General features: G+C 48.4%; 2 protein-coding genes and 2 long non-coding RNA genes across 6 annotated transcripts in view; 1 reads left to right on the top strand and 3 right to left on the bottom strand.

The window, feature by feature from the left end:
• Positions 1 to 27,083: 27,083 nt before the first annotated feature.
• LOC128109360 (uncharacterized) lies at positions 27,084 to 33,186 on the bottom strand. Its single transcript, XR_008217802.1, has 3 exons — positions 31,549 to 33,186; positions 27,556 to 28,147; positions 27,084 to 27,219 (listed from the first exon to the last, which is right to left on the bottom strand). It is a non-coding gene; the product is annotated as an uncharacterized LOC128109360 (long non-coding RNA).
• A 14,889-nt stretch (positions 33,187 to 48,075) lies between these two features.
• Positions 48,076 to 57,199, bottom strand: Tmem177 (transmembrane protein 177). 3 transcript variants are annotated; one of them, XR_008217840.1, is made up of 4 exons: positions 57,124 to 57,199; positions 53,944 to 55,262; positions 50,806 to 50,997; positions 48,076 to 49,239 (listed from the first exon to the last, which is right to left on the bottom strand). XR_008217840.1 is itself a non-coding variant. In XM_052736741.1 (2 exons), the coding sequence occupies exon 2, from the start codon at positions 55,045 to 55,047 to the stop codon at positions 54,112 to 54,114; it is 936 nt and encodes a 311-aa protein (XP_052592701.1). In that variant the 5' UTR covers positions 55,048 to 55,262; positions 57,124 to 57,199; the 3' UTR covers positions 51,963 to 54,111. The 3 variants fall into 3 exon arrangements, 1 of the variants encoding a protein (XP_052592701.1); XR_008217839.1 differs by lacking the exon at positions 50,806 to 50,997; XM_052736741.1 differs by lacking the exons at positions 48,076 to 49,239; positions 50,806 to 50,997 and having other exon boundaries at positions 51,963 to 55,262.
• A 6,719-nt stretch (positions 57,200 to 63,918) lies between these two features.
• LOC128109595 (uncharacterized) overlaps positions 63,919 to 71,141 on the top strand; it is a 16,796-nt gene continuing 9,573 nt past the window's right edge. Inside the window, exon 1 of the long non-coding RNA XR_008217841.1 lies at positions 63,919 to 66,933. This is a non-coding gene — a long non-coding RNA (uncharacterized LOC128109595). The remainder of the gene's footprint in view (positions 66,934 to 71,141) is intronic.
• Positions 68,516 to 71,141, bottom strand: part of Cfap221 (cilia and flagella associated protein 221) — an 81,075-nt gene continuing 78,449 nt past the window's right edge. The window contains 2 exon segments of the mRNA XM_052736742.1: positions 68,516 to 68,807; positions 70,494 to 70,589. Of these exon segments, the coding sequence (XP_052592702.1) occupies positions 68,699 to 68,807; positions 70,494 to 70,589 (205 nt within the window). The 3' untranslated portion in view covers positions 68,516 to 68,698.

Below are 71,141 nucleotides of genomic sequence, written 5' to 3' on the forward strand. Positions count from 1 at the left end.
GAAACTGAATAAGTTGGGCCACCAAGCTTCTGGGGATCCACCTCTCTCTACCTCGGTCTCTGCATCTCTGGGGTTACAAGCGTGCACCACTGCCCCTGGCCTTTTCCTTGGGCCATGGGGGTTGAACTCAACTCCTCATGCTTCTGTAGCAAGTACTTTACGGACTGGGCCGTCTCGGCCCCCAAGTCTTGTGGAAGAAAAGCTAAGGGGGACATCTACTGAAACCACCCTAGAATCTGAAACTAGACAAAACAAGAAAGAAAAGTTTGTTTTGCCCCCAGTTTCAGAAGGTGGGCTCATGGTTGCTTGGCCCTGTTTCTTTGGGCCTGTAGCAACAGTAAATCGTGGTAGGACAGTATGGTAAAGGGGGACTGTTTGCCTCATGGTGGCCAGGAAGGAGGGGAGAGAGGAAGAGTGATTAGGGTCCCAATATGTCTATCAAGGACATGCCTTCAATAACCTCCCTTCCTCCCACTAGGTTCAGCCTCTCAATACTACCATACATTTGGTGGCCAAACTTTTGACATATGGGCTTTGGGGGACATTCAAAGCTCAAACTATAGTACAAGATTTATTTTGGTTCTTCCTTGGCTCAGTAAACACACGGACAATTCCAAACAGCCTTACTGGCTTGCCCCTCCCCCTGCCATCTTCCGGACCTTGGCCTTGGGATATGCTTAGAACTTCAGTCTTGTCTCTGCAGGGGAGAATAGTGTTCACCCTTGGGAACTGAGTCCAAACACCTGCTCCTTGACCCAACAGAAGCCTCCACCCAGGAGTCCCGACCTCAGGCCCCCAGCTGCCAATCTTCCCTGCAGTCCGTGTCCCCTGCAAAGCTGGTTTGAGCTGTTCTGGGTTGATTAATGCTGACCCTCTCTTTCCATTCTGCAATGTGCCTTTTCAAGCTGTGCTCAGAGAAAGGGCTTAGCCATCTGCAGGGGACCTGTGCGGAAGCGTGGGGAAATGACCGTGCGTTTATTTATGTCGTCCATTGTTAGCTAAGAATATCCAGGTGGTCTAAGAATGGAGGTACCAAGAAAGGAAAAGGGACTGAGTGGTGGGAAGAAGGATGCTGGGTTCCAGGGTCAGCAGAAGCCCCACAACTGAGCCAGAGAAACTTCCGCAAGTTTCGTTTAGTTCTTTGGCCTCAGTTTCTTCCTCTGGGGAAAATAAAAAGGCAACTATCACTGACACTTGCGGACTATAAAGGGATGTAACGGGAACCTGTGGAGAGGGTGTGTATGGTCTCTCATTCTCCCCAGCCAAAGAGCCAGAGAGCCCAATGAAGAGACGTAGTGAGACGTCATTATTTTAGGCTTCCCACCTGCTAGCACAGAGCCTATAAGCATCGCCCTTCCCCCACATCTCTGAGCATCGATCTGGTGATCAGGAGAACCCACATGCCATCCTTTCGTAAGGCGCTGTCTGTCCGATAGAGCCGTCCCCATCGCGACTACGTCTACCCCGAGGGGGACGACTCTCAGGTAACAAAGCTGCCAGACTGAAGAGGTGTCTGTCATGGTGTTGCTCACCTGTGACATGCACTCACGAGACAGAGGCGGGCAAATCTGTGAGTTCCAGTCCAGTCAGGCCTACATAGTGAGATCTTGGCTAAAAGAAGAAGAGAGGGAGGAAGGAGAGGAGAGTGCAGAGGAGATCAAAACAAGTTGTCTTGGGGCTGTGGAGACAGCTTGGTAGGTAATGTGTTTGCAATGCATTCATGAGGACCTGAGTCAGATCCCCATTACACTCCTAAAAGGCCAGGTACTGTAATCCCATCAAGATAGATGGAGACAAACCCCGAGGTGGTGGCACGTGCCTTTAATCCCAGCTCTGGGGAGGCAGAAATGAAAAATAACAACACCTCTGGCATAATGTTAAGTGAAACAAAAGCAAGAGACAAAATGACACAGACATTTTGACTTCAGATGACAATAAATCTCTACATTCTGGAAAGTCTTAGAATATAGACTACTTTAAAAGGAACAGTCTAAGGCTGGAGATGTGGCTAATAGTGTTTGCCCAGCATGCTCAAGGCCTTAGAGACAATTCCCAGCACCATGATACCGAAAAAGTTTTTGTCTGTGGGCCAGCAAGATGGCCCAGTGGGGAAAGGCACTTGCCGTTCAGTCTGATGCCTGGTAACTTGAGTTTGATCCCCAGGATCCACATTTGGAAAAAGAAACTGATGCTGACCTACACATATGCCATGGTAGACACCCCCCACCCCGTATAACCAAATAAATATAATCGAAATTAATTTTCTACACAATATGCACACTATATATCATGACTACTCTTCATGTCAATGATATAGAGCTATTGTAGGATTCTCTGTGTCTTTCTATGTCTCTGTCTGTCTGAACAGTGTTACTGAACCTGGAGCTAGGCTGCCAGTGCAGAAGCCCCATCACCCTTCTGTCTTTGTCTCAGACAGCACTGTGGTCATAGACATGAATGTACCCTTGCCCAACTTTTTACATGAATGCTGGGGATTTCAACTCAGGTCCTCATGCTTGTACAGCAAGCATTTCTACTCACTGAGCTGACTTCTAAGTCCTAACATCGTTGTTAATCATTATTATTAATCGTTGTTAATTATTTTTACGGTACCTCATGGTTTGTGTGAAACAAAATGTAACTGGTCTCCGATGGTCTACAGAGCAAGTTCCAGGACAGCTAGAGTGTTCCACAGAGAAACCCTGTCTCGAAAAACTAAAACAAAACAACAAAAAAGATATTCGGATGGCTTCTGGTGGTTTACCGTTCCCAGTACACTTCAAAGAATCGTTTTCTCATTAATAGTGAATCCGTTCTTCACTTATTCCCTCAGGATAAATTCCTAGAAGTGAAACTGGTTGCTCAAAAGCATTTGAGAGCTTTTGAAATGTATTGCTAAACCATCTTCCCAGGAGACTATCAATTTGCCCTCTCACCAGCAGCGTGTGAGCGCATGCTCTTTCTCCGGCGATTTTGAAAGCATAACTCACCCATTTGCTTTAAAATGAAGAAAACAACTCATGAACGTAGGCCTGCCGCAGGTGTGAAACTTTAAAATGTTTCGTTATGTAATCCTCGCTTGCTATGATATTGATAGGAGGAAACGTTTACGATGTAGTCACCATGTCCCAGGTAATATGCGACAGGAGTCAGGTCCTCTAACCTGCCAGGGAATCCTATAAGGTAGGTGTTGTTATCTACACCTATCACATTTGAGGAAAGGGAGGCACAGAGATGTTAAAAGAAGGTCTGAGTGTGTCTTCCAAAGCACTGTGGACCAGGAGCCTGCTCTTAAATGAGAGCCTATGTGAGGCCGTGGGCCTTGGGGCATAACCTTATAATGCAGTTCTCGCAAGAACCTGTTTTCTCTCTGGCTTCCTGCCTCTCCATGTGATCTTTGCTTCTCATATGTACTTTCACCGCTGTGATCATATCTACCAAGAGGCCATCTCCAAAGTCAAGCCAATGAAGAATGCCAGGCCTTGAATCTTCAGAACCATGAGACAGAAAAACCTTATTTCTTTATAAAATATCCGGACTTAGGTATTTCACTGTGGTAACAAAGTGACTAAACTAGCGAAGGTAACATTCTAAGGTAATGGGGGATGCACTAAGATTTTATTCAACCCTGCCTACAGCCTACTCCAAACTATACAGTTGCTTTTGGGTGGGTCCTTGCTAAGGTTGTTAAGTACCCAGGGAGACCTTGCAGATCAGGATTCGTGATGGCCCCCTGTTGGAATTCCTGGCCGCTCCCCCAGCTACAGGACCGCACATGCATTGTCCAGTAGCTAGGCAAGATGTTTAGTCATTCCAGCGCCTTATGTCCTATGTAATTTGCACGCAGCATGATTGCGTAATCTATGTGCGTGTGTGGTGTAGCTATGTAAGCCTATGTGCGCATGTGCAGGGGAATCCGTAAAAAGCAGGTCACAGACTCCTCCCCCTCTCCTTCTTCCTCTCTCTCCCTGCACCATTTCTCACAGGCCTAAGCTCTGCCCCCTGCTCTCTTTCCCCTAATAAACTCTGATAGTGGGTTTTGTTGTGCCTCGTGGCTTTTCTCGCGTGGTAAACAGCTCCACTTAATGAATAACTCAGCACCGCATAGTAATAACTAACACCCTCTATGTTAGTTAGTACTCTAGACAGAAGAACAGAACAAACTGACGATCTGTATATACTGAGCTGAGAAGATGGCTTAGCAGATGAAGTGCTCATCTCACAGGCAATGAGACCTGTGTAAAAATGCCAGGCACGGTGGCGTGCCCTTGTAATCCCAGCACTTAGGAAGGGAAGACAGTGGGCTACTTGGGGCCCACTAGTCAAAATGGCGAGCTCCGGCCACCACATACCCTAGTTACTCTGCTTTCGTCTGGGAGTAAGTCTCAGTTTAGGTGGTTAATGCAGGTGGGCCCAGCCCACAGTGGTGGGGGACAGGGCCTGGAGAGATGGTTTGGGTGTATGTAAGAAAGCAGGCTGAACAAGCCATGAGGAGCAGGACACTACCAATGAGCAGTGTTTCTCCATGGTCTCTGCCTTAGTTCCTACATCCGGGTTCCTGCCTTGAGTTCCTCGGTGATGAAATGTGAGCTGAGAGTTACAAGCTGAAATAAACCCTAAGTTGCTTTGGTCATGGTGCTTTGTTTTGTTTTGTTTTTTTATTATATGGTTTTTCGAGACAGGGTTTTGCTGTGTAGCTTTGAAGCTTGTTCTGGAACTTGCTCTGTAGCCCAGGCTGGCCTTAAACTCAAAGAGATCCACTTGCCTCCGACTCCCAAGTGCTGGGATTAAAGTCGTGCACCACCACGGCCCAGCAGGTCTTGATGTTTTATCTATTTAGCAATAGAAACCCGAACCGTTTTAAATATCATGTATAAAAAAAAAAAAAAAGGCCGGGCGGTGGTGGTGCACGCCTTTAATCCCAGCACTCGGGAGGCAGAGCCAGGCGGATCTCTGTGAGTTCGAGGCCAGCCTGGGCTACCAAGTGAGTCCCAGGAAAGGCGCAAAGCTACACAGAGAAACCCTGTCTCGAAAAACCAAAAAAAAAAAAAAAAAAAAAAAAAGACAGGTGTGATGGTGTGCCCTTGTAATCCCAGCATCGAGATCGAGGGGGTAGAGACTGGCAGATCTATAGGGCTCCCTGGCCAGCCAGCTTAAGCTCCAGGCCTGTGAGAGACCCCATCTCAAACAAACAAACAAACAAACAACACTCCCCCCAACAAAAATACAACAGCAGTAACAACAACAACAACAAAGTGGACAGCTCTTGAGAAGCAACAGACGGATGAGATTGTCCACTCCCCCACCACCTGCACCCGCCCACACACAACACATACATACATGTACACATATACAAGAATCCTTCCCTGTAGGGACTACATCACTGATGGAGGGTGTTGTAGAATATTATTTTAAGGTGTGCTCCTTTTATTTATGTTGCATTTGTTTAACTCTGTGAAGCTGTGTTCCTGTGCCTGTCCAAAACACCTGATGGTTTAATAAAGACCTGAACGGCCAATAGTGAGGCAGGAGAGAGAAATAGGCAGGGCTGGCAGGCAGAGAGAATAAACAGAAGGAGAGATCTGGGAGGAGATAGCCAGAGAAGGAGAATCCAGGGGCCAGCTACCCAGCTACACAGCAAGCCATGGAGTAAGAGTAAGATTTACAGGAGTAAGAGAACAGGAAAAGCCCGGAGGCAAAAGGTAGATGGGATAAGTTAAGGAAAGCTGGCAAGAAACTAGGCCAAGCTAAGGCCGGGCATTCATAATTAAGAATAAGCCTCCGTGTGTGATTTATTTGGGAGCTGGGTGGAGGGCCCCCCAAAACAAACAACAACAGGAGGGCCTGCTTGGGGGATAGAGTTGGCCTTTCAGCTCCAACCTGCGCCACCCCTGGAGCTGGGAGATGACCTAGTGAGTGAGAGTCCCCACTGTGCCAATGTGAGGACCTAAATTAGCACCCTCAGAACTCACACATTAAAGTCGGACGCAGGAGCATGAAGCCTGAATCTTAATGTTCCTACAGCAAAACAGGAGCTACCTGGAAGCTTGCAGGCCATGATGGTGTGTGCAGCAGCCAAATGACAAAAAGACCCTGCCTCACACAAGGTGGGAGGTGAGGACAGACACCTGATGTCAGTTTCACATATGTTCACACACACACACACACACACACACACACACACACACACACAGGCATGCACACATGCATGCATGCACTTGCACACACACACAGGGCAAAGGAAAAGGTTCTCTACCATACCCTTTAGGTCAGGCCACCAACTTTCCTGGTTTCTGGGGACTGTCATAGCTTCAGGACCAGCAGCCCATGTTGGGAGAAGGTTCTGCTGTTTTCTGCTCTCTCCAAGACTCTGTGTGTGTGTGTGTGTGTGTGTGTGTGTGTGTGTGTGTGTGTGTGTGTGTGTGTGTTTTCTCTGTCTGTCTGTCTGGGGGAGGGTTCCAAGGGTCCATTTTTAAGCCATAGGCCCCAGAAAACATTAAATACTAGGTCCCAAACACCCCAGGGACCCCATGCCAGCCACGCTGCTGTGCCCTCCTTCCCCATTGCTTTCTCCCTCCGGGCTGGACTTCAAATGATGCAAAACCTAGCTAGTGAGGATGAGGGCTAGGGTGGGGCGTGGACAGAGAAGCTAGTCAGTCAGACCCAGTCCCTCTCAGGGGCGTCAGGGCATGACGTGGACTTAGCTTGTGGGAGACTGAGGCTTGGTGTGTTGCGTGTTCTAATGGTTACAGTTTGCTGTATACCAGCTTGGACATTTTAAGTCACTACAAAGACACTTAAAAGGACAGAAGCACTATGGGAGCTGCCAGAGAGTTCCCTAGGGACAAAAAGGAACGCTGGCATAGGGCAGTGTGAGGATAGACTGCTGGGGACTGTCCACCCCTGGAGTGGCCATTTCTGTGGCAGTTACGTGGAACAGCCCTGTGCGCCCCACCCAGGCCTCCTTCCCTTCTCTCAACCAAGGCAAGAGCACAACTCCAGCCCCCTTAGTTGGCTAAGGAGAAGGGTTAGGAGCTCAGAAACCCCAAGATCCTCTTGCTGCCTCCTGCCTCAGATTCCTCCCCCGCTAAGGGAACCGTCCATATCCCTTAACCGGCACAACACATTCCCCTTCATGAAGTAGTCATATAAACCCATAACTTGCCTGCCTCTGCAATACGCTGTGATAGGCCCTTGAGATACATTATCTTCATCTGTCTTTGTATGTCACCTGTGAGGTGTCACCCTCAATCTTCAGAGGCTCAGAGAGGAGAAAGAATTTGTCTAGCTTTGAAGCAATAAACGTGACTTGCAGCCAGCTTTCTCTGTAGCTGGTACTGTCACCCTGTAGATGTAACCAACGGTCTTATAAAATAAGAAACACAGAGCCAATTCAGAGAAGAAAACCAAGAGGTCAGAGCTAAGAGCCTCACCCTTCCTGATTCAGGGATCCTCTCCAGCCAAGAGAGCTCTCCGAAAAGGACCTACTTCCTGTGTGTCTGTCTTTAAAGTCTTCCTGTTCTGCCTTGTCATTGGTTGTAAACCCAAACATGTGACTGCCTCGTCACTGCCTGAATGTACCGCCCTCCAGGTCCTTAATGGCGTGCGCCACCGCCGCCATACACTTGCTATGACTCTAATAGCTCTGACCCCCAGACAACTTTATTTATTAACATACAATTAAAATCACATTTCAGTACAAGTAAAATACCACCACATCACCCCACAGGGCTTTGTGTATATTAAACACATCTTCTCACTGAGCTATACCCAAGCCCCAGCTTCCACGACAATTCCCTACATGTGCATAATATATTTCCATCATATCCCTCCACATTAATTTCTCTTACCTCCCTCACGTCCCCTCTTCTTCCCAACAAGTCCCCTACTACTTTTATGTCCTTCTGACATATGCATGACCCACTGAGTTTAATTGGGGTTGCTCACGTGAGCACGGGTCAGGGGAGTTGATAGGAGCATGGACAACTTGCCAGTGGCTACACCACTCAAGAAAACAGCCCTCCTCCCCAGCTACCATCAACTGCCCTGAGTTCCTCAGAGAGGGGTGGAGACTCAGGAGCCCCTCACCCAGCTTCCAGCTCCCCTGGGCATCTTCACACTGGAGTCTTGGTGGGGTAGCTGTTTCCACTCTTCCCAGGCCATCACCACAATGTATAATGTGTGTGTGTGTGTGTGTGTGTGTGTGTGTGTGTGTGTGTGTGTGTGTGTGTATAGAGGCATGGGGTTGGAGGGGGCATGTGTGTGTTTTCTCACAGAAATAATAGGATAAAGAATTGCTTGGGGTTCAGTGTGGTTATTTCTTACTTAAATTGACCTTCATGACCTTGCCTGGGGTTCTACCCACACTTAATCATGTGATTTCCTGGGAAGAAAAACACATCCTGTATTCTAAATAGCAAAATTCCAAACACACTGTTAGGATGCAGGCTTATTTGTGAGTTGGGGAATGTCTGCTGTAAACTGTTTTATTCTGCATGACAAGAAAAAACAAACTGGTCTCTTTGGTTGTGCTATTTGGGGTGTCTGTTTAAAATAAGACAGAAGTGAGGCCGTGCTGCCGTTTGTCTGTCTGAACAGGCATCAACTTTGGAATCATTCACTCGTAGGAGCCTCAGGATGCAGTAGGTAGAATGCATGCCTTGCATGTGTGAGGACCTGGGTTCTGGGCCAGCACTGCCTAAAATGGGTTTTGTAGTGCTTATCTATTAAGTGTTCTCAAAGTGGAGGCAGGAGGATCAGCACCTTATCCTTCAGCTACATAGTAAGCTTCGGGCCACTGATTGATAAGTTTCTGCACCCTGATAAGCCTCTCAACCTTCACAGCAATCCAAATCAGACCAGATCAAACAGAATTAGAAAAAGCCCAGGTTTAATGGGTAAAGCCCTCCTGGATGATTTTCTGCCCCCCCAGAAAGGAGATGGGGACAAGGAGAGCCTGAAAAACCACGTGTCTGTTTTCTGGGGGGCAGTTTAAATGCCCTATGGGAGTGGTCTTGAGCATCTCTGGGGGAGGAGCCATGTTTGTCGGGCTTTCTGAGATGAGGCAGGGTTTGGGGAGAGAGGTGGGGGAGGGGATTAAGGTGGACCTGCCACCAGAACATTGATGGCATTTTCTTAGTTGAAGTTTCTCTTGGAAACAGCTCCAGCTTGTGTCAGATTGGCCAAAAACTAGCCAGCATATATACACTACTGAGAAAAATACATGGTCTGGAGCTGGGGAAATGGCTGAGTTGGTGAAGGACGGGCTTGCAAAAGCATGAAGACCTGAGTTCAGATCCCCAACATCCTTGTAACAGTGGACACAGCACACATCAGTCACTCCAGCATTCGGCGTAGAGACAAGTGGATCTCTGGATCTCACTGGTTAGCCAGTTTAATCAACTGATGAGTTCCAACCATGTTCAGTGAGAGACCCTGCCTCACAAAATAAGATGGAGAGCACCTGAGAAAGACACAGGAAGTGGACCTCTGGCTCCACATGCTCTCTCTCTCTCTCTCTCTCTCTCTCTCTCTCTCTCTCTCTCTCTCTCTCTCACACACACACACACACACACACACACACACACACACCACACCCCCCAAACCCACACATATACATACATACAAGCCAGGTCTAGCCTTCGTCTTCCCCTAAGTCAGGTTTATGACCTTGGGTTAATGTGTCTCTTTAATACTCTGGGCATCTGCCTCTCAATCTGAAAAACAGAGGAGTGATTCTAGAAAACCCTTGTATTCTCCTTCAGCTCTCATACTCTAGGAACCACAGGGATCCTCAGGTGAAGAATTACAAATGAGAGGTCTACTTGGAAACCCCACTCCTTTCTTCGACTTCCTTTGTAAGCTTTAGAAGAAATCCCTCCTCAGCAGTGCTCTTGAGCTAGGGCAGAAGGCAAAAAGGGAAAGTCAGATTCTTTTGGGTGAAATGGAGCATTTAATGATGGATAAGCAGAGAGATGTGCCATGGGCCTTTTTCTTGTTGGGTGTTTGGCTAATCTATCAGAAAATACTGGCATGCTGGTGACAACCCGCATTGAAAAGGGCGGAGCTTGGCTCCCCTGCCCTCCCAGCTGTAAGAGCTCGGAGGAGGAGACGCTGTGGGGAAAGTGTCTTTCATTTCCCTCTGGAAACTGGGGGAGTGCCGGCCTTAGCATTTGCCAACTCTGCAATGTGGGCCGCCTTCTAAAAGAGGCCTTTTTTCATGGCCGTCTTTTAGGCCGCAGTACCCTGTTGGCATTCATGGCCCCTTGGAACAAAGCCCGTTGGAAAGTCTGGTACTAACGGCACCAACATGGGAAGAAACTCATTTGCTAATGGGGGAAAGGCTTCAGCATGTCCCCAGGGGCTTTAGTTAAGCTAAGATCTGATTTCTCTCCTGTCTGTTTTCCCTCCATCTCTCTCTACAAGTGCAGCTTATACCATGGCCACTTACCACCAGGACACTAGGCAAACAAAACCAAAAAGAGATAAAGAGAGCCAGGCCCAAGGAAAATAGGAACAGAAAATCAGGATCAGATAAAAGAGAACCACAGCTGTGTGGACAATGAAGAGCAAACAGTTGTGGTAGTTGAAATTCAAATTTAGCTATCTAAAATATTCCTAGTGTCAAAGCAAGAATGGGCTGTGTTTTTCTTCAAATACTTCTTAGTGTTAAGGAGAAGAGGGTCTGATTACTCAGAGGAGTATGCATTTGGCTGTACATTCAGTAAGTATCTATTAAATGCTCACCACATGACAAAGCCTATCAGAGTCAAAGAGGCTGCGTGCAACCTGGCGATGCTCAGTATCTCGGGGAGACTGAGGGAAGGAAGTGTACATGCATACCTACTGTGTGTCAAACACTGTGCATTTAAATATGTGCCTATTGTGTGCACATACTACACACACTTAATTGTGCATTTGTCATGTCAGACACTGCTTCTGTATGCATGTGTTTGTGTATGTTTACATGCACATGTATGTTTGTGCATGTTTGTATGAATGCAGATCTGCCTGCACAGGGACACCAGAGGACAACCTCAGCTGTTGTTCCTCAGGTGCCAACTCGCTTTGTATTTTTTTTTTTTTTTTTGGTTTTTTTCGAGACAGGGTTTCTCTGTGTAGCTTTGCGCCTTTCCTGGAACTCGCTTTGGAGACCAGGCTGGCCTTGAACTCACAGAGATCCGCCTGGCTCTGCCTCCCGAGTGCTGGGATTAAAGGTGTGCGCCACCACCGCCCGGCTCGCTTTGTATTTTTAAACTTAAAAAAAAAAAAAAAAAGTTGAGGGTCTGGAGAGATGGCTTAGCAGTCAAGAGCTTCCTGCTCTTCCAGAGGACCCAGGCTGTGTTCCCAGCACCCACATGAGGCAGCTTGTAACTCCAGTTGCAGGGGGTCTATCGCCCTCTTGGTTACCTGCAAGCATGTGGCACACGGAAACTCAAGCAGCAAACACACATACACATACAGACACATCAGTCAATCTTTTTAAAAGGTTTCATTCCAATTTTATCACATATGTTTGTTTGTTTGCCTGTTTATTTACTTATTGTGCCATGGTGTATGTGTGTGTGTGTGTGTGTGTGTGTGTGTGTGTGTGTGTGTGTGTGTGTGTGTGCGTCACAGAAAGAATTGTCGGAGTTGGTTCTCACCTTTCCTGTTGGTCAGGAGGCAAGTGCCTTTAGCTGCTGGGTCATCTCATCAGACCTACTTTGCCTGGAACACAGGAAGAAGGCTAGGCTAGCTGGCCAGTGAGTCCCAAGGACACACACATCTCTCCCTCTCTAGGTCTGGAATCACAAGTCTGAGCCACCACAACCAGTCTTTTTATGTGGGTTCTGGGTTTTGAACTCAGGTCTTTCGGCTTGTAAGGCAAGCTCTTCACTAACTGAGCCATTTCCTCGGCCTGATACTGTGCTTTTAATTTTGCACCTACTGTATTCAGAGACTATAATTTTAAGTATGCACCTACTGTATTCAGAGACTATACACTTAATTACATATCTGCAATATGTCAGACACCATGCTTTTAATTATGTGCCTACTGTGTGTCAGACACTAGGCATTTAATTATGCACCCGCTATATGACAGGCGTGATGCCTTTTTCTTTAACTTTCAGGAACATTTCTGTCAAATGGACATTATTATCTCCCATGGAAAAAAGCAGACTTCAGCTGAAGTTGGGGTCCAAGTCAAAGGCAGTAGGTTTTATTTAGTGCCATACCATTGATAGTTCCTCTGGTTTCCAGGATCTATTCCCTCTTGCCTTGCTAACGGAATCTCAGCACGTTTTTGTTTTGAAGATTTGTTTTTATGTATGTGTCTGTCTATGCCACCTGTGTTCAGGTGCCCATGAGGCCATCAGATCCCCTGGAGCTGGAGTTTCAGGGTTGTGAGCTACCCCATGTGGGTGCTGGGAACCAGACTCAGGTCCATGGGAAGAGCAGCAAGTGCTTCTAACCACTGAGCCATCTCAGTCCTCGGCTTTGTTCAATTCCCTGTTTCTTAAAGTAGCAGAGTCAAGGGCCAGTGACCCATTTCCAGCTCTTGAGATCAAAACTAAAGAGCATTTGACAATCTCCTTAGGTACCAGCTAGGCTAGGGGTATGATGCGGCTCCTTTGCAAAGTGTTTGCCTGGTATACCTGGGGCACCAGTCCAATCCCCAGTATCACAAAAACCAAACAGGAAGAATGTCTATTGCATGTTTGGGAAGGTTTTTCTCTCTTTTTTTGCTGGATGAAAACTAGTAGGTATAGCTCTCACTGCTGGCATCATTTCTGTGACTTCTGCGGTCGGTTCCTTCGGGTTGAAACATTCCCTTCTGGAACGAGATTTAGGAAGTTTCTGAAATCTGTGAGTCAGGACCCCTCCCCAAAGTCACATACCAGGAACAGTCTCTGAGGGGAGAAGGGGTGGGGTTGCCTGTAGGTCATGCAGGAGGCACTCTGGGGATGCAGCTTTGGTGAGCTGTTTTGTATGCTGGAATCCAGCCTGAGATACATGTGATCTCCGTCTCTAAACAAAAACAAATGGTTTATGAAAAAGGATTTAGTAACTCTACCCTTTGAGCAGGTTAGCAACAATTGCAGCCTTAGGAAAAGAACTTTTTTAGAAGAAGACTAAACAGATCTCCAAATGACATCTAGTTGCATTTCCCTCTTGAGTTTATTCATTCGGGACTTAGGCTGGGACCAGACCAAATGCCCTTGAACTTTGTTGTCCTCACATTCCTTTCCTGAGGGCCCTTCCCGTGCCCTGGAGAAGGAGTTCAGAGGTTAAGTGCCAGTGTGTCCCTGTGCATCGCTTATACCCATTCCTCCGTGGCTGGGAGGCGAGCATTACAAGCTAGCACCCTCGGCCAGACTGCTAAGAGAAAAATCCTGGCATGGAAAGAGCCGCCAGCTGGTCGCATACCCACATCTTTTCAGTAAATTTCCCTCAAGCATATGTACACATACAAATACGCCTTCTGTTGAATGCAGTGAAATAATCTTCCACAGAGCCTGGAGGGAACATGGGAGACCATGAAGTCAAACTGTGCTTTGGGACCAAGCACAATTTTTATGTAGAGAGACCTCTATGTCACCCTGGCTTTCAGGTGTGGGATTTGAATATTCAACAGATTTTAATGGCCTCAAGACACTTAGCTGTCAGTGTGCAGTGTCCTGGGAAAAGCTTGTCCGTCCTGGCTAAGATGCTACTGTCAAGCCTCAGCTCAAGTCAGGTTGAAATAGTCCCTCCTGGAGACTTAAGGGGTAAAAGAAGCCAGGCATACACCTTTAATCCCAGCACTAGGAGGGCAGAGGCGGGCAGATCTCTGTGAGTTCAGGTCAGCCTGGTCTATAGTGAGTTCCAGGACAGTCAGGGTGTGCTGACTAATTTTATGTCAACTTGACACAAGCTAGAGTCATCTGAAAGGATTGACTCAATTGAGAAAATGCCTCCATAAGATCCAGCTGTAGGCAAGCCTGTTGGGCATTTTCTTAATTAGTGATTGATGGGGGGAGGGCCCAGTCCATTGTGGATGATGCCACCCCTGGGCAGGTGGTCCTGGATTCTATAAGAAAGCAGGCTGAGCAAGCCATGAGGAGCAAGCCAGTAAGCAGCACCCCTCCATGGCCTCTGCATCAGCTCCTGCCTCCAGGTTCCTGCCCTGCTTGAGTTCCTGCCCTGATGAACAGTGATGTGGAAGTGTAAGCCAAATAAACCCTTTCTGCCCCAAGTTGTTTTGGTCATGGTGTTTCATCACAGCAATAGTAACTCTGACTAAGACACAGGGCTACACAGAGACCCTGTCTCAAAAATAAACAAAAGCAAAGGAGACATACAAGGTACAGAAAGTAAAGGAAACTCAGAAGATTCAGGAAACTCTAGAGTTTCAAGATTCACAGGGCCCCTCTTTTTCTTACAGCACAGACCCTTCTCCAATATTATGTTATTTATACTGTGTACTCCAGCCCCTCAGAAGCCCCCTCCCTCTGTGTGCTTATAGTTTGTGCTCCCCAGCACTTGGCTTGCCCAGGTCTCCTGCAAGGCACCCTCTCATTGGCTTGTGTCTTAGGTCAACTTCCCAAGAGGGCAGGAGAAGCAGAAAAACCAAGAGGTCAGGTCAAGAATTAGGACGATGTTGTGATTTGAATGTGGAATGTCCTCCAGAGGGCCCATATGTGTGAACACTTGGTCCCCATTGGGAGGTGCTATTTGGGAAAGTCATGGAATCTTTGGGAGGAAAGCCTTGCTGGAGAAAGTGGGTCACTGGGGGTGGGCCTTCAAGTATTCCCACTTCCTATTCACTCTCTGCTTCCTGGCTGTAGATACAGTGTGACCAACCAGCCTTCTGCTCCTGCCATTATGCATCCCCGGGAACATATCCCATTGAACTGTAAGCCAGGATAGACCCTTCCTTCCTTAAATTGCTCTTGTCTGGTATTTTTGTCACAGCAAGGAGACCATTACATGTGGCCTAACCTGCAGGTGTGGTGACCAGCAGATCCAAGAAGATACACTCCAAATGCACTCAGTGTGTGGCAGAAAGGACCAGGTGCTGGGGAGCCATCAGAGGACAGAAAATAACATCGTGGAGTTTGCATTCCTGTGAGAGATGGACCACATATACACAAATCCAGAAGGTAATCCCAGCTGGGGATGTAGGTCAGTGAGAGAGAATTTGCCTGGCGTATGTGAGACTGTGGGTTCAATCCCCAGCAAGTGACTGTGTGCCCATGCATACACACACACACACACACACACACACACACACACACACACACACACACACACACACGCACACTCCTGTGTTGGCTGAGGGGCTGGGAGGGGGCTGTGATTCCACTGGAAGACAAGCATCAAGTTACCTACAATGCAGCGTGGTGGATGGTCTTGATGAAGCCAGTTCTGAGCTGCTGGGGACACAGAAGAGCTAACTGCTCTCTCCTTCTGGGGACAGTCATGGAAGCTTCCAGAGGAGAGGAACGCAGACTAAACCTGAGGACTGAGTAGGAGCAGGGGTAAGGGCACCAAAGCAAGATGGGTTTGGTCAGATCTCGGCATTGCTGCCATACGGGATGGTCGCTACAGCGATTTGGTTTCTCCCTCTGTGAAAGACCGACTCGGAGTGCTAGGCTTTAGTCGTGTAGGGCTCACAGCAATGGGAACATGGACAGTTCTTAGCTCTTTCCAACTATGGGGGTGGCATATACTTCCTATTCCTCTGGTGCCTTCCATCCCTTCCCTGTCACCTTGTCTGAGGACAAGCCTCCTCCTGCTGGCAAACTACAGAAGATTAAGCCATAGGCTGGGAACGGAGCTCAGTTGGTATGACACTCCCAGCATGCACAAAGCCCTGGATTCCCCCACAGCACTCCATAAGACTGACTGTGGTGTGGACCTGGTGCATGGCGAACACAAGGACCTCAGTTTCATCCAGCTCTGCATGAACCAGGCACGATGGCACCCACTGATGGTCCCAGCCCTTGGAAGGTGGAGGCAGGAGGATCAGAAATGAAAAGTTGGGTTGAGGATTGAGTGACACATTTGCCCCACAAGCGTGAGGACCTGGGTTTGTGTCCCCTGAGCCCATTCAGAAGGGGGACTCTTTAAATACGCCAAGTCCCTTTCTGGACCCTTCTTCAGAGTGACCCCCTGATCAGCAGCCCAGTCAGTCTTTAGTTTTCTGGCCTCTGTCACCTGATCTTAGGTCCTGGGGCTAGTGGTGACCTGGTACAATTCCTGGCACTGGCTGCTCTGTGGCTGCTCCACCCATGGTCATTACGCATCCAAGACCCTAACCAGGCAGGTGTGCGGAACATGATGCCATTTGAAGAAGTGAACCTTTGGGAGCCACCAGTAACAGCTTCTCTGGTGGGAGTCTGCTCCTGTGGGGAGGTCACCCAAGCTCTGCCTCTCCTCCCCACACTGTCCTTTCCCCCTGTACTTCTCGGGAAGGAGGAGCCATGAGCTCATGTCTCAGAAATGCTTTGAAGATGAGAATCACTGAACATTTCCCCAACAGCCCTCAATTTACTTTTTCAGCATTCTCTCTGGGTTGTCAAGCCTTTGTAGTTATTTTTATAAATAGCAATCGCTGGCTGCTTCCATTTTTACCCGGGACAGTTCCACCTCCGGCTGGATCGGATGTCATTTTGCAACTGACAGCCCTCCGGGCTGGACTTGCCCCTGTTTCTCCTGATGACATCTTCTCTGTGTCTCCCCTCTGCCACCGCAGAGCCCACCCTCCTTGTCACGCGTACGTTTGCAGTGCCACCCGGTCTGTTTGGAGCCAAGCGTTGGTTCTGTCCTGGCTGCTCCTCTCTTCCCACAAGGCCCGAGTTCTCCAACATGGCCCCCCAAGCTGCCATCATTCAGCCATGGCTCACCTGCTCGGCCGCATTCCTGGCCTTGCCCCTTCCCACACTTGGGCTCAAACGTCTTCAACTCTGATATTGCTTAACCCAGAAGGCTTAGTCATGGGCTGGAGATGTAGCTCCATTAGTAGAGCCCTTGCCTAGTGTGGAAGACGTTCCATCCCCAGCGTATGAACTGGGCATGGTGGTACACTCCTATAATCTCTGAACGTGGGCGACGGAGGCAGGAGGACCAGAAGTTCAAGGTTGAACTGGGAAGGAGGCTCAGTGGGTAAAGCACACATATGAGGACCGGAGTTTAGATTCCCACAACCCATGTAAAGGCTGGAGGCAGCAGGACATGTCTGCAATCCCCTCTGGTGTGAGATGGGTGGCAGACAGGAAATCCTTTGCAAGTGCACAGGGCAGCTAGCCTGGTGTACAGATTGGCAATGAGACCCTGTCTCAAACACAGTGGAAGGTGAAGCCCTACTCCCGAGGCTGCACTTGGACCCACACGCACCTGCTTCAGCTCACATGTACCTATGTTCACACGCACAAAGAAGTTGATAATTTTCAATGACCAGAGAGTAAGAGTCAAGGCTGGATACACACTTTCTAGAAGAGGAGAAGGAAGGAAGGAAGGCAGGCTGCCTGCCTTAAGTCATGTCTCTAGGTTAGGGGAGGGTCAAGTTCATAGAAAACAATGAACTTGGGCCTGTGGGACGGCTCAGTGAGTAAAGGCAGGCGTGCACAAGCCTGCCGACTTGAGTTTGAGCCCTAGAATAAATGTAATGGTTGAAACAAAGGACCTATTCCACAGAGATGTCCTCGGATATCTGCACATGTGTTGTAGCACATATATGTACACACAGACAAACACACTCTATAAAAATTATCAAAAAAGAAGGAAAAAGGCAAGTCTAGTAGTGGACCTGCCTGTGTGGGCGGGAACCCAGACTCCTTTACTCCTGTGCACTCCAAAACAAAATACTTAAATCATGCAAAAACGAACAGGGTCTAATACAGTAATATAGCATAGGAAGCCACTGGCTTAGGAAGGGAAATGTCATATTTGCATCTATGGGTCTCTCTCCTGCAACCCTCTCCATTAAAGAAAAGGACTGGGTTTTTGCCTCAAATTGGGCGTATGATGGCGAGGGAAGTCCTTGGGGCTTCACTTAACATGCCCCACCTAAATAATACATATTCTTGTGTGAGTTTAAAGCTTTCTACATTTGTTATTGACTTGCATGGATGTATGTGTGTAGGCCACATGCCACAGCACATGAGTAGAGGTCAAAGGACAACTCACAGGAGTCCGCTCTCTCTTCTCACCATGCGGGTCCCAGATACTGGACTCAGACTATTAGGCTTGACAACAAGCACCTCTGTCCACTGAGCCTTCTCACTATTGTTGGTTATCTTTGGCTCTCTTTTGGGGGGTCCACCCTCCAGCTCCCAGATAAATCACACATGGAGGCTTATTCTTAATCATAAATGTCTGACCTTAGCTTGGTTTGTTTTTTAGCCAGCTTTTCTTAATTTAAATTAACCCCATCTACCTTTTGCCTCTGGACTTTTCCCTTTCTCTTACTTCTGTAAATCTTACTCTTACTCAGTGGCTTGCTGTGTAGCTGTGTAGCTGGCCCCTGGAGTCCTCCTCCTTTTCTGGCTCCTTCTCCTCCCAGATTTCTCCCTCTATATATTCTCTCTGCCTGCCAGCCCTGCCTATCTCTCTCTCCTGCCTCGCCATTGGCCATTCAGCTCTTTATTAGACCATCAAGTGTTTTAAACAGGCACAGTAACACAGCTTCACAGAATTAAACAAATGCAACATAAACCAAAGTAACACACCTTAAAATAATAATCTGTAACATCTCACCAGGTCTTTTTGTGAGTTTTTAAGCTCTATGAATGCTAACTTACTGTACATATTCTTCTGAGATTTATCTGCCAGTGGGTTAACACATTTAACAAATTAACCCTTGCTTTCCTGCTGATGGTGGTAATATTCTTACTCTTGTGCTGGGATTATAGGCATGTACCTCAATGCCAGGTTTATGTGGTGCTGGGAATTGAACCCAGGACATTGTGCCATGAGGCAAGTGTTCTACCAATGGAGCCACATCCCTGGCCTCTACTCTATATTTTCTTAATGGCCTAACTGTTGGTGGTTTTCAAATATTATTCCCCTGAACATTTCCAGTACTCAACAGGAAGGCAAGACTAGTTGTATTTTGTAGATGAGAAATTAAGCAATTTTATTTAACAGCTTTCTCCATGAAGCGCAAGCATAAAATGATTCTGTCTTTTTCTCCCTATCTTTTTTAGGATTGATATCACATCTCCTGTTCACAATCTTTAGCAACGTCTTTGGTGGATGTCACCACTTTCTGGTCATTTTCAGATTCTAAAATCCCATCCAGTGTGACCCAGGGCTGGTAGCTTGGACAGCACCTAACACCATGGTCCACTCAGCACCAGCCTGCCTTATCCAAGAGCTTGGAAGGGGGAGCCTGGAGCTGCTTGTCAGTCTTTCTCTCTCTCTCTCTCTCTTTCTCTCTCTCTCTCTCTCTCTCTCTCTCTCTCTCTCTCTCTGTGTGTGTGTGTGTGTGTGTGTGTGTGTGTGTGTAGCCATCTACCTCAAATGTTCCTCAGGTGCTGTCCAGCTTGTTTTACTTTTTTTTCTTAAACTACATTTATTGTTTATTATGTGGGATGTTTTAATTTTTTCCTAAGTTATCTTTATTTGTTATTGTGTGGGAAAGGTGGAGTGTCACAGCTCACAGGTGGAGGTCAGAGGACAACTTGAAGGAGTTGCTTCTCTTCTCCACTTGGTGAGTTCCAGGCATCAAATTCATCTCGTCATGCTCTGGCAAGAGCCTTCACCCACCGAATATCCCGCCAGCCTCACCTTGTGCCTTTGAGACAGGGTCTCTCACTTGGGATGCAGTTTGCTGCTTGCCTAGACTGTCTGGCCAGTGAGCACCAGGGTTCCACCTGTTTCTGCTTCCCCAGGTCTGGGATTTACAAGTATTTGCACCCCCACACTCAACTTCTTAGTGTGGGTTCTTCAGGATCAAACACAGGCGAGCACTTTACTGCGGAGCCCACTCCCCAGCACTTCGCTTACTCTTTCTTTCCTGTACTTGGGGACTTGGAGGAGAGGTGGAGGGAGGGTGTGAATATCTTCGGGGACACTCGAGGCTTCCTCTCCCATGGGCTTTAGGGGGTCTCTCTATGGCAGGTATCTGTTCTATGATGGCTGATATCCAAATACCATCTCTGAAGGATGCTTCTGGGATCCTTCCTCTGCCTTTCCTGGGGTCCTGCTGACAGGGGAAAGCCCTTCACATGGGGGAATACTGTGGGACAGCCAAGAGATACACTACCCCTAAAATTATAGACACATGTCAGGCATGTGAACTGCTTGCCTGCAGACTCTTTCCTGAGGGCAGCTGAGGAACAGACTTCTAACAGATATGAATCATAGGAGGGCAATTCTCCTACAGTGCCCCCTGAATTGAGAAATGCCCCAAACACTCCCAATACTGTGATTCTCCAACTCTGGTGAACTGTCCCCTAGGAACTGTGTCTTCTGCTCACGTGGTCTGAAACAGTGGTAAGGCCAGGGTGGGGTTCATTTTAGCAGAACTCAGTTGGGAACATTTACACGGTTTAAGTGGAATGTATTTATTTTTATTGGGTGAAATCCATGTGACATGAAATTTACCACTTGAAAGCAAACAATTCAGTGGCATTTGGGGGCGTTCATAGTGTGGTGCAACCCTCTCCCCCATCTTGTTCCAAGGCCTCTTCATTGCTCCATTTCATCACCCTTTGCATCCATCAGAGGCTTCTCATTCCTCTTTCCTCCAGCCCCTGGGGACCACCGATTTACTTTCTGTCTTGATTGGTTACAAGTGAGGTGCATAGTGATATCACCTAAGATTATCTGGGTGTCCCTATCAGTCATCATCCAAGGCTTCTGGTACTAGCAGTGATCAAACTGTCCGTGAAAATTCAAAGGGATTGGGATGTAGGGTGGGCATTTTAGCTGGCTATCACCAGTCATTAGCTAACAGTAACAATCTCTAAATGGCCCTTGTCACGCAGAGTATCTGTGAGGCACAGATATTTAGAGAACAAAGTCTATAGGTATGTTTTTTCTTTTTCTTTTTTGGTTTTTGAGACAGGGTGTCTCTGTGTAGCTTTGCGCCTTTTCCTGGAACTCACTTGGTAGCCGAGGCTGGCCTCAAACTCACAGAGATCCACCCAGTCCTGCTTCCTGAGTGCTGGGATTAAAGGCATGCGCCACCACCGCCCGGCCACAGGTATGCTTTTTTAAAAAAATCTTTGTTTTATATTTTTGTGCGCAGTTTGGTTATAGATGATTGTGGTATGTATATGATGATGCTTGACATCTGTTGGACAGACACTGACTGTGCTGAGTTCCTTCCCTCGCCTGGGGAAGAGACGTACCTGCCAAACTGGGTGGATCTTGCTTAAACTCAGATTCCAGCAAATTGACAGCAGTGTGCGCATCTTTGGAACATTTGGGAGACTGTGAATATAGACTGGGCATTAGATGCCCGTAAGGAACTCAAATTAAGTTTGAACACAGGTGTGAGGGACTTCACGCATGAGTTATGTAAGTAAGAAAGCATCCTTGTGTTTAGAGGCACATGCTGAAACCATTCAGCAGAGCCAGGGTGGTTGGGATTTTTTTTTCCCCACAAAAATAAAAATAGACAAAGTGAGAGTGGCAATCATTGCTACATCTAAGTGATGGGTGTTGGGAGTTTACTGTGCTGTCTGCATGAGTCAGGATCTACCCAGGAGGAGAAACCGCCAGGAGATATTTAAAGCATACAGCCTCCGAGGCAGAATTTTGGTTACGCAGTAGATGAGACCAGGAGCCAAACAAGGAACTCAGAGTTGGGATGGTCACTGCCAACCTGGGACTGAAGAACAGATCCAGGAGATGCTGACCCTGGAGCAGGGACAGGGTCACTTGACCACGTGGGAACCCCAGTGGGCCTGTCAGATGTCTGTCTTCCTCCCACTCCCAAGTCTCTTGATTCTTGCTGGTGTTCCCCCTGACTGTTGGCAAAACTATCAGGCCCAGTCCACAGTGGAGAGCATGCCCAGTTTCGTGTGGTGCTGGGAATCAAACCCAGGACTTCGTGCGTGTTAAACAGCATTCTACAAACTGAGCCACATACCAGCCCTGTGCATGCCTCTTAAAGCCCTCACCCCTCAAAGCACTTTACCCATGGCATCTCACGGCTTGAGGTCACCACGGAGACTCGGTGGGCCTTCGGAGGGCCTTGCACAGTGCGGCTCTTGGGCAGAGGCACTACCATCAGCACTGTTTGACAGCAGCCAGCACTTTTAGACAGGCCCTCTCCGGCCAACAAAGCAAGAGCTGTAGTGTGTTAACTTGGCCTGTCATTGAGGACCCAGAGTGAGTCAACCGTTGTTGCACAGAGCCATCAGCTCGGAGAACCTGGGGAGATTTGGCCTCATTTCCCACAGTGGTCCTGCTGGTGACCTACCCCAAATCCATTTCCTCTGTGTTCCTATGAATAAAACCGAGACTTTGTTCAAACTGACAATGTACCCGGCAGCTAAAAAAGGCTTCTTTCCCGGGTACTCTTGAAGTTACCAGGGACCTCGTCATCAAGCTTAGGCCAACAAGAAGGTGAAAGTCCTTGGGCAAGGTGATCCTTCCAGAACAAAAGGGCAAGCCAGCCATGCTTGGTGGAGTACCTCTCGGTAGCCACAGTACGGCGGTAGTATGGCTCAGAATGGGCTGTGTTCAGCTGAGTACATGATTGTTGCTCCAAGCAAAGTAACAAACAACACAATCCCCTAAGCAAAAAACGGAATCAAGTTTTTGCTTAACCAGAGCAGGGAGAGGACAGAAGTAAGTAAGTTGGCAACCACGACCCAGCATGCGCTCTATGGCGCAGGGCTACAACTCAGCAGAGGGAAGAGATGCATGGGGAGGAGATGCATGGGGAACGGATGCGGACCAGTAAGTGGCTTCCGGAGCAGAGACCATGAGGAGTGTGAGGGCCGCTGTGAGACAGCGTAATGTGTCCCTCAGGAAACCAGCAGCAAATATCACCAGGCTTCCTGGTGTCATCACAGTGATCTAGGGTTAAAAACAAGACAAAAACCTAGCAAGCAAGCAAACAAACAAAAACCCCACTTTCTGGGGCTGGAAAGATGATCGATCCAGCAGTTAACATTTGCTCCTCATGGAGAGGACCCAAGTTTACTTCTCAGAATTCACACGCGGCGCGCAACTGCCTGTAACTCCAGCTTCTGGGGTTTTGATGCCCTCTTCTGGCCTTCACAGGCATCTGCACGCACACGCGCAGGAGCCTCTCTCCAACACACACATCTATACACAAGTGTATACCAGGTGTGGCTGGCTTTAATCCCAGCACTTGGGAGGCAGAAGCAGGTGCGTCTCTGTGAGTTTGAGCCCAGCCTGATCTACATAGCAAGACTCCAGCTAGATCCACATGTTAAAAGCTTATCTTTAAATAAATGAATAAATTGAATAAAGCAAGTCTTAATTAAAAAAAAAAAAGACAAACTACTCACTGAATACTCTGATAAAGATGGGAATGGTTAACATGGAAGGGAAACACAAGGTGAGTTTGCTCATCATCCAAAAGCAGGACTCTGTGGGGACAGGCACGGTGCACACACCCTGTATGGTGTGGGACCCGCAGTGAATCACACCCTGTGTGACTTCTTCCCTCGGTATCCGAGTAACATTGGTGCTTGTTCCTAGGACATGACAGTGGTGATGGTCACTGTCACCTCCTACATCAGGTTATGCCTGTGGCCAAGGTAATAGTATATATGTGCGCACACTCACATGCACACGTGCCCGACTAGAGGAGAGCAAGAGGCACTTTGGGGCTGGGGAGGCACCTCTGTTGGTAAAGTGCCTCTGCGTGAGCAGGAGGACCTGAGTTCAACCCCTGGGGGAAATCCCAAACACCCTGGGTTTTCGTTAAGTGTGATTTTATGTTGAGCCGCGTTTGTAGCTCTCCACACGCCACATGTGGTCCACGGGCTGCAGGGTGGACACACCTGGTGACAGAGAGGAGGCTGGGAAGGGGCCACCAGGTTCTGGCTCACGGAGGGCAGGTCTGAGTCCAGCATTCACAGGTCCACTCACTACATGTTAGCTGCCTACGAAGGGGCATGAGCAAGCCGGTCACAACATGAGGCTTTTGTCTCAAAGCCTGCCTTCCTTCTTTAGCACACAGCTACAGCTGTGACTTTCCCACCATGATGTGACAAGGGGACAGGAAGGGAAGTTCACACTTAATGAGTCCCTACAATGCCCTGGGCACAGGGCCAATCATTTTACACACACACACACACACACACACACACACACACACACACACACACAGAGAGAGAGAGAGAGAGAGAGAGAGAGAGAGAACTCCATCTGTCATCCTCATGAGCATAGTGGATGTGCTCATCAGCCCATCCCATGGGTGGATAAACTGAGAGATTCAGGCAGAGAGCACAGGTTCTAAGGAATGCCGTCCCCTCCTGTTCTAAGCTGGTGAGAGCCTGGCTGAGGAAAACCAGGCCAACCGAGCTCATGTGGCCTACTTTATGTAGCTGCCTTCCTCTCCTGCCTGCCCTCATTCTCCCGCACTCCTCCACCTCCTCTCCTTATGAGATGCACATTCCCATAAGATTTATAATATCTGTGGGTATGCATGGTGACTTGTAAAGGGAGCAAGGGTCCAGGATGCCTCCTTTCTTTGCTTTTTGTCAGAATATCCCTCCCCTTGCAGGCAAGCATTTTTTAGACCATTCCTTCAAACCATTTTCTAAATTTGAACCTGGTATCGACACTCTTCCCTCTCCATGGCTGTGACAGCCCCGGCCCATAAAGCACCAGGCCATTCTCCCCTCTGCAAATTCCCGTAATCTCTCTGTTCTTCTGGGAAAAGGTCAGACACCTGGCGGGAGGCAGCTAGGTGCAGGGCCTTTGCAGTGAGGGGTGGTTTACTGAGAGACGAAGCTAAGGAGAGTACCAGGAGCTGCACAGACATCCAGGGACCCACAATAGCAGAAGCTGGGACCAGCTCCAGCACTGAAGGGGAAAAGGGGAAAGCCACGCTAACAGAGCCCAGAGGAGACTGTACCTAGCACAGGCTGGGAGGCAGGAGGCAGGAGGCAGGAGGCAGGAGGCACGGTGAAGATGTCTCTCTGCCTTGCTCTCCTTTCACCTTTCTACTGATGTCTTCTGTGATCTGAGACCAACTATCGCACGGGAAGCCAAGGATTTGGGATGCTGTAGATTGTGATGGTGGTGGCTGTGAGGTGTCCAACATTTCAGGGTACAAGGCAGAGCAGTTTCTGAAAGATCAAATGAAGAAAACCAGCACGCTCCCTGTGAGCATTGACCCAGGTCATGAAAAATCCTTTGATGACAAGGTCCTTTTCTTGAGATAGGGTTTCATGTATCCCGGGCTGGCCTTGAATTCCTGAAGAAGTCGAGACTGACCTTGAACACCTGATCTTCTTGTCTCCACCCCCTGAATGCTGTGACCACCACCATGGTGCTGATGTGTTGCTGGAGATGGAACTCAGAGCTTCACGCATGTTATACAAGCACTCTACCAACTGAGCAACTTCCCCAACCCCACGACAGAGTTCTTACCAGTTAAAGAACATCACATAACATGACGGCCTACAGTTTATTATATTTCAACTAGGAAGATTAGAAGGCATTTGGATTGGTCTCTCTGATAATTATTTTTTGACGTCTGTCATTTCCTGTTGACAGGATTCTCTTCATAGCGTACAGGCTTTGAGAACCTGAGAAACACCAGAGGCCAAGCCTTCCTCAGGCTATCCCAGAGGCCTCTGGAAACCATGAAGACCATCAAACCCGGCCTGACCTTGCCTGGTTACAGATCAGGAGGCCGGCCGGGGTAGCAAGGGGAAGACTCTCTGGAGGGAATTGCAGGGCCGGGTCTTGGAAACCTCGGTGGTGGTGCGGGGGGAGTGTGTCCATGATCACAGGTGCACTCTCGCTTCAAGGGCTATTAATAAATGCTGGAAGCTCTCAGAGGCCTGGGCTTCCTACTGTCCTCCACCCCGAGGCTCCTGTGAGCACGCCAGGCCCCTGGTCACAGGGAACTTGCACCCCCTGCTGGCCAGAGGGGCCTCTGCACTAAGTTGTGCCCCGCTGGCTTCCAGGGATTCTCAGGATTCTGGGGCACTCAAGCTTTGAGAAGCCCCTCACTGCCACAAAGTCCTCATATGCCTCTGAGAGCATTTGGATTTTGCTCCCTGAAATACAGAACAGGGGTGCAACAGCGGCTGACACTGTGATACTTTAATTGGCAAACGTAACAAAAACTTTAAACTTATGTGTTGTTTGCATGTGTACACATTTGTGTATGTGCATGTGTGTGTGGATTTATGCTCCTGGGATCCGCCTGTTCCCACCCTCAATGCTGGGGTCACAGGCACATGCCTCACTTTTTACGCTGCTGTTGGGAATCTAAATCCAGACCCACATGTTTGGACAAGGGTTCTTACCCACTAAACCACCTACCCAGTCCCTTTATCTTATTTTTTTTTAGACAGGGTCTTTCACTGAACCTAGAGCTTACCAACACAGCTATACTAGCTGACCAGCCAGGATCAGAGACTCCTCTGTGTCACTCCCTAGAGCTATGATTACAGGAGACTGGCGCCATGCCTGGCCTTGTGAGTGGGGGCTGGGGACTCAGACTCAGGGGGTTTTTTTGGTTTTTCGAGACAGGGTTTCTCTGTGTAGCTTTGCGCCTTTCCTGGAACTCACTCTGTAGACCAGGCTAGCCTCGAACTCACAGAGATCAGCCTGGCTCTGCCTCCTGAGTGCTGGGATTAAAGGCGTGCATCACCACTGCCCGGCTTTTTTTGGTTCTTTGAGACAGGGTTTCTCTGTATAGCTTTGGAGCCTGTCCTGGAACTCCCTTTGTAGCCCAAGCTGGCCTCGAACTCACAGAGACAGACTCAGTTCTTTATGCTTGTCTGGCGGACACTTTACTAATTGAGCCACCTCCCCTCCCCTGGACCAAGAACCTTTGGTTCAGCCTCATCTCCTCCAGGAAGCCTTCCACTACCATACCCTGCCCCCCAGACCCTTCCTCCCTTCCCCAGCCCTACGTTACTGTTTTTCTTTAGTTTGTCTCTGACTCTGACACAAAGAAAAGTCGTTTTATTTTGCTTTAAATTTTTCATTTCTATTTGGAGCTCCAACTTCATCAAGAAGTTGTGGCAGCTTGCTTATGATGATTTCAAGTTCTCCTCAGCGTTTCCCTGGAATGAGGTTCTAGGGTAAAGCAGGGAGAAAAGTAACTCTTAGACATGCCACATCTTAGGAGACAGGTAGATCCCTTGAGATTATTGGTCAGCCAGTACAGCCAATCAGTGAACTCCAAAGTTCAGGGATGTTAAAAATGAATGAATGAATGAATGAATGACGTGGAGAGCAGTTGAAGAAGACACCTGGAACCTACCCTGTGGCCTCCATACACACATGCACCCCCCATGCACACACATGCACCCCTCATGCACACACATGCACCCCTCATGCACCGCTCCCACAATCACAGGAAAGAGTAGCTAACACAGGATCATTCCGAGGCAGACTGGGTAGGATACGCACCCCAAGGAGCCAAGATTTTGGTGCCTCTGGGCAAGCAGCGCAACTGTCAGCAGCAGCGGGGCAAACAGCCGGTGAGGCCTGGGTGTGGTCGGAAGCATCTCGTCCCTGAGGTGGCTGCTTCCCCGAGGAACATTTTCCCTGTTCGTTCTTCTCTTGATGGAGACCTAGGCTGACTGCATAGCTTGGCTGTAGTGAATAACATGAGGGTGAGCAAGTGTCTCTGAAGTAGGTTGACTCCGAGTCCTTCAGATGTACTTCCAGGGACGGAGCAGCTCAGCCATACGGCAGTTCTATTTCTTGTTCGAGGAAGCTCCATATTGTTTGCCATAGGGGCTCTGCTAGTGTGCATTCCCACTACTCGTGGGTGAAAGGTGCCTCCGCCCTCATCCTTGTCGGCGTTTGTTATTTGTTATGACAGCCATTCGAGTAGGGCTAAGACAGCATCTCTATGTGATTTCCATATGCATGGAAATCAATATTGACTCTCCTTTCCTTTTTCCCTTCACTCACTCACGTTCCAAAAGACACTGTGGTACAACTTCATTTCAAAATGGAGGCTTTCGTTTGGACCCAAAGTGTGCCACTCTTCCTACTGCAAAGGAGGACAGTTAAAAATAAATTCAAAAAATAACCCAAAGGAGCTATCCCCCTGCCACAGATGGTAAAGAGGAAGCAAAGAAATGTTCATATCCTTGGTGCCTGAACAAAAAATAACAGGGCCCATCTGCATTAACACCAAAGGTGAAGATGTAGGTACTGTTAAAGGCGTAATCGCCAGGATGGACCTTGGGAACTGGAAGGAGGTGCTCTCTGGGCAGAAAGGAGAGACAAATGGCCTGTAATTGGTAGATGGGAAACATTTCAGCTGCTGAGAAAGGAAGGCCAGAACATGAACTCTCTCAACTCTGCATGCAACTATCCATGAGATTATCCATAGAAGAGATAATTCACTTGAGCTTTCCCACAGGAAAACAAAATCCTCAATGTCACCACAGAAATGCTGAGACAGCAGCAAGGTACAGGGAGCTGGAGGTGACATGTGCTTCCTGACCGATCTTGTCAATAACCAGCCTGTGATGGTCACTCTGTTGGAAAGGCAGTGCTTGAGGATATTTTCTGGAGAAGACACCCATGCGTCTTCCCATCTTGTCCGGGTGGTGCCACGACATTTCCTCACAGCCACCAGTACAGCCTTAGTTGGCTGGGAGGCCATGAGCTGTAGCTAGAGTTTTCCTGCCTGGCCCACAGACAGGGCAAATCTCTCTCACCTGCCAGTCCCACAGCCACTCAAACCCAACCAAGTAAACACAGAGACTTATATTGGTTACAAACTATATGGCCATGGCAGGCTTCTTGCTAACTTTTTTTACAGCTTAAATTAATCCATTTCCATTAATCTATACCTTGCCACATGGCTCGTGGCTCACCGGCATCTTCACATGCTGTTTGTCATCGTGGCGGCTGGCAGTGTCTCTCTGACTCAGCCTTCCACTTCCCAGCTTTATTCTCCTCCTTGTCCCGCCTACACTTCCTGCCTAGCCAATGGCCAATCAGTGATTTATTTATTGACCAATCAGCAACACATTTGCCATACAGACCATCCCACAGCCATGAGCTACAGAGGAACCTAAACATCCCAGAGACTCAAAGCCAGGCAGTGGGATCCAGGTTATCCCAGAGACTCTAAGCCGGGCGGTGCATGGTTGTGAAAGTCTTTAATCCCAGCACTCAGGAGGCAGAGGCAGGTGGATCTCTATGAGTTTGAGGCCAGCCTGGTCTACAGAGCGAGTTCCAGGACAGCCAGGGATACACAGGGAAACCCTGTCTCAAAAAAACAAAAAACAAAAAAACAAACAAACAAACAAACAAAACAAAACCAAACAACCAAATAAACAAGAAAGAAAGAAAGAAAGAAAGAGCGTGTAGTAGCAGAGTGAAGATGAGGGCAGCCTTGCCTGAAGATGAGGCGGACCCAAGCCCTTCCTTCATAGGATCTTACGTGGTCCACACCTTCCTGTGAGTCTCACCTCCTCTACCTGCTTTAACCTCACATGTTCCAGTCACGTGGTCCTAGAATGTTCCTTCCCATGATCCCACTTGGTGCCCCCCATCTTCATGCCGTCATCACCTTCTCAGGATCAGCTCTTTTGCTGCCCACTTTAGGGAGCTATTTGACACCCCCTAGCTTTTCCTGTCCCCCATCCCCGAGAAGGCTTCCTTTCCTTTTCCCACGCTCTGCGGTTACTTCCTCCTTGTTAGTTGCCTATGCCCTTGCAGGGATGTAAAAGTGAGGATTTCTTTACAATGTTGATTGCATCTATTCATTTATTTGAGTGTGTGAGCATGCCACACGTGTGGGGTCAGAGGACGACTTGTAGGGGTTTTATTGCATCTATCTGTGTGTTGGAGTGTGAGCATGCCACACACGGTGTGGGGTCAGAGGATGACTTGTGGGGGTTGTTTTTCTCTTTCCCCCACCTGGATCCCAAAGATTGAACTTAAGGTTTCCGGCTTGGCAGCAAGCATCTTTACCCACTGAGCCATCTCGCGGCCCATGATTCCTACCGTTCTGTTTCTCCGGAGCCTAGACTAAAGCCTATCTCACAGGAGCCTGACGAATGGGCACTCATAGTGAAGTGTTGCTGGTGGAGACACAGAGGGTGTTGTGGTCTGAATGTGAAACGTTTCCACATGGGCTCATTGGTCCCCATCTGGTGGTGCTGTTTGGGAAGGCTGTGGAGACCCACGGGAGGAAGTGGGTCACGGGGAGCGGGCCTGGTGGCTTTGTGGTCTAGGTGCAGTTTCTGTCCATGCTCTAGTTCATGATTTCAGATGCCAAGTGACCAGTTGTCTCATGCTCCTGACGCCACGCCTTCCCCTCTGCCTACGAGTCCCAGGACACTGCTCTTCCTGCCGGTTGCTTCTTGTCAGCCATTTACTTACAGCCATGAGAAAAGGAACCGATGTAGGAACTGTGTGCCAAGTGTCACTGAGGTCAGGGACAAAGCGACACTAGGAATCCCCTAAAACTCACAGTGCTGTGGACAGGGACCAGCAGCTGTCTACCCAGCCACACCCTTGGTCAGGTATAATCAACCCTCAAGGACTTGTCACCACAGGCGTGTGTGTGTGTGTGTGTGTGTGTGTGTGTGTGTGTGTGTGTATCCATGCTGTGAGTGTGTACTCATGTGCTACGCAGCGGCCAGAAGAGGACATCAGGTGCACTGCTCTGTCACACTCCACCTTAGTCCCCGAGAGCTGGATTGGTGGCCAGCAAGCCAGAGGGACCCTCCTGTGCCCATCCCCCACAGCACTGGAGTTACAGATGTCACTCCCAGATTTTTACATGGCGGCTGGGGATTTGAACCCAGGTTCTCATCCTTGTGCAGCGAGTGCTATTACCCGAGGACCCGTCCCCTCAGTCCCCGGCTGGCTTTCTGGACATTGCCCTCAGGCAGACAGCCCATTCTTCACTTGGACACGTGCCTCGGGGGCCCAGCCCTGCTGGATGCTCTGTGGACACTGAGATGAGGTGGTCATGGCTTCTGGTCCCTTTCCTGTGCCTAAGCCTACCTGTAGACTGGGGGTACCACACACTTCTTATTCAATTGGGCTGCAGGCTGAATGCTGTAAAATGTGGGCACAGAGCCACCCTTCTGTGTAAATCAGGGCCTCATAGCTAGCTAGGGTAAAGCCAGCACTCAAAGCAAACTTCATGGCCCAAGGCCACTGCCCTTTTTGCTACCCCACTCATACATTCTCTATTCCACGAGTTATAATCAATTTACCTCATCCATACGCCGTGAAGTTTAAAAACAAAACAATATACTCAGTGTTTAGAAACTGCACGAGCATCTTACAAGCTGGCCTCCTCAGAGCTTGCATACAGCAGGTGCTCAAGAAATGCTCTTGGCCCGCAGTCCTCACCTTGCAGTGCGTTTTCCTACCTCTCTGCTTTTGCTCCGTCTTCTCCACCTGCACCCACCCACTCACCAGTCCCTGAGCACCTATGTTGGGCCAGGTGCCCAGCCAGGTGTGGAGAAAGGGCCCGGCCCAGCCCGCCAGCCATCCACGGCACAGTTGGGAGCCAGACAAGTTGCCAGACAGACTGCAGTGTGGAAAAAAAAAAAAAAGGTGCAGGCAGCATGTGCCAGGCTGCCATGGGAACTGAGGGGTGGGCCCGTGAACACGCAGATGAGAGCAGCGCCTGACATCTGCGCATGCCTTTCAGCGCCTGACATCTGCGCATGCCTTTCAGCGCCTCAAAGACATGGGTGTGAAAGGTGGGGGAGGGGCCAGAAAAAAAGAGCTTTCCCGGTCCCCCAGGGCTCAGATTCCAAGCAGGGAGCCATAAGGACATTCTTGGATACTCATAAAGGAGGTGTTTTTAAATTTATTTTCCATTTGTGTGTGTGTGTGTGTACACGTTTGCATGTGGATGACGACACATGGGTGGGTTTGAATGCATATGTGTGCGTGTGGAGGCCTGAGATTGATGCCAAGAACGTTCCTCCATCACCCTTCCATGTTGTCATTGAGTCAGGGTCTTCCAGTCAATCCTAGAGTTCGCTGATTGGCTAGTCTCAATACTCAGTGTGTTCTGGGGATCTCTGTCTCCTCCTCCCAAGGCTAGACCCACAGGCAGCCTCCACGTCCACAGAGAATTTACCCGGGTTCTGGAGACTCAAACTCGGATCGAGTGCGTTAACCTCTGGGCCATCTCCCCAGCCCTGCAGCTCAGTGCTTCCTGATGAGTTCTTGATGTTCGGTGTCTAGAAAGGTTCTACAGGGTCTGCTAGCACAGGCTCTGAAGGCCCAAGTGCTAAGGCCTCCCCAGAGTGGAATTCTCACGAGCCGCTGAGGAGCTACAATACAGCCCCTTGCTGGAGTTGCACAGAGCTGCACGGAGTTGGTAGTGAGGCTGGACAGAAAGGCAGGGGAAAGTATGGGCACATGGACTCAAACAAAAACATCTGGTTGAGCAACATGACACTCTAGGCATGTTACCCTCTCCATGCCTCAGTTTGCCCATGTGTAAGTGGAGGAAACGGCTCACTCTCGAGTCTGGTCAAAGTGTCTCCGATGGTAAGAATTCTAGTGCATCTGACACCTGCTGTGAAGGCTGGTGACACAGAGGTGCTGTCTTTTCTTTCTTTCTTTTTTACTTCCTTTTTTTATGTATTCAATGTGTCTTTCACATTATTCATCTTGATCCCATTCATATTTCCCCATCCCTTTGCATCCATCCTCTGCCTCTACAATGCCCACACCCCCCCTCCAATAAAACAAAATTTAAGAGATAAAAAGGAGAAAATTAAAATTCTCACCATGGAAGCTGCAGTGTGACACAGTGAGTCACTCAATAAACCCTTTTGTCCATATATCTTTACTTGCAGGTGCTCATTGCAAAGAGTCATTGGTCAGGTTGGAGGTCTCCAGTTTCTATTACACTGTCAATGCTGGGCTCTCCCTAGGACTCCTCTTGGCTATCCAGTTGTTGTCCTGTGTTGTGGAGATCCTGCAGCTTTGGGTCTGCAGGTCAGGTTCCTTCACGTGCTCCAGCAGATCATAGATGGGGTGGATGTTGGGGTGGGCTAATTCATAAGCCTGGTTCTGGGCGAGCGCTCCAGCATTGCCCCAGCTAGTTCATCCTTACAGCAATGATTGGGGGTTAAGGGGGCAGTAAGGGTTGGGGGGCTGTTCTCCTGCTTTCATGCCCTCAGGGTTGACTCTCCTCCACCTACACCATCAGGACCAGCTCTACTGTGTTGCCCATTCGAGATGCAGAGGCCATCAGCACTCCTGAGTGCTGCAGCTGGTGAGGGGTAGGGAGAGCTCTCCCGCTCTTGTGACCCCAGGGCCAGCTCCTCCACCTGTCTCAGGTGTTGATGGGTGGGGGTTGGGAGGAGGACATCTCTCCTCCACCCATGCTACCACATGTCTGATGAGTAATGGGGCAGCTTTCTCTTGCTGGCAACATCTGGGCTACCTCTGCTGTGCTGCCTAGAGGAGCAGGGCCTGCTTTCCTGAGTGCTGTTGCTGGCAAGGGGGAGGGTCATCATGCTTGTCTGTTGCAGTTACAGGCGGCAAGGGGCGGGGTGGGGGGTAAGGGGAGCATCTCTCCCCCACCCACACCACCGCTTGACAGACTTTACAGAGAGGTTTCAAGTAAGATGCCAAAACAGCAGGGAGCCGTGCTTATGTCCTAAGTGTTAAGATGTCTCTTTCCCTAGCAGCAAACCTACACTTTTCTAGGAATCTCACAGAAATAACAGTTACAGTCAAAGCCATGTCCTAATCTTCTTGTGCAACCCTACGACCTTACCATACTGCAGTCCTTCACAAGGTACCGCCAGAACCACCCTGTGACCTCCATTATCACAGAAGGGGGAGGAAGGGCTGCAAGATGGCCGAGCAGGTAAAGGCACTTGCCACCGCCCCTGGCCACCCGCGTTCAAGCCCCAGAACACGCACGGTGGAAGGAGAGAACTGACTCTCAGAAGATGTCCTCTGACCTCCACCCATGCGCCGTGGGCCCACATATTCCTGCAAACAAATAAGTATTTATAAAAGGAGGGAAAAAGTTTATTTGTGACCCTTTGAGATGTAAGTGGAGAGCTAGCAGAACGGTTTAGGGTTATAGAAGGTTAAGCTCGTCTTTGAGAAGCCCACACCTACACTTGGATGTCTCATCTCATCCTCTGGCAGCTTCCTTTTTAACCCTTGTGTTTAAATCTGTGCTAAACTTTCTTCCTGGAAACTCTAGTTCTGCTCCATGCTTTCTTTTCCTTCCTTCCTTCTTTCTTTCTTTCTTTTTTTTTTTTTTTGAGACAGGGTTTCTCTGTGTAGTTTTGCTGTCTGTCCTGGATCTCGCTCTGTAGACCAGGCTGGCCTCGAGCTCACAGAGATCTGCCTGGCTCTGCCTTCCGAGTGCTGGGATTAAAGGCATGCGCCACCACCGCCAGGCTGCTCCACGCTTTCTTGTCCTGAAATTCTTTCTGCACCGAAGTCAAGAATTCCAGTTTCCCCAGAAGCTGCCTCTGGAAAGATCTCCAGAGTCAGCAGCGTGGAGCTGTGTCTTGGGCCCCACCTCACTCTGCTGACAGGTTGAACCATGTGACAAGTGTCCTGTCAGAGCCTGCTGACCAGTCGACTGGGTAGCTGGGTGGAGGTGTGCGGACTGTAGAGACAATGAAGGAGACAGAACAGAGTGGAGAGGTCTGCCGGTCAATGCCGGACGGCCCCGAGTTTATTTCACAGCCAGCTTATGTACAGTCTTGAAGGACAGAGGTAGAACAATGCACAGCACAGGCATTCAACCACTATCTATCCTGTCCTTGAGTCAAAGAGTAGGCAGTTTCATTTTTTTTATCTCGATGTACCTCCGGCTGGCATCAGCAGCCTGCTTTTAGCTAGATAGTATGTCCCTTCCCATGGGCTAATCAGGACTTTCTCACAGCCCTGGAGCAAGCAAGCCTGAACTTTATTAACTCAGAATAGACTTCAGATTCAAACTGGGAAACTGAGTCGGTTGTAGGCTCCCACAGTGCCCCAGTATGCTGTGCTTTGAGACCACAGTTTCAGCTGTGGTACTCCCCATGGGTGCCTCTCAGATGGGAACTCAGTATCTGGAGTCCTGTCAGAGCATGGCTCTCGAGTCTCCATATTGAAGAGACCCACCCTTCTTTCATTTCCCAAGCCACTTAACCCCAACGTGGGACTATTCACAGCAGCCCTCTCAGACGTCAGGGTAGGCACAAGCTAGCAGAGGAGAAGCTGTGAGGACAACAGCTTCTGGGGTCTCAGGGCATCCTCAGGTGGGCCTTTGTGTCTGCACTCAGGTCCCAGGTGGGTCAGAGCCTCCTCTACAGTTGACCTAATTCTGCTCCCTACTGTCCTCTGCGTGGATGGATTTCAGGAGTGACATGCTGGGCCTAGGGAGAAAAGGTGACTGAAATGCCCTCAAGACTCCTGGGAAACCCCATACACGCTACTATTCTGATCCACTCAAGTGCCCCGGCAGTCCTTGGTCTCCAGGAGCTGTTGCCGTCCATGAAAGTGTGCTGCTAGGGTCCCTCCTAGGGAAGCAGCATGATGCTGCCATGGGTCCTTGTCCGGGTCCACCCTCAACAATGTGACGTGGCGAGTTCCTTAACCTCTCTGAGCTGCTGCCTCCCCCTGTATCCCAGGAAAAACACCCCACTTTCTTTTGTGTGTGCACATATATGTGCATGTCTGTGTGTTTGCAGATGTGCGTGTACATGTGTGTGCATGTGGAGGCCAGAGGGCAACCTCTGGTGTTCCTCAGGAGCTTCCATATTGTTTGTTTTGTCTTTCTTTCGTTTTCTCTCTCTCTCTCTCTCTCTCTCTCTCTCTCTCTCTCTCTCTCTCTCTCTCTCTCTTTGTTGTTTGGTTTTTCGAGACAGGGTTTCCCTGTCTGTCTCTGGCTGTCCTGAAACTCACTCTGTAGCCCAGGCTGGCCTCACACTCACAGAGATCTGCCTGCCTCTGCCTCCCGAGTACTGGGATTAAAGGCATGAGCCACCACCGCTCACTTTAAATTACATCTTGATTCTGATTTTTTAAAAAGACTTATTTATTTATTGAATGTGAACTGGTGTTTTGCCTGTATATACTCTGTATGAGGGTGTCAGATCCCTTGTCTGTAATTCAGTTACAGGCAGTTGTGGGCTGCCATGTGGGTGCTGGGAATTGAACCTGGGTCCTCTGGAAGAATAGTAAGTGCTCTTAACCACTGAGCCATCTCTCCAGCCCTCCACATTGGTGTTTTGTGGGTTTTTTGTTTGTTTGTTTGTTTGCTTTGAGATAATGTCTCTCACTGGCTCGGGGCTCCTCCATTCAGTTAGGTTGGCATCCCAGCCAGCAAGCCCCCAGGGATCACTTGTCTCCACCTCCTCAGGCTGGGATTGCAAGTACACACTGCCACACTCGGCTTCTTCATGTGGGTGCTGAGGATCGAACTCAGGTCCACAGAATTGAACTTAGTCACTAAGCCATTTCCCCAGCCCAGATGCTCTGCCTTTCCTCGAGTTTTGTGGCAATTAGATGAGGAAACAGCCTGGCTCCCTGTTCAATAGCTATGATACTGTTCCCTGGAATAAGTTCCAGTGTTGATCTGGGCAGAATAAGGTGAGGTAAAGTCACCTTCATGGACTGTCACGAGCCAACTCTGCTGAGGGCCACCTCAGCTTTGGCCTTGTCAGAGACGTGAGCCTGTTCCTCTCATAGGCACACAGGCTTGAGGCCGCAGCTTACTGGGTCTTGTTGGTTGTCTCAGGCCGGCCCCTCCCCGTCCCTCCTCAGTCTTCCCTCCCTTGCTCTGGATTCCTGCCTCCCTCAGGTTAATGTGGCCCCTGATGAACTTAGCAAACCCTCCCCTTGCTCATCTAAGGGCCTCATCACAAGGCCAACCCAAATCGTTTCATACGTTTGCAAGCACGTCCCCAATAGCTGCCACAGGCTGAGGCAACAGATGGTGCCTGACAGCCTCAGGGGCCATTCAAAATGCGTGGAACAGGGAGGTGGGAAAAACAGTGACTCTTCAGGATTGGCAGGAGTGGGCACCAATGGCAGGGCGAGGTGGTTTGGGTCGACTCCTGGGAACTCCCTCACCCTGTGAGCTGGCTGCGGACCTTTGCACACATGTCCCCTACAAGACTTCATTACTGAGATACTTTCCCCCAAGGACCAGGCAGGACAGTCAGTGTGCCAGATACCAACCAGGCAGGTCTGGACTTGAGGAACAATGGTTGAGGGAAGCCTCTGGCAGGAGCTAGGAACAGGGTCAGAAGATGGGGGTTCCCTTTTGAATTGCATTAGCGGTGGGGGTGTGGGGGTGGGGTGGGATAGGGTGGGGAGATGGGGGTGGGTTGGGGAGGGAGGCTGGGGTTGAGCTCTCTGGCTGTGTGGCCCCTTGGGAAAGGTACACTGAGATGACTCTCACAGTTCAGTCACTGTTGTGGCTTGCATCTGGAACCACGTCTTAACTGCCCGCATCCGGTGGGGCTATTTTGGGCACCGGCAGCCTTAGGCACCGGGCCCCGCTGGCAGGAGTTGGTCACTCCGAGTGGGCCTTGGAAGGCTATGCCCAGCCTCTGCTTCCTGTTGTGCTCTGTTTCCTGGTCCTCTGCTCCAATTTCACTTCTGGTGCTGTCATAAAATGCCCTGACCAGAAACAACTTGTGGGGTGGTCATTTGGCTTACAGTCCCGGGCTACAGTCCATCATGGAAGGGAAGTCACGGGAGACGGAGCCGGGGACCGCGTGTATGAGTTCCTTTTCTGTCTCTGTGATAAAACACCATGACCAAGGCAACTGATAGAAGAAAGTTCTCTGTGTTCTATGGATTTACAGTTCCAGAGGGTTAAGAGTCCGTCACCACCACTGTGAATAAACATGGCAGCAGGCAGGTGAGCATACCAGCTGGAGCAGAAGCTGAGGGTTCACATCTTGAACCCAGACACAAAACAGAGAGGGTGAACTGGGGATGGCATGTGGCCTTCAAACTCCCAAAGCCCACAGTGATGGCTTTTCGGAACTAAACCCCCCAAATGGAAAGCACACCTGTGAGAGGTTTTGTTTTGTTTTGTTTGTTTTTTTATTTTGGCTAATTTGAAGTAGGAAGATCCACTTCTAGTCCAGATCTTTGAGGTAGGAAGACACAACTTTATCCAGATCTTTTGAGATGGGAAAAGACATGATTTTGATCCAGATCTTGAGGTGGGAAGATGCACCTTTAATCTAGATCTAACCTGGGCCATGCCTTCTGCTGGAGTCTATATAAGGATGTTGTAGAATATTATTTTAATTAGGCAAAGATGTGTTAGTTTTGTTTATGCTGCATTTGTTTAATTATGAAAAGATGTGTTGCATTTGTTTCACCTTGCCTGCCTAAGGCACCTGATTGGTCTAATAAAGAGGCAACAGCCAATAGCTAAGCAGAGAAGGGATAGGCAGGGCTGGCAGGCAGAAAAAATAAATAAGAAGAGAAATCTAGGCTCAAAGGAAAGAAGGAGAGGGCAAGGGACATGCCCAGGGCAAGAAGCCCGGCAGACACAGAGAAGCAGTGAAAGTAAGATACACAGAAGTAAAAAGGGTAATAAGCCCTGAGGCAAAGGGTAAAGAGAAACAGGTTAATTTAAGTTAAAAGAGCTAGCCAGAAATGTGCCTAAGCTAGGCAGAGCATTCAAAACTAATAACAAGTCTCTGTGTCACGATTTGGGAGCTGATTGGTGTCCCAAAAGAAAAAGCTTGGACATAGGATATGGAAGAAGCAGAGGTTTGCTCACTGCTGCTTGCCCTTGCCTTGCTAGCACGTCCGTTGTTGTTGTTGTTACTCTTTTGGGGACCCACCATTCACCTCCCAAATAAATCACACATGGAGGCTTTTTTTTTTTTAATTATAAATGCCCAGCCTTAGCTTGGCTTGTTTCTAGCCAGCTTTCCTTAACTTTAAATTATCCTGTTAATCTTTTGCCTCTGGGCTTTTATATCTCTCTGTTACTGTATACCTTTCTTTGTTTCTTACTCCACGGCTTGCTGTGTAGCTGGGTGGCTGACCAGTGGTGTCCTCCTCCGGCTACTTCCTTCTCCTCCCAGATTTCTCCTTCTATATCTTCTCTGTGCCTGCCAACCCCACCTATCCTTTCTCCTGCCTTGCCATTGGCTATTCAGCTCTTTATTGGATAATCAGGTGTTTTAGACAGGCACAGTAATACAGCTTCACAGAGTTAAACAAATGTAACATAAACAAAAGTAACACACCTTAAAATAATGTTCCCCAACATTTCCCTCTTTTTTTCTAAACAAACAACGAAAGGTTTTAACTTTAACATAGTAAGACTGTATACAATAAGAACAATTATCAAGTAAAGATTACATTCACAATATACTGAATTCCAGTTAATTTGTGTCTGGTAAATTTTAAGAAAATACTCCATAATCTATCCTAACTTAGAAAATCCAAAATTTTATACCTTATATTTACTTTTTATCATATCTAAAGAAAATTATATATATGGAAACTATAACTATGTAGTCTTCAATTCCATCAAAGACTCAGAAAGATGTAATATTATTTAAATAAACAAAAAGTCCATTGCAAACAACTTCCAAAACTCTAGCAATGACAGAGACATCTGACTGCCTGGACAGTCACCCAAAGTTCCTCTGTAACATTGGAGCATCCATCTTCAGCCTACAGGCCTATAGTATCTGGCAGACTTTTCAATGAAGCAGGAAATTTGAAAGACTGTCCTGCCTACACTGGCAAAGTTTGTCAGTCACTTTCCTCTGTGTCCTGTAGAATGTCTGGCAGTTTCTTCTGTGAACCCTGAAGGACCATCCCACCTTGTTTTGGCAAAGTTCAGTGGTCACTTTCCTGTGGGTTCTGCGTGTCCAGTTTATACAACAAACTGTCAAACAGTCTTGGTAAGAGAAGCTTCTTGCCTAAATGGCTAGCTTTGCCACATTGAAAGCAAACTCCATAAAGAATTTCTTCGATGCCCATCATCTCTGAAGTAAATTGGTACTGCCAGGAGCAGACATGTCTCATTGTCATGAAAAGCCCTAAGTTAACAAAACATTTTAAATGCCATATTCTGTATATCTTTGAAAGGTTTGAAGACCATCTATCTATCTAAAATATATCTCTATATGATCTGGAAAGCATACCTAACATATCTACAATTTTGATTGCTATAAATTACTAACCACTAACCTATGCTTCCTGATTATCCTATATAGCTTATAATAATAACTTTCAAAAACTAGAACTTCATCCTACATTTACAAATGAACTGCATTGGCACAATTCCTCAAACAAAAATAGAAACATACATACAATATGTAACAAAACAACCTTAAATTTTTATTAGTATACAAAAATTCTTTAAACAAGAGTGGAAACATACATACAATGTAACAAAAAAATCTTTAAATTTGTCTCAATATATCAAAATCCATGCCAATGCGAACTATCTGAGATTAATAGTTGTCTTTTTATCCTCTATTCCCCTAAATTATAATAAACATTCATGACCCACCAAATAACCAAAGACCATCCACACCCTGTAACTCTTGGGAACGTGGATGCCATTTTCTCCAAACTGCTTCCTGTTGTCTGTGGGCAAAGGCAATTTTTTAGGGGTCCCTGAGAAAATTTGAAATAATGGCCAAGTCCTGGGAAGACATACTATAATCTTTGTTGATAGATATCACCTGTCAAGATTCAGGAGGTCTCCCCTGGATCAAACCTGATCCATCCCATTCCTGAAGGGTTGATTTCCATTTGAAAAATATATTTCTTGACTTCTTTTTTAAAGTTTACATAGCCCTAAAGTATCTAGGTTGGTTCAATTTTGCAGTCCTGCTCACAATCCCATTGTCTGTCAGCAGATGCCTCTTGCCCATCAGCCATCAAAAAATTCAAAATCAACAAATCACAAACAGCATCCAGACTCCATGTATTCCCATCTTACGTGGCCTTTTTCTTTTATATTACTTGTCCTGTATGTTTAAAGACTTTATTTTTTTAAACTATTTCTTTCTATAAGTGCCTATACCCATTTTCTTTTCTTTCTTAAGCCTACACACATTGTAAAGCACACTGGAACCTGTTTAGAGGTTTGTATTTTTTCCATCTGGACCTCTTTTACTGTGTCTCTTTTAGCCTTTTTTGACTGCATGAGCAAACTTTTAAACTGCTAACCTACACCCAGATCCTTCTTGAGTGGCTCTCGCCTGGCTCTGCCCGCTTCTGGGCTAGTGAAAGCCAGCCTAAAGCTCATGGCCCGGTTGGAGGTTCGTGACTAAAAACTGCATTCAACCTTCTTAGATTCCTAGAATGTGATGCTTGAGCTGTGGTGGGCATTTTTACTTACTTTTTTGTTCCTGTTTAACATACTGGCTACTCAAGGGCTCACTGTCTAGCAGAAACTATCCAGCGGGAACTCTTAAAGGGGCCATTTTTTTTTTTTAAACTTTCTTAGGCACTATAGAAATTCAAGCCCCATGATGGGTGCCAAAATGTTGTTGCTGTTTTTACTCTTTTTGGGGGGCCCACCATCCATCTCCCAAATAAATCACACATGGAGGCTTTTTTTCTTAATTATAAATGCCCAGCTTTAGCTTGGCTTGTTTCTAGCTAGCTTTCCTTAACTTTAAATTATCCTGTTAATCTTTTGCCTCTGGGCTTTTATCTTTCTCTATTTCTGTATACCTTTCATTATTTCTTACTCCGTGGCTTGCTGTGTAGCTGGGTGGCTAGCCCCTGATGTTCTCCTCCTTCTTGGGCTACTCCTTCTTCTTTCCCAGATTTCTCCTTCTATATCTTCTCTGTGCCTGCCAGCCCCACCTATCCTTTCTTCTGCCTTGCCATTGGCTATTCAGCTCTTTATTAGACCATCAGGTGTTTTAGACAGGCACAGTAACACAGATTCACCGAGTTAAACAAATATAACATAAACAAAAATAACACACCTTAAAATAATATTACCCAACCGTCCATTCCTTCTCTACTTCCTAGGGATTCAGCATATACTGAAGACCAGCTGAGACATCCAGCTTCATAGACTGAGTAACTACTGGATTCTTGGACTTTCTGTTCACAGCCAGCTATTGTTGAATTACTGGACTGTAGTCTGTAAGTCACTCTAATAAATCCCCTTTCTCTATATATATAAGCATGTAGAGATTCATTCTATAAATTCTGTAATTCTAGAGAACTCTGACTAATGCACACACCCCCAGTGACATACCTCCTCCAGCAAGGCTGTACCTCCTAAACCTACACAGTGCCACCAACTAGGGACCAAGTATGTATGTATATGTGTATGTATGTATGTATGTATGTATGTATGTATGTATGTATTATGTATACAGCATTCTGTCTGCATGTACACTTGCAGGCCAGAAGAGGGCGCCAGATCTCATTACAGATGGTTATGAGCCACCATGTGGTTGCTGGGAATTGAACTCAGGGCCTCTGAAAGAGCAGTCAGTGCTCATAACCACTGAGCCATCTCTCCAGCCCCCAGGACAAAGTATTTAAATGCCTGAGAATATGGGGATCATCTCACTCAAACCACCGAACAACAGGTTACACCACAGTCACAAGTCAAGAGCAGGGAGGAACTAATGCGTCCTTGCTTTCAGCTAGCATTCTTAACTCCCACTGCCTAGGGAATGGTGCTGCCAGGGCAGGCTGGTCTTTCTATATTAGTCAACAATCAAGACACTACTCCCCCACAGACATGCTTTCAGGCCAACCTGATCTAGACAATTCCTCAGCTGAAACCCTTTTTCCAGGGGACTCTAAATTGTTAGAACTAACCAGTGCATCCACATGAAGTGAACAGACACACACACACACACACACACACACACACACACACACACACACACACACACTATTGGAGCCATGGACCAAGCTTCTCCACTACACCTTGGTCACGATGGGCTGAAAACCTTCCAAAGCATGAGCTACAATCAATCTTTCTTTCTTATGCCTCTTCTATCCATCAGCCATCTCATCTCAGTTCCTTCAGCAAATACTTCCTGAACACTGACTGTCAGGGGCCAGGCTAGGACAAGGTCAGTGATGCCCGCTGCTGGTTTTTTTTTTTTTTTTTCCTTTTGCAGTTTTAGTTTTTTTTAAGACAGGGTTTCTCTGTGTAATTCTGGCTTGGAAATTGCTCTGTAGACCAGGCTGACTTCAAACTCAGAGAGATCCACCTGCCTCTGCCTCCTGAGTGCTGGGACTAAAGGCGTGCGCCACCACCACCTGGTGCCACTCTTGCTTTTGTAAGGGTACCAGGTCAGGGTGGAGCCAAACACACAAATGGACTAGGGAGATGGGTCAGTCAGTAAAGTGCCTGTTATGCAAGCACTAGGACCTGAGTTGAGATGCTCCAAATCCAGACCCTGGCTCAGTCTCCAGCACCCACATGGCAGCTCACAGTCATCCATAACTCCAGTTGCAGGGGATCCAGCATCTTCTTCTGGCTTCCACAGGCACCAGACATGCACATGGCGCACATACAAACCTGTAGGCAAACATTCATATACGATAGGTAAATAAATAGTTTTTAAAATGTTGATCACGGCAGTGGGTTGGCTAAAGTCCCACGACACAGGCCAACTCCGGAAGCTCACTGTCCAGCCAGCCTAGCTGAACTGATGATTTTCAGGTTCAGTGAGAGACCGTACGTCAAAAATAAAGATGAAGAGACAAGGGAAAGACAAGTGACAGTGATGTCTGGCTTCCACACGCATGCGTGCACATGTCCACATGCATGCGTATACATGTCCACATGCATCCATACTAACAAATGTACCACACACACACCCCCACACACATGCACACGCACACGTACACGCACACACTACATAAATGAGATGCTCTACTGTAGTTTGGGCATGGCTGCCACTACGTCCATTATCACATGATTCTGTAAGTGCCATGCCAGGCTAGCTCTGACTCAGTGACATCCTGACAGACAGGAACAGAAGTGATGCTCAGCCTCAGCCTCACCTGTGGGCCAGGTACTGCTGATGGTGCTTTATGAATCAAAGCTTGTGACAGGAAAGAAGTGGACATTGTCACTATTTCCCCCCACTTTCACATGGGGGGAAACCGAGGCACAGAAAGGTTAGCATGCCCAGGATATCAAGTTGCAGAGGCAGATGTGTGTGTATGTGTGTGTGTGTGTGTGTGTGTGTGTGTTGTGTTATGTGTGGCATGGTGTATGAGTGTGTGTGTGGGGGCGGGGTTACACATGTGTCTATGTACACATGTGTGGAGGATAGAGGACAACGTTGGGTGTCTTGCTCTATCATTCTCTGTCTTATTCCATTGAGTTATGGTCTCTCACTGCACCTGCAGCTTGCAGGTCAGCAAGCCCCAGGGATCCTCCTGTGTTCATCCCCCACAGTGCTGAGGTTACAGGTGTAGCCACATTGGGCTTGTTAACATGGGTTCTGGAGATCCCACAGTATGTTACCCACAGAACCATCCGCCCAGCCACAAGCTCTCCCCCCACCTTGTGTGTGTGTGTGTGCGCGCACGCTCATGCACGTATGCACATGCCACATGTGTGGGGGTGCCCAAGGAGGCCAGAAGAAGGTATTGTCAGATCTCCCATAGCGACAATTGCAGGCAGTGTAAGCCACCTTGTGTGGATGCTGGGAACTGAGTTCAGATCCTCCGGAAGAGCCGCAAGCACTCTTCACTGCTGACCCCAGAACCTGTATCCTAATCCAGGCTGCCTGGCTTCAGGGCCAAGGCTGCCTAGGGAGGTAGCTGTAGATCTTTCCTTTAGGGCTTGCCAGGACCCTAGCTCCAATTGTTCCCTGCCTTAGCGATTTGACAAAGACGTGCATGCTTGGACCAGTAGGGTGCTCACAAGCAACAGAATCAGCAGAGACATCCCCTCCTGCTGGGTTATCTCTGCTATGAACCAGGAGCTTAAGCTCAGGGACAAAGGAGAGAGAGAGAGAGAGACAGACTGAGAGACAGAGACAGATCGTCCTTACTGCTGTGGAAGAGGGCAAGGACCCTGACCATTTCCTGTGCAGACAAAGTCTGGAAAGACTGGGCTGGGCTGACAGCTCAGTTAGGCGAATGCTTGCCTTACAGGCAGGAGGCCCTGCGTTCCGGTCCCCAGAACCCATGCTGAAGAAAAGCAATAGCTGAGCATGGTGGCATATGCTTGTGATTCCAGGGTTGGGGGGGGTGGGGACAGGAGGGTCTGCCAGCCTAGCTCATTTGGTGAGCTCCAGGACAATGACAGACTCTGTCTCAAAATCAACAAAGCTAAAAAGCCGTGAGGAGTGACAGCTGAGATCGTCTTCTGGCCTCTGAACATGTGTGCATTCACATCTGCACACACACACACACACACACACACACACACACACACACACACCCCTTAGGGAAAACTCACCAAGACTCACTAGATGTCTTGGAAAACCAAGTTTGTGAGTAGACCGTGTCCTGCCCTGGCTCCTTCTTAGTCCTGTTGAGGCTTTGCAGCAGTGAGCTTTGGTGAGACCCCTCCCTATCCTGTGAACAGCTGCCTCAGCATATAGTCCAGGATGGCTTTGAACTCATGCCTTAGCCTCACAAGTGCTAGGATCACAAGTATGAGTCATTACAGCTGGCTCCTGGGTGGTTTTGTATGGTGTTCTGAGCACCTCCTGTAGATGGCTTCTTTGTCAACCCAGAGTGCCAATTTCCAGCCACTTCTGCTGGAGTCACACTTCAGAACATCTCAGCACCCATGGCTCATGGGCATATCTTCTTCAAAGAGATCTGGACCGCATTGCTGGTAGGCAGGGGCTGCTTTTATAGCTGTTATTTATGTACTCTTAAAATCTGTTTGAAGCCGGGCGGTGGTGGCGCACGCCTTTAATCCCAGCACTCGGGAGGCAGAGCCAGGTGGATCTCTGTGAGTTCGAGGCCAGCCTGGGCTACCAAGTGAGTTCCAGGAAAGGCGCAAAGCTACACAGAGAAACCCTGTCTCGAAAAACCAAAAAAAAAAAAAAAATCTGTTTGATTTCTTACGAGTTCCATGTAGCTCAGGTTAGCCTCATATTTGCTATATAGCTGAGGATGACTTTGAACTTCAGATCTTTCTGCATTCTCCTCCTGAGTGCTGAGGTTGCAGGCATGCACCACCACGCCTGGTCTAGGAGGAGCTGGGGATGAGACAATGTTTTGTGCGTGCTAGGCAAGCAGTCTACCAACTGAGATGTCATCACCTCTTGTCATGTCTTACTGAGTAATGAGTCTTTACCATGAACGTTCCCTGTTCGAATCACTGCAGGGGTTTCAGTCTCTTGCTTGGACCTAAACTGACACACAAGCCTAAGAGCCACCTCACTGGTGGCTCCTGCCCACGGTCTTCTGATAGAACTGGCCAGTGTGGTAACAGTGCTGAGCCAGACCACCTGGGTTCAAAGTGCACACACTGGCTGGTGAAAGCCACTCAGCCTCCCTCTATTTTCATGTCCTGTGTAAGATGGAGGTGTCCTGGTACATTTGTCCTGCTGTGACGAAATGACCAAGTAGCAATGTTTGGCTCCTCCCTCTGGAAGCTGAGAAGTCCTGGGTCAAAGTGCTGGCTGATTTGATGTCTGGGGAGGGTCTATTATTCACATGTGGTATCTCCTATGTGCCTCTACCTGGCAGCAGGGGCAAATGGGCTCCTTTGGTCATTCTATAAGCACCTCAACTCCAGTCTGCCTTCACGGTTTAATCATGTCCTGTGATGGTTGGTTTCTGTCAACTCTAAAAACTAGAGACACCTGGGAAGAGGAAACCTCAGTTGAGGAACTGCCTCCATCAGACCAGCCTGTGGGCATGTCTGTGGGGGCATTGTTTTGATTGCTAATTAGTGAAGGAGGGTCGAGCCCCCATGGGTCACGTCTCCCTCGGACAGGTGGTCCTGGGTTGTATAAGAAAGGTAACTGCATGTGAGCCGGGAAGCAAGCCATTCGTCAGCATTCCCCCACAATCCTGCCCTGGCTTTTCAATGAGGGACTGTCACCTGTAAGCCAAATAAATGCATTCCTCCCCAAGGTGCTTTTGGTCAAGGACTTGTCACAGCAACAGACAATCAAACCAGGACACCTCCTCAGTGGCCTTACCATTTAAAATTACCAGACAGAGGCTCAGGTCTCAGTGCATGAATTTTGGAGTGACACCAATATTCAGACTACAACAGAGTAATATGACTATTGCAGGGCTCACCAAAGCTAATGTATGCAAAACACATGGCACATACTAAGAGCATCATATAAAGTCAGGGCATTATGATGTCGGTCAACCCTTAGGGTTCGGGCAGCAGGGCTTCTCTCCTAGGATGTCCTCTCTGTCCCTTCAAGCTGAGTTCGATGCCCTCTCCTGTGCTCCTTCAAGCATGTCCCACGCTCTGGTCTCACATGTTACCACTGCAGGTGTGACTGTAGAGCTGCCTGAGGGCAGAGGTGAGGCCCACGGAGTTCGTACACCTGCCTGGGTGAGGGGGCGACGGTGTTTGTTGAGGTACCCCGAGGCTAGACAATCAGATGGGAGAACACCGGGTGGAAGGCGTTTGAAGGACCAAGGGGGAAGAGACAGGAGAGGTTGGAGGTGTGTCTGGGTGGAGCACATGCGTGCATGTGTGTGGCGGTCAGAGGTCAGCTTTGGACATCTCCAGTCACTACCCATCTTTTTAAAAAAACTTCTATTTATATATATGCCGCATGTATGTGGGTACCCAAGGAGGTCAAAGGAAGGTGTTGAATCCCCTGGAGCTGGAGTTATGGGTGGTTGTGAGCTGCCCAGTGTGGGTGCTGGAAACTGACCTTGGGTCCTCTGGAAGAGCAGCAAGTGATTTTACCCACTGAGCCAGCTCTCCAGTGTGGTGACATTGTGTTCCCCAAAATACTGTGCACCCTAATAAACTTATCTGGGGTCAGAGAACAGAACAGCCACTAGATAGACATAAAGGCCAGAAAATGGTGGCACTCACACCTTTAATCCTAGCATTCCAAAGGCAGAGATCAGTCTGGATCTCTGTGAGTTCAAAGCCACACTGGAAACAGCCAGGCATGGTGAATACGCCTTTAATCCCAGGAAATGATGGCAGAAAGCAGAAAGGTATATAAGGAGTGAGGACTGGGAACCAGAGCCTGGTTAAGCTTTTAGGCTTTTGAGAAGCAGTTCAGCTGAGATTCATTCTGGATGAGGACTCAGAGGCTTCCAGCCTGAGGAAACAGGACCAGCTGAGGAATTGGTGAGGTAAGGTGGCTGTGGCTTGTTCTGCTTTTCTGATCTTCCAGCGTTCACCCCCAATACCATGCTCCAGGTTTATTTTCATTAATAAGACCTTTTAAGATCCGTGCTACACTCCAGCCCTGCTACCATCTTTTAAAAAGTTTTTAAAATTACATTTATTTATTCATTTGTGTGTGTGTGCTCCAGTGCCACTATACACATGAGGTCAGAGGAGGGCTGTGGAGTTGCTTCTCTCTTTTCTCCATGCGCATCAGGTTGTCGGGTTTGGCGGCAAATGTCTTTATTCTGTCTTTGTCTTTAATCTTGCTTTTTGGGAAACTGTCTTTCAATTTACCTGGAAATCAATGAACAGGCTAGGGTGGTTGGCCAGTGAGCCCCAGGAATCCATTAGTCTCTGCCTCCCGAGTTACAAACCTGGCTTTTTTAAAATGTGGGTTTTGGGGATCAAACTTCATTCCTCATGCTTGCAAAGTACGGACTCTACTGACTGAGCTACCTCCCAAGCTCCAAAAACTCCTCTTGACACCAGAGAGGGCAGAGGAAGAGCCCCAGACTCCAGAGTTCTCTGAAAGGCTGCCTGGGACCATGAGGCGTCTCAGCGCCGAAGTCTCCACTGGAGAAGAGCTGCCCGAAGGGGGCGCTGTCACCGTGCCCACGCTCAGCTTCATGACACGGTGGTAATGGAGCTGCCTGCAGGGGGCGCTGTCACTGTGCCCACGCTCAGCTTCATGCCACGGTCTGGGGAAACAACTGGAATTGCCAGGGAAATCTGCTTCCACAGCAGGTTCGAAGAGGCTTTCATGGCTTCCACAGCTACCGATAGACAGAAGGTTGGCCACACCCCAAGAACGCAGGGCCAGAAGCAGGGGTGCCAGGATTTGTCACCTTGAGGCAGAAAGAGAGTGTAAAGTCCATGCCCCTTTGAATATTATTTCTCTCTCTCTCTCTTTCTCTCTCTCTCTCTCTCTCTCTCTCTCTCTCTCTCTCTCTCTCTCTCTCTCTCTCTCTCTCTCTCACACACACACACACACACACGCTTCTGAGTTTTCTCCCAGGTCTTACATGTTTCTATTGTTGTGGCTGTCAAACACAAGTCTTGTTTTTTGGGTGTTTTTTTTTTTTAATTCTTTTTGACTATCAATATATATTTGATATATGTATCGGTTATAACTAATATTCCCACACAGTCCTACAAGTTCTCGAGATTAATATCTTTTTTTTGGAATTGGGTCTCATGTATTCTGGGCTAGCCTCAAATTCATAAATCCGAAGATAACCATGAACCTTTACTTCCTGAGTGCTGGGATTTGCAGGGGTGCACCACCATGCCTAGTGCTGAAAATCAAACCCAGGTCTTTGTGCTGCGAGGCAACCATCCTACCAACTGAGTCCCATCCTCAGCCTAATTACATTTGAATGCCGTTTAGTGCCTAAACAACATCCATGGTTTCCTAAGTCATTGCTATTCAACATTTCCATTATTTCTTTTTTTTTTTTTTTTTTTTTTTTTTTTTTTTTTTTTTTGGTTTTTCGAGACAGGGTTTCTCTGTGTAGCTTTGCGCCTTTCCTGGGACTCACTTGGTAGCCCAGGCTGGCCTCGAACTCACAGAGATCCGCCTGGCTCTGCCTCCCGAGTGCTGGGATTAAAGGCGTGCGCCACCACCGCCCGGCTATTTCTATTTTTAAAACTACTTGCAGCACAGGCATGTTCTTATGTATGTCTTCAGACACACACTGTTTAAGCCTGTGGGTTATACTCCGAGCACAAATTTCAATGCCTGAAGTTACTGGGTGAAAAGAGTCGACTGTCACCAAGAGCATATGCTTGTATCAATTTTACAACTCAGGAACACTGGATATTCTTCACTGTTATAGGACTGGTACAGTTGTTGTAAAAGACCATCTCTCACTCTGTGTGTGCATGTGTGGTATACACCCACGTGTGTGCCTCAAGAGGCCGGAGGAAGATGTCACATGTCCTGGTCTACACTCTCCACCTTATTTTTTTTTTTTAATTTTCATTTTTAGTTGTGTTTCTGTGTGTGGTATGTACGTGTGAGTGCAATACCTACAGAGGCCAGAAGAGGGTGTTGGATCCTCTGAAGCTTTAGTTACATGGGGTTATTAGCAGCGCAAAGTATGTGCTGGGAACCAAACCCTGGTCTTCTGAAAGAACAATGCACACACTTAACTCCCTAGCCACCTCGCCAGCTCTCTGCCTCATTGTCTTGAGCCGGCCTCTCACTGAACCGGAGCTACGCTGGCAGCCAGCAAGCCCCAGTGATGTCCCCAGTGTCTCTGCTCCCCTCATCACTGAGGGGACGACAGGCACGTAGGAAGCCGCGCTCAGCTTCTGATATGGATGCTAGGGGCTCACACTCAGGTCCTCATGCCTGTGAGCCAACCACTCTTGCCCACTGATCCATCTTCTCTGGTCTCCCCACCCCCTACCTCTCACTTTATGTTCATTTCCCAGCATCCTCTACCCCCAGAGGAGCGCACGGGTCCGTCCTTTCCTCTTCGTTGCCGCCAAGGAATTTCCCAGTCGATGGCTGGAGGGTTAACGGCCTTCAAGTGCACTGAGAAGCTCTGGTCAGGAAAGGCCACTGCTGACACCTGAGGGCGGGCCGCCAGGTTCCACTTCTGAGGAGAGGATCAACACGTCTCTTTGATGGGTCTGCAGGGGAACAGACCCGCAGGAGGAATCTTCCCCACTTTCCCTCCTGGAACACCTCCACGCCCCTGTGCCATGCACAGTCTCCACTTCCTCAGGGACTGTGGCCCTTCAGTCATTCTAGTTAAAGTGACAAACAATGCTGCTTCTGGAGACGCTGGTTGCCTCCACAATCCCAACCTAACAATGGCAGCCTACAGAATTACCAGGAGTGGCAGCAAACGCCGTTAACCCCAGCACTTCGGAGCATCTCTTTTAGTTCAAGGCCAGCCAGAGCTACAAAGTGAGACCCCCCCCCCCCCCCCCCCCCCCCCCAGATCACCAGGACAGGCTTTGGAAGGATCTGAAGAAGAGCTGCATGAACAGCAGTGAGTTCAGCGAACAGAACAAGGATTTGCTAGGATGGCCACGGCTCAACGTCCCGAACATCCTGGTATGTGCACCGTGCAAAAGCCCTAAAGTCTAGGGAACCAATCTTTCAAAGCCCACTGCGTTGACTTTCCAGACTGTCCTCGCTACAGAATGGCTTCTTTGCAAATGTCCAGCTTCAGACACGGCTGGGTGGCCCTGAAAAGTGGACAATGGAGGAGACGGAAGCAGGAGGGCCAGCTGGAATCAGGCATGGGCAGAGCCACGCCATACCAGCCATACCTCTCAGATCTGTTCCCTGTATTCTGGCCTGATTGTGTATATTTGACTGTGTGAGAGAGGGGAGCAACACACACACACACACACACACACACACACACACACACACACACACACACACACACACATACACACACACATATACACACACGCACACGCACAGCTGACTGCCCAGGAGCAGGAGAGTGAAATAAGGAGCTGCCTCAGGGACCAGCTCTCCCCTACACTGGGGCTCCCTTCCTGTACTGGTGTTTTCTGCTGTTACAAAAAGATACTTGAGGCTGGATATTTTTTAAAGGTGGTTTATTTAGCTCATCACTCTGGAGGTTCAGGAAAACATCACCTGCTTCTGCTCATCTCTGGTGGGACCTCATGGAAGGTGTCTCAGAAGAGGGCACACAGGAAGCCGGGGGGAAGACCTAGTCTTGTCCTTTGAGACAGAGTCTCAGCCTGGCTCAGTCTTGCCTGGAACTTATTACTATATAACCCATGCTAGCCTCTAACCCCTCTGCCTCAACCTCCCAAGCGTTGGGGATCACAGATGTGAGCCACCATGCCCAGGTTTCTGCTATCCTGAGACAGGGTTTCACTATGTAGCACAGCTTGGCCTCAAACTAGTAATCCTCCTGCCCAAACCTGGGATTACAGGTATGCAGCAGTCTGTGCTGGGTGTGTGGTGGTACACCAGCAGTGCTGGCTACCCAGGAGGCTGAGGTGCCAAGACCACTTGAACCCATGAGTTCAAGACCACCCTGGGCAACACTGAGACCTCATCTCAAATCTTAAAGCAAACCAAAGCCAGTTACTTATGCCCGGCAAAGCTCACCGTGCAAGACCAGAATGAATCCTTCCTGAAGATGACGCCCCAAATGACCTAATCACCGCCCACTGGGCCCTGCCTCTCGGGTTTCACCCCTTTCAACACTGCCACAATGGGACTGAAGCCCATTTAAACCCCAGGATTTGAGCAAATCGGCAGAGGCCTGCCGCCACCATCTTGGTTCCTGGCAAGATTGAAAGTAGATGGTGTGGGACTGGAGAGTGTGGAGAAGATGGAGCCCATGGTGTCCAGACTTCTCCACCTAAGAATTAGGTTTCTGACGTGGCCTTTTGGCCCTTAGGATACAGCAAGAGCAGCGACTGAGAGAAGCCCCGGGGAACCTGTGGAGTTAGCAGGATGGAGAGTCATTCATCCAGGAACTGTCCATCTGTCCTGGTTAGCTGTCAACAGCCTAGAGTCCTGAGAAGGGAAAGCCTCAACTGAGGAGCTGCCTAGGTCACACTGGTCTCTGGGTGTGTCCCTGCGGGATCATCTCAACTGTTAAGTGATGAGAAGGCCAGCCCATTGTGGACGGTCCCTTCCATCGGCAGGCAGCCTTGGGCTGTATAAAAAAGCTAGCTGTGCATAAGCCTGGGAGTCAGAGTGAACCAGCAGGCAGTGCTCCTCTGTGGCTCCTGCTCTGACTTCCCTCAAGGATGGATCATGACTTGGAAGTGTAAGCCAACTCTCCTGGAGTTGCTTTTGGTCAGAGTATTTTTACCACAGTCACAGAAAAGGAAACTAGAGCACTATCCATTATCAGGCCCATATTGTATGCTGTCCTGGGTGCTAGGGACCTGTGAGATGTGAAGTCCCTTGTCCACACACGCTCAGCCTGCCATGCCCAGGGGAAGGGCCTACAGCTGGCACCACACTGCACTCCAGACCACACGCAAAGTCTGAGCAGAAGCCACTGGTATCCCATGCTGTCACTCTCCAGCCTGGCCTGGTTCACCCTCCTTTCGTGTTCTACCAGGAATAACCAGATGCCACAGAGTGCCTTTCCCTCGGTGTGGCCTAACCCCTTTCCCCTGCGTTACACGGGTCCCAGGCCGACATCCTTCAAGACTGACCGACCCAGGGAAGATGTAATCTCCAATGAGAAGACAACACAAATGGCCAGCTGAGGCCTGGTTCTCTGGCCACAGCTCTCCTCATCCCGCACTGCTGAGGGATTAAGGTCTAGGTCTAAGTTAGCTATTTGACATCAGGATCGGGGTGGTTCTCCACTGTAGGAGAGGGTTGATGGACCAGAAACGTGTCTGGTGCTGACTCAGGCTGACATCCACAGCCCACTGGGATTCAGAGACCAAGAAGAACGAACACCCTGTTTATTTATGTTGCTCTCTACCAGGCCCTCAGGCTCCCAATCTCATTCGACCCTGTAATCAATCCTTCCCACTTCGTAGCTGAGGTAAACGAGACTCAGATTCATTTAGGCACTCACCCACAGTCACCAAGTTCATTCATGACAGGACAGACTTGAGCTGTTTAACTCCAAAGATGGTCACTGTTCTGACCTCGGGCTGTGGATGCAGCCATATCCAAAGTTTCCCCCAGAATTCATCACAGGGTGGTGCCTATGTGAGCCAGGAGCGCCCTGTTGACTGGCGTCTCAGGAGCGCCCTGGGTTGAGCGTCCCCCTCCACATCTGTAGTAGAGAGTCCCGGCGGGTAGTGTAGGGTAAATGTTTGATGCGGAACCAGTGTCCGGGGACAATGTTTCCACTTGGTGTGTACAGCTTCTCCCCTTGTGGGCCCAAAAGGCTTCGGAGGGCTAGGTTGCCTGACAGGATCTTCTCATAGAATTCCACTCCACCCTGGGCATAGGCTGCTGACAGAGAGGCGGTGCGGCGGTCCAGCCAGCCTTCCAGGGCAACAGTGAGTGAGTCCTTGCAGAAGGCGTAGACCACATAGCCTGCCACTACTGCCACCAAGCTGAAGGCAGCTCGAAAGCCCAGGGGGCCTCTATACAGCCCCAGGGCATGCTTGATACCCACACTGAGTACCCAGGTTCCTGCGAGGCAAGCTGGGGCTGGCAGGGCCTGTAGGGTAGCCGCATTGCTCTCCAGGTATACCACCTCTTTGGCTAAGGCAAACTTCTGAGCATTCTGAGACAGGGTCAGGGCGTCTCTCAGCCTGGCACCTGCTGGGCTTTGCCAATTCACTCTTTGCCCATGTATGATCACAGTATGGTCAATGGTGGTCACAGAGCCACCCAGGAAGATGGCAGGGATTCCCACCATGGCCCCGGTAGGAAATCTTGGGAAGCCAGCACTCACAGGCTGAAAAGTAAAGGCGGTGAAAGGCTTGTAGTGATGACTTGAGGGGACACCCATGTCCTGTAGCACCTCCTGGAAGAGGCTCTGCAGCTGAGGGGCAAGAGGAGCCGGCTGGCCCTGAGGCCAGTACTGGTAGAGCCATTGGACTATGGGATCCGAGAAGAGGTGAAATGAGATTTGAACCCCAAACAGGCCCGCACAGGACCCCACCAACAGTCCTGTCCTGTGTCTCTGTATAAAGGCTGTAGCCCTCCACAAAGGACCAGCCATGAGTATTGTCTCTGCGGATAACTGGGCCAAGAATAAGAGAAGTCAGCCGGTGATTCTGTCAGGTTACAGACCGAGCAGCCTCGGGGCCACACCGTGGAAAACTGAAGCTAACACTGCATCGTGACTCAGTGTGGGCTCCAGCGTCAGACCACCTGGGGGCTTCACAGCATCAATTCTCCATCTGCCAGGCAGGTGCTTGACAACGGCCTCAGTGGCTGTGGTGAGTAAATACACAGAAAGCATGTCAGTGACTCGAAGTGTAGTGGACATCCTTCTGGCAACGGCTGGAATTACTCTGACTGCCATGGCTAGACACAGCATTAAGTATTCAACAGCCCACTCCACCCACCACTCATCCCATAGTGAATCTCTAACTGACATGAGCCACATGTATAGTTTACAGAGAGCTTACTATATGCTAGACACAGTTCTGAGACCACATACAGATGTCTCTCAGTAGCTGCAAGGGTTCTGTTCCAGGATCCCCAAGACCATCAGCTGCTTTATATAAATAGCATAGCATCTGCATATAGCCTATGCATATCTCTTATATACTTTAAATTATCTCGATTCTACTTATAATACCCAATACAACACAATGCTACATATAGTTACTCTACTGAATGTCTGCAAGCTCAGCAGACACCATTTAATTCTTGGCTGACTGATTATGCATCCACGGACACAGAAGGCTAACTATACTAGGAAACACCTGTAATTCTAATAAACAGGGAAATTAAAGATATTATACATAAACACCCACTACATATGCATATCCTTAGGGGATTAGACCCCCACAGACTCCAAGACCTTCAGATGCTCATCTCTGACAAGAACAGCTTAGCATTTGTATGTTACCTGTGTTCTAAGTCACCGATAGATGACTTTCAGTACGCTACAATGCAAACACCGCATCTGACCTTGTGACGCTGTATGCTTAGGGAAACAATGCCGTGTTCACCACAGATGAAAACTTCCCCCAAACATTTTTGATTTGCAGCTGGCTGACTCGATATAGTCAGTCCAAGAAAAATCCTCATAACTCTGGAACCTATACCACAACGGTTGATTTTTTTCAGCTGTGAAATTAGAGTTTTTTGGGTTTTGTTTTTTTCCAAAATCCCAAGTGACAGTGTCATATGCTGAATTGTGCTCCCAACCCCAAGTTCCCATGTTTGAGGCCAGATTTTGGTTATCTTAGGATGCGGCTGTATTTGGAGCTTGGGCCTGTGAGATGGAAAATACCTAAGGTTCTTGGGATGGCTCTAATTAAATCTCACTGCTTTCAGTCTAAGATTAGGACACATGCAGAGAAAATACCACATGAGGATACAGGGGAAAGATGGCCATTTGCTAGCTGAGGAGAACGGCCTGAGGGAGCTGAGCCTGGCCCTACCTCGGTCTTGGACCCCCAGCATCTCGAATTAAGGGAAAATAAACTGTCAGTCAGGATATGCACTGTGTGGTACTTTGTTTGGCATGCTGGTCACTTAAGAGTACAGGCTCAGTATCTGACCACAGGCCGTTAGGGGTCCACAGCAAGCATTTCACTTCAAAAAAATGTTATCTTTACATGTACACAAATAGACCAAAACTGCCCATCAGCCGGATTCATTATCATAGTCAATACTGTTTTGGTTTTTTTGAGACAGGGTCTCACAGGCGCACTTTTGAACATTCTGGGCACCTTATTTCGTCTATGACTATGTCACTAATTATCACTGTTATTTACCTTTGGATACAACTTCATTGTATTCCTATCTACGCAGAGCGTTTGATAAGCAATGCACTGCTGCCAATATAACGCAGGATTCTGCATTAAGTCATTCTTTCCAAGAGGAAACTGAGGCTAGGAAAAGCGGGGTCCAGGAGAGAGCGCCAAGGGACTCTCCCAGGTCGGCCCGTGAGCCCCGGAGCTGGCCCAGCAGCGGCTGTAGGACTCTGGCTTTGGAAGGGTCCCCCACACGGCTCCGCCATGCCCCCCAGGGTTGCTTCCTACAGCCGGAACCCGACAGCACCCGGAAGCTGCGGGTCGCGGGAGAACTCCCCTGCACATAGCTACCCGTGAGAGCTCACCTCTGCAGAACCCTTGGAAAGCGAGACTCCCGCGCCGGGCCCGGCAAGCGCAAAGCACGCCGGTCTAGGGCCTTCGGGGGCGGGGCCTTGTGGCTGGGGCGGGGCTTGGTGGGAGGGACTTGGAGTAGCGCTTGCACGCTGGTCCTGGCGGAACCTTTCTGGACTCTGAGCTCTCTAGGGTTGTATTCAGACGGCGGAGGAGCGGCCCGGGGACTTTGTCATCCGGTTCACGTGTCGCGGACCCCATGGTCATCTGGTCCTGATTCCTCTAACAGCGTAGAATAAGTATTTGTGCAGTACGCTGGGAGGAGAGCCAAGCTTAGTGAGGAAGGTCTGGAATTTGCTACGAACGACCCCTGCATTCCAAAGGTCAAGTGACCTTGGGAGGCCTGCAAGAAGTGAGATAGGTATTGACTAGAGTAGGGTTAAGCAAGAAATACATACTGGAAGGCACACCCAGCAAACTGTAGAAGCGTGGATAGCACATGTACTTGTCAAGACCAGAGGTCAACCTAGGATGGTGTACCCCAGGAACCAGCCCCCCACTGTTTGGAGATTGGGTCTCTCACTGGCACCTGGGGGTCAGCAATTAAACTAACCTACCTGGTCAGTGAGCCCCAGGATCTACCTGCTTCTGCCAACCCAGTGCTGGATTACAAGCATGCACCAAAACACCCGGCTTCTTATGTGGATGCTGAGGATTGAGCCCAGACCCTCGTGCTTTTGAGGCAAGTGCTTTACCAATTGAGTCATCTCATTAAAACTCTGACGAGTTTTCTAAAAACAATCCTGAGGTGCTTTGGGGTGTGAAAATAATACTGAGTATTACTAGTATTTTAATTACTATTCCGTAGGTTAGAGTAATACGTTTAACTATCTCATATCTTTTAAACCTAAAAATCTGTTTATAAATATTGCCTTAGCCCATCCAGGAATCTTTGTATAAAGATATTATTCTACTTGGTTTATGGTCAACTTTCAAATAGCCCACAAGCCTTACAGATTATCTTCCTTATTTATATGTCACAATTTTCATCTTTAATTGATCAAATTTCCTGAGAGATTTCAAACCACACTTTGATTGAACTTAGTTGGTTCTTTTTTGTTTGTTTGTTTGTCTTCTAGACAGGGTTTCTCTGTGTAGTCCTGACTGGCTTGGAACTCTCTGTAGACTAGGCTGGCCTTGAACTCAGAGATCCACCTGCCTTTGCCTCCCAATTGCTGGTATTAAAGTCTTGTCCCACCACCGCCTCCATTCCAACACCCTTCCCTACCAGTTGGTTCTTTTGGAGGGGTTGGGGGGAGGGGGTTGAGATAGGGTTTCTCTGTGTAACAGCCTTGGCTATCCTGGAACTTGCTCTGTAGACCAGGCTGGCCTCAAACTCAGAGATCTGCCTGCCTCTGCCTCCCAAGTGCTGGGACTAAAGGCGTGTGCCACCCCCCCACATGCTCCCCTACCCCTGGCTTAGTTGGTTCTTTCAAATACAATAACCCCCAGGATTAGTCAGGGTTCTCCAGCGAAAGAACCTACAGTGTGAGGGTGTGTGGAAAGAGTTTAACGGAGAGCACTTGGGGTTCCATGTGCATGGTGGCGTGTGTCTTTAATCCCAGCACTTGGGGGCAGAGGCAGGCAGCTCTCTGTGGTTCGTTCATACAGTTAAGAAGCCTGAAGCCCCAAGCTCTGCTCTCAGCTGCACAACCAAGGTTGCTTATGGTCTAGCACTGGTCAAAATCAGAGCCCTTAGAGCAAGAGGACCAATTGCAAGAGTTCTGATCTGAGTCTTACTCCAAAGCCAGGAAAACACCGACCTCCTTGGCTGGCTGGTTTGCTTATTTTTCAGTGTTAAGGACTAAACTCCTGGGATTCAGAGAAGCTCTCTAAGGCCACCCCTGGCCATGTCCCAGTTTTAAGGTGGGTGGGGGATAACTCTTTCTTGGCCTGACTCGTGTTTTTTTATTTTTTGGTTTTTTCAAGACAGGGTTTCTCTGTGTAGCTTTGCGCCTTTCCTGGTACTCGCTTTGGAGACCAGGCTGGCCTCGAACTCACAGAGATCCACCTGCCTCTGCCTCCCGAGTGCTGGGATTAAAGGCGTGCGCCACCACCGCCCGGCCTTATTCTGGTCGTGTTAGGCAGGAGGTCAGCTGTGGAAGGGTCTGATCCATAGCCCACCAACATCGGGCATAAAGAACAATGGATGACCACATCCAGGCCCTGAAATGGGTGTCGGATAAAGGTGGTGATTGAATGATCGGTGGCCAAGATATCAAGACAGCAGTGCTCTCCACTGCGTTTCTCTAAACTAAGGGGTGAAGTTGGTGCCCTGACAGCAGCTGTGAATAACTGTATAGATTGTGTCTGTCCATATTCTATCACAGACCATGGAGGTCCTCACAGGCCTTACCCCTCGCTGAGGATTTACAGGCAAGTTCATGGTTGCTGGGGAGACAAAGAGACATTATCCTCAGTTGTGTAGCCCCTGGGAAGATGCCCACACTCCTTCACATAACCCCTCACCCATGCTCCTGTAAGCAACCCTCGTGAAATTCATTGTTACACACGCAGATATGAAAGTAGAGGAGAGAGGAATTAGGGAGAGGAAGGGGATGGGTGGGAGTGGGAGGGGACAAGAGAGGGTGAATATGAGCAAAGTACATTACGTACATGTGCGAAAATACCACAATCATAAAGAAACCATTGGTGATTTTAACATATGCAGAAACACCTTTAATAAAAAGGTCCCATGTTTATAGGGATGGACCCAGGATGGGGTATGTTTGTGTATCTCTTGTTAATCTGACAGATGCAAGGAGAAAGACCACTGACCGAAATCATCATGGCCAAATTAATTAAAGCAAGCAATTAAAGCAAGCTTTTTAAAATTTGTGTACATGGGCTGTCCTCTCTAAAGGTGGGGTTTAAGAAATTAGCCCTGGACAGGATAAGGTGGGTTTTTTTGTTTGTTGTTTTTTGTTGGTTTGCTTTCTAGACAGGGTTTCTCTGTGTAGCCCTGGCTGACCTGGAATTTGCTGTGTAGACCAGTCTGCCCAGTCCCAAATAAACACATAGAAATTTATATTAATTATAAATGCTTGGCCAATGGCTCAGGCTTGTTATTAACTAGCTCTTACATTTAAATTAACCCATTTCTATTAATCTATGTATTGCCATGTAGCCGTGGCTTTACCAGACCTCTAGCCTCTTACTTCTTGGGTGGCCAGCTCTTCTCTCTCTCTCTCTCTCTCTCTCTCTCACTCTCTCTCTCTCTCACTCTCTCTCTCTCTCTCTCTCTCTCTCTCTCTCTCTCTCGACTCCGCCCTCTTCATCCCAGTCCTCAGTTTGATTGTTTCACCTAAACTTACCCTGCCTTGCCATAGGCCAAACAGCTTTATTATTAACCAATGAGAGCAGCACACATTCACAGTGTACAGAAGGACCGTCCCACAGCACAGGCTAGCCTCAAACTCAGAGATCCATCTGCCTCTGCCTCCTGAGTGCTGGGATTAAAGGAGTGTGCCACCATGCCCAGCAAGATAAGGGTTTTTATAGTTCAGGAGTAGGGGTTTCCAAATGGGGGATTTGGCAGGCAAATAGGTGGGGTGACAGAAGCAGAACATGAGCATAACAAGTTGGTCATAACAACCTCCTGAAACAGAGACATGGTTGCAAGATGGTCATAAGGTAATCATAACAAGGTGGTCATAATAACCTTTGAAAAAGACACGGTTGCCATTTCCTGGAACGGCAGTACAGAACCATTTGCAGTTAAGGTTACTGGTGGGGCAGAACCCAATCCTTGAGAAACAGATTTAATCATAAACGGGAATGAGCCTAGTTTGTCTTGACTATAAGATGGCGTTCAAGCCTAAGATAGAGGTAGGCTGGTCCACCACTCTGTGTAAGGTGTACATTGTTGGTTACTGGGGGTAGGGCCCTCTGACTACTTTCCATATGTATTTCAAGGTTTGGTTTTTAAAATTTTCGTATGTATATGTGTGTGTGGTGTGCACACTTGTATATGCATATTTATGTGTGTGGATGTGCATGTGTGTGTATATATATATATATATATATATATATGTGTGTGTGTGTGTGTGTGTGTGTGTGTGTGTGTGTGTGTGCCTGTGTGTGCCTGTGTGCTGATTAAGGCTTATGCCATGTGTCTTCTTCAGTCACTCCTTACATTATTTACTGAGGCAAGGTCTGTCACTGAATCCAGAGTTTGCCAGTCTGGTAGTCTAGCAAGCCAGCTCATTCTGAGAAGCCCTGTCTGTACCTGTCACGGAATGGGTTACAGGCAGGCTGCCATGCCCACCAGGCTTTGACATGGGTTCTGGGAATCTGAACTCTGGTCCTCACACTTGCAGGACAAAGTGCTCTACCTGCCGAACTGTCTCCAAAGGTCTTTTTTCTATGTCATTTCCTCTAAAGTCTTTTCACAAATGGTTTTTAACGAAGTTCTTGTCCAGTATTTAAAGGAAGCAAACCAATTTCAGAGACTATCATCAGACAGACCTCTTGGTCCCCACCTTGGCCAAGCCCAAGTTATAATGAGGCCCTTTAAAGTTAAGCTGTTTCTGAGAAAGAGGGTGTACTTGTCCTGGCTGCACTCAGGGCAGCTCACGGCTGGGCATACTCCAGCTCCGCCCTGGCCTGCTTCTTGCTCTGTGTGTTTGTGTGGGCATGTGCATGGAGACCAGAGTCAGGTCAACCTCCAGATGTAGTTGCTCAGTGTTAGGTCCAAAACCCTTTCCCACACCCCAGTGGCAATGCTCATGACATTGTCCTAAACAGAAGGACTGTGACATAATAAACTGTTGTTTTTCCTTTGGCACAGCAGCTGCACCTGAATCTACTGTTGCTTCAGCCAGCAATTTCTGCTCCACAGTTACTGGCCAGCTTCTCAGGCAGCCGCCAGTGGGACTTTTACGTCCAGCCCAATCTGCCTCCTGCCGCTGCCACCAAATGTAGTTTTAACTAAATCTCTATCATTCTATTTCTCAATAAGATTTGGGAGTCAGAGGCTGGGGTGAAAACTTGCTAGCTCAGAGAGGTTACATGTCAGAAAGAGAGCATCCTTCTGCTCTGCCACATTCAAAGTCCCTCCCTACTACTTCCTGTGCGTCTCTCTATCCAACTTCCAGACTCCCTCTGACTCCATGGTTACTTTTTGTCAACCAGTTGCTGGCTCCACCTCCTGACCCATGGTTGATTTTATTTAATTAATGCAAACACCAACTTGGGGGTCACAGTGTGATCAAGTATTCTGCAACAGTAAATAGAAGGACTGTTGTTAGGTAAACAAACCTGAAGATGAGTTTCTGTTTAAAAGAAAAGCAGATCTCCTAAGGTGGGTCGCTGTAAAACAGGAACCCACTTTAATCCTCCAGAAACTGTTACTAGGAGCCCACCAGAGATGATCACTTGGACACAGTTTATAGCCACTTGAAAGTCTTTATTACAGCTGGCTAGGACTACACTCAAGTATTACAGGACCCAAGTATAGTGTTGAGTATTTAGGGTAAGGGGTTTTAAAAGGCAAAAACCACATCCTGGTATCTTACTTGGCAGCTGCAGGGGGAAGTTCTGCACAAGCAGGCAATTCAACAGAAGCTAAGGTAAGCTAGCTGAGGCATCCTGACCTTGGGTCTTAGAATAGAGTTGGGTAATTTTCCACAGGGTTTTCCATCAAGGAGACCAAATTCTGGTTAAGCCCATAATGGCTTCAGCAAGAATACAAGATTGGGGAAGGTTTGCACATCTTCCCTGTCACAGAACCTCTCTTGACCTTCCCCTAGAGGTCAACTACATTGGACAAGGACATCTAGTTCCTGTTGAATTTCAAACCTAGGACAAATAGGCTAATGTGTCTATTTAGCATATCAAAGGACCTGGCTGCCAGGTTCTCCCAGCATCCCTCAGTACCTCCCTGTTACAGGGTATGGCTGGCAAACTCTACCTTTAACTCTGCAACCCAGAGGCTGGGCTGTCCTTCCTCCAGAGGCTCTTCCCTATATAACCCAGACATTTTGGTTACCTTCCCCATTTTTACCTTTGGCCTCCTGGCTGCTGCGCCTGGTTCCCCTCTCTCCCCTCTTCCTTACCCTCTCCGACTCCCCACATGGTCCAGCTCTATAAAATAAAAATGCCTCTAACCTGTAAGCCCCACTTGCCCAAGGACAGATAACTTCCTGAAATGCTGGGGGCTGTTGTTCATGTGAGATAACAAGCCACATATTTTCACTTCTGTAAACAAGATTGGTTGCCTCAATGTCGCAGGATGTGATTGATCACACATAAGCAGGAGATACATAGGCAGGAAATGCATCAGGATGTATGCTTGCTACCAATTGGATGAAGGCAGGAAGTAAGGAGCCTTGAGGGGTTTGCCTTTATAAGCACCTAACTAATGTAATTTGTGGCTATTCTCTAGGAATCCTGGGTATGGACATGGCCAGTGTCTACCATCCCGGCCAGTAGTTAATAAAGCTTACTTCAAATTAGGCTAAAGAACTGTAGTAGTGGTCTTATTCTTGCCACTAGTTAACAACAGTGTATAACTTGTTTTCTGCCCAGCAGGCAGGAGCAGGGGTGGTTAACAGCCTGGTGATCTTGGGGCTATCTGTATGACTGAGACCACACCAGCTCCCTGAGATCCTGAAGATGTTACATGTAGTCAGTCTATAGAACCCATCTTTATGGAAGAGGTCACATGTACTTTACGAAGAATTCTTAAGCTTTTTTTAGTACCTGGGATTGACTTAATTATCAGGAAGATTTTTTTTTTTTTTTTTTTTTTGGTTTTTCGAGACAGGGTTTCTCTGTGTAGCTTTGCGCCTTTCCTGGAACTCACTTGGTAGTCCAGGCTGGCCTCGAACTCACAGAGATCCGCCTGGCTCTGCCTCCCGAGTGCTGGGATTAAAGGCGTGCGCCACCACCGCCCGGCTAAGATTTTTTTTTTTTCAAATTGTGCTGTGATTTAAATGTGCCCCAAATAAACTACCTGGTGTCATACTCTTGAAGCTTGAACCAACAACAGTTACTGGGTTGCGTGAAACCAGACTTCCTCTTTGCCTCCCTCGGACTGACACTCTGTTGGCTGTGGTGGTTGCAGAGACCCCCACACCTGGAAACTTAAAGGCCTATAGGACCTACCCCCCAATAGTTGGACCCTCCTGCTCCCCCAAACAGTTCAAAGCAGATCAGGGCATGTTTATACAGCAGTTGTGGGCCAATCAGCCGCTGACCCTAAGTTAGGGGAGGAAGACCCTTCAAAGACTTAATTTGAAAGAAAAGACTCTTATATGAGGTGATATTTGGGGAGATCTACATCTGTGTTCCCAAGCCACGGACACACGTTTTTGGCTCTAGAACGATCCATGTTTTATTCCTTTGAGGTGAGAGCTGACTTTCGGTGGACAGCGGCCAAACCTGGTTTGTGGGAGCACAGGCAGTGATCCCCAAGTTCTGCAACATTGTGTAGAAAATACTTCACCAACTGAAAGTCCTTGAGAGAGGAAGCAGCTATAACTAGTATGAAAGGAGAGCTGTTGGGGGAGCCCTCAAGATCTTCGGTTCTCTAGCCCATGAGTCTTAAGAGACCGTGAGATCTTAAATTCAATAGCGCACATTGAGGCAGATTATTTCTTGAGGCCACAAGAGAGAGAGTGAGGAAAGGGTTATGGACTGCCCAGGGGAGTCAAGAAGTCTTTTGTAAGGCCTTGGGGAAAAGGCATGGGATGTTTCAGACCAGTGGGAGGAGGAAGGGCTCTTGCTAATGTGTGAGGTGTGGAGGAGGAATGCATTTCCTTAACATCTAGCCCCCTCACGCCTGAATCTGGCCATCCGAGCTCTGTGAGCCTCCTGCCATTCCCAGGAATCTTGACACCCGAGGAGTCTGTTTACAGACTCCCAGGCTCTCAGAAGAGTGTCCATGTCTCTCTGTAGCAGCAGGGGTCCCAGGATCAACTATGAGGACCAGAGAGGGAGGCTCCAGATGGGCTTAACTTGAGCAACATCTGGTCTGGAACTTAATATTTCTTTTCTGGAGTCCTGGTACTGGATACTGGGGGCCTGTTACAGATTCACAGACAAGCTCTTCATAGGGCACAGGTTAGGGTGGCCTGATTAGCCCCTGGTTTAAATCTAACAGGAACGGTGTGATAATGTTAGCAAGTGTGAGAGAAGGATTGCTGCTGGATCTCCAGAAGCAAGTGCACCTGAGATTCCCAGTCACTCAGACACAATGCCAACCCTTGTTCCACCCACTATCCCCTAGAACCTGGGCGACTGATCCCAGAGAACCTCTGAGTATCTCATGGCCAATGGCTGCACTGAAGGAACTTTTCCTTGTCATCGACTGCAGAATAAAACACAGGTGACCGTTCCCTGCCTCTTTTCATCTACAGGAGATCTGAAGGGGGTGGGGGGAAGCTCTTTGGACGATCTGGAAGGTGATTTGGGTCACTTAGGAACTGAGGTTACAACTTTCAAGTCAAGAGATGTATTTCTTGTAACATCCACTAGAGGGCACAGGTTCCCCAACACCGTCAACACACCCATTCTGAGGTGTGGTAGCCTTAGGAAGGTCTGGACAAGCTGGGAGTGAGATAAAAGAAATGGGTGCTTGCTCATGAGTGGGGAAACTGAGGCAGACACAAACACTCACTGACATGTGAACAGATTCAAGTTCATGTAACAAAGCCTGAGCCAGAAAGTCACTGTGACGTTAATCTTGATCTTCACTTGACGGGGTCCAGAATCTCCAAGCACACAAGCCTCCCTGTGAGGTTGTTTCCAGGCTGAGATGATGGAGGTGGAAAGACCCTCCCTACTTGTGAGTGACACAATCCCATGGGCTGGGGTCCCGGATGGAATAAAAATGAGAAAGTGAGCTGGGCACCAGCATCCACCTCTCTCGGCTTCCTGACTGTGGATGCCGTGTGACCAGCTGCCTCACACTCAGCCTGGCACCACGATGGCTGTACCCTGGCACCCTGGCACCACAATGGCTGTACCCCGGTACCCTGGCACCATGATGACTGTACTCTGGCACCACGATGGCTGTACCCTGGTACCCTGGCACCATGATGACTGTACTCTGGCACCATGATGGCTGTACCCTGGCACCCTGGCACCACGATGGCTGTACCCTGGTACCCTGGCACCATGATGGCTGTACCCTGGCACCCTGGCACCACAATGGCTGTACCCTGGTACCCTGGCACCACGATGGCTGTACCCTGGTACCCTGGCACCATGATGGCTGTACTCTGGCACCATGATGGCTGTACCCTGGCACCATGATCCAAAACAAATTCTTTCTCTCTTAAGTTGCTTTTGTCACAGCAATGAAAAATTCATCAATACAGGTCTGAATGCAATGTTGGGCACCTGGGAGAAGAGAGGGTGAGGCAGTAGCGCCAGCCAGAGGCTTAGGAACTGGTGGCCGGGAGCTGCTGAACGAAGCAGACGAGTGTATCATCTGAACTCGGAGGGAGTCAGGTCCTGGACTTGTCCTCTGTGGTGCCAGAGCTAAGTAGACATATTGAATGCAGGGCCCAGTTTATGCAGCGCTGGGGTTGGGACTTGGACGTCACAGATGCTCAACAGACACTCTGCCAGCCGGGCCTCACCCTCAACACAGCGGAAGCCAACTCTCTCTGCCAGACAGGTTCAGATGAACAGGCTGCCTATCCCACAGGATGAGAAATGAGCGGCTGCCCTGCAGATGATGGGCAGCTGAAGGGATCCTGAGCCGTGATGGTCTCCTGTGGTTTCCTGACAATCAGTCGCTATGCTGTTCCAAAGGGGTAAGTCGTCCTGGAATCAGTGTGTGTGTGTGTGTGTGTGTGTGTGTGTGTGTGTGTGTGTGTGTGTGTGTATGTGAAAGAGACAGAGGTTTTGACAATTTAAAATTATTGTTGACTGCTGATCTTGGTTGTTAATTTGGATCTAGAATCACCTTGGCAATGAATCTTGGGGTGTGTCTGTCAGACCAGGAACTTTATACAGGGATTATCTGGCTTAGATTGAGATGGGGAGACCCATCCTACATGTGGCCATCACTGTCCATGGTCTGGGGTTCCAGACTGGGGAAAAAGGGGAAAGTGAGCTGAGCACTTCCTGGCTGTGGATGCCATGTGACCAGCTGCCTCAAGCTCCTGCCACCACACCTTCCTCACTGGATGGCATGTCTTTCCTGCCATGATGGGCTTTATTCCAGGAACCATGAGCCAGAATAAAGCCTTCTTTCCTTAACTCAATTGTTGGATTTTGTTATAGCAACAAGACAAGTAATTACACACACACACACACACACACACACACACACACACACACACACACAGAAGAGACTAGAAGGAATACATCCAAACATACCTGGAGTGTGACAAAATTCAAACACCATCAATCTTCCTGGCTTGTGCATATGAATGGAGGACTGTTAAAAGGCCAGGATTCCTGGCATCTTTGTGATGACTTTCTGCCGCAGGTGCTTCTGGGAGTTCCCAGAGGGATCCTGTCCAGTTGTTCCCATGAATCTGCAGGTTCTAGTCTTACAGTGTCCACCCCTGTGCTAGCCCTAGCCAGGCTCAGCCACCAGCACAGCTGGTCCAGGAGCCAGTGTTCCCACCCAGGTGGTTTCCTTGGGAGTGGCTGCTAAGGCCAAAGTCCTAGTGAGATTCTGGGCAGAGGTGGGAAGTCAGATTCCTCCCAGATCCTTCTGACACCACAAAAGACTCCCAGAAACTCTCTTGGCATGTGTGCGCGCGCGCGCGTGTGTGTGTGTGTGTGTGTGTGTGTGTGTGTGTGTGTGTGTGTGTGTGTATGTGTGTCACAAATCTGGGTGCATGTGTAAATGTGGGTAGAGGCCAGAGGACAACTTCAGGTGTAATTTCTCAGGATGTTGTCCACATTGTTTTTTAAGGTAGGGTCTCTCCAGCAGGGCAGTGGTGGCACACTCCTTTAATCCCGACACAGGGCCAGCCTGGTCTACAAAGTGAGTTCAGGACAGCCAGCGCTGTTACACAGAGAAACGCTGTCTCAAAAACAAACAAACAAAACAAAACAAGCAAACAAAAAAGGCCAGGGCCTCTCACTAGCCTAGAACTTACCAAGTAGGCTAGATGGGCCGGCCATTGGCCCCGGGATCTTCTCCCTTCCCCAACCTCTTGCCCACCAGCACTGGGATTAGGCGTGTGTACCTCTATAGGCAGCCTTTGACAGGGTTCTTGGGATAGCATTCAGGTCCTCACGCTTGCAAGGCGAGCACTCTACTGACTGAACCGTCTCCTCGGCCCCTGGCCCTTAGCCCCTTGTCTCGGTGACTCCTGCCTTGCTCAGGAAGGCAGGCTTTGTTACAGCACAGTCTTGCACTAACAATCTCTCAGGGAGTCATCATAGCAATGACATATTTTTTATTTTCAGAAAGAAAAAATATAGTTTAAAAACAAGGCATCTGCATTTCAATTCCCACCTCTAGAAACTTTAATTCCAAAAATGGCTCGACTGTAAATGGTCTCAGAGGACCTCCGTGGCCTCGTAAGGTGAAGGGGGCAGCTGATACAACAGTGGTTTTTATTCTAGAATCAAGTACGAGTTGAGAGCTTTGAGCCGAAGATTCTTCATTTCCTCTAGCACTTTTTCCCCCACCTTCTCTGGTGGCTGGGCTGTGTCTTTGACATCCCTGAATATTGGAAACAGAACAAAAATACACTGAGCCACTTACTAAACACGCAAGTCAAGCCAGCTAGATGGCTCCATGGTTAAAGGCAACAGCCCTAAGGCTGATGATCTGAGTCCCATCCTGGGACCCACAGGATGGAAGGAGAGAGACAAGTACCCTCTGGCCTCCATGGTCTGCTTACCATGGCCCATGCAGGCCCCCATACATATATTCATATGAGCACACACAAATTCAGTCAATGATGTTCTTTGAAAGAATTTAGAAGCTGGAAAGTTGACTCAGTGGGTAAAGGCACTTGCTGCCCTGCCTTGAGACAAGAGTCTGATTCCTAGGACCCACATCATGGAAGGAGAGAACCTCTCTCTCTCTCTCTCTCTCTCTCTCTCTCTCTCTCTCTCTCTCTCACACACACACACACACACACACACACACACACACACACACACACCAAGTAAGCAAACTTAAAAAAAAAAAACACATACACACACAAATTACTCTGATGTCCTGTGAGGATTGGAAGTTCTGCTTTGATATAGAAAGAAAGTTTTGACTCTACTTGTAACTTAGTAACCAGTGAGAACCTTCAGTCCCTGAGTGACTCAAACTGGACTTAGGTCTCGGCTATACAGTTTTCTACAGTCTCCACCTCCAATTCAGCACCCCCGTGAAGGTGAAGTGAGAAAGCAGTCACACAGATTCGACAAGGTGCTGTCTCAATGCTCAGACAGCAATAGCTGGGTTTGCATCCGTGTGTATTCGGATGTGTGTGTGTGTGACTGCAGATGTGTGTGTGTGTGTGTGTGTGTGTGTGTGTGTGTGTGTGTGTGTGTGTGTGTGTGTGTGTAGGCCAGAGGTACACGTTAGGTGTCTCCCTTGGGGGCTCTTAGCCTTAGTTTTTGAGACAGGGTCTCTCACTGAACTTGGAGCTAATTCAGTTAAGCTGGCAGTCAGTCCCAGCAATCCTCCTGTCTCTGCTCCACCAGGACTGAGATCACAGTACACACTCTCATGTCTTACTTTTTTTTTTTTTTTAATTTTTGAGACAAGGTTTTTCTATGTAGCCCTGGCTGTTCTGATATTCACTATCAAGGGTGGCCTTGAACTCACAGAGATCCTCTACCTTTCAATTGCCGGGAATAAAGGAATGCCCCACCTCGTCCAATTTGCCTCTTTAAAAAACAAAACAAACCATAGGTTCTGGGGGATTAATTTGGAGTTCTCATGCTTGCTGAGCACAAACTTACTGACTGATCCTCCCTATATCTCGATTCAAGTTTTAAAAATATTTTATTGTTATTTTAAAAAAAATTATGTGTATGTGTACATGTATGGGGTTATGCATATGAATGCGGTGCCCAGAAGAGGGGATTGGATCTCCAGAAGCTGGAGTTACAGACAGTTTTGAGCTGATGTGAGTGCTGGGAATTGAACTTGGGTTCTCTGGAAGAGCGGTATGCATTCTAAACCCCTGAATCATCTCTCCAGCCCTGTGGATTCAATTTTTAAAGGCTTACTTGTTAAAGCATTTGACAGAGATGATTACGTATAAATGTGACACACATTTAAATATTTGAAGCATTGGAGCTATGCCTCTTTCAAAGCTTGAGATGCTGAGATTCAGACATTATGACAGTTCTGACCTTCACCTAGGGTGGATCTTATTCCAGGTAAAAAACACCCACTTACTTCTCCTTCTTGAATTCCTTGCTGTTGAGCACGGGGAATTCCACTTGGATCATTTCCGGAGTTAGCATGATTTCTATACTCTGCTCACAGATATCCCTGGAAGAGAGTAAGATGTTGAGTGGGAACAGCTTCTTTCTCAGCATAAAAACAGGACGGACTACAGGTCATTTGGGAGCCTTCATTCTGGCGCTTCCCAGTGTCACAGCTACTTCTGCTGAGTCCATGTGCAGAGAAGCAGAGGATAGACAAACGACCTCCACCAGCCAACGATGCTGAGGGAGATATTTATAACCAGGGAATGAAAAGCTGTTCTTAAAAAGGGGCCACAGATTCCAGGCTCCCTTCAAGTGCACCTGGACCGTTTATCAGATGGCCCATGTCCCTACTGTAATGAAGCCCAAAAGGTTTCCAAAGATTGGAGTCATTCAAGAATGTTCTCTGGACACAATGGGATTAAAATAGATCCAAGGCCACAGATAACTAGAAATCCACAGCTGCTGTGAGATCAGAGTATTTCTCCTGAAACTTTTATTTTTAAAAACAACATACAATGTGTTAAGTACCATTGTGACATTTTGGAGCAAAGTGTGTTTTTGTGATTCTCTCCCCCCATCTCCCCTCTCTCCTGCCACCCTGTGTCTCCCTTGC

The sequence above is a fragment of the Peromyscus californicus genome, unplaced genomic scaffold (assembly GCF_007827085.1).
Source record: "Peromyscus californicus insignis strain IS unplaced genomic scaffold, ASM782708v3 Scaffold_14__1_contigs__length_90479793_seg_2, whole genome shotgun sequence".
Lineage (NCBI taxonomy): Eukaryota > Metazoa > Chordata > Mammalia > Rodentia > Cricetidae > Peromyscus > Peromyscus californicus.

Coding starts and splice junctions, on each gene's coding strand:
- Tmem177 (XM_052736741.1), bottom strand. CDS start 55,047: ATGGCTGGTCCTTTGTGGAGGGCTACAGCCTTTATACAGAGACACAGG.